Here is a 62004-nt window from a genome sequence, read left to right as displayed (position 1 = left end):
GGAAGAGCCGCTTGCCTTCTTCTTTGCTCTCACTGGAATAGGAAGTGAAGGCAGTGAACGATCGCGCAAGGAGATTCAAACCTAGCTCCGAGTGAGCAAGCCGATTACTGATATTCAAATACCTTTCCTTCTTGCTTTTAGGAATTCTTAAACATTTCTTTCATTGCCTGGTAGTTGAGTAAGGTTTCCCATTTGTTTCTTCTTGATTCTCACCTGGTCTACGACTAACCTTTCCCTTTCTTACCGGGAAGTGGAAATCGCATCTCCTTTTTTCGGGACTGAAGTATATATGCTCTTTTTCCATTTGGTCGCCATTTGTGTATGTCTTTGAAAGCCCATCTTTTTTTAATAAAGAAAGAAGTCACTCTGTAGACTCAAATAAATAGGGGAATCGGAAAAAATAAGGATATCTAAACTCTCGTTCAAAGGCTTAAGAGAGGCCTAAAAGGCTAAAAAACGAGGAAGTAGATATCTCGTAGAGGGATGTTGATTCGCTCAAGCCCATTCCTCCTGTCTTAAACGTTAGAACTCCTTGCCTCATTGGTGAAATCACCCTAAATAAAGGACAGACTCACCCTTTGAGGCACTGTTTTGGTTCTACACCTTACCTACATATTAATGTCCTTGCTGCCTTTAATAAGCCCTTCGTCGGGTTGGCAATCCAGATTAACTAACCTTTGAGATACTTTCAGTTAGATACGGAAGACAAAGGCATAGAACAAACCAAACCATCGATTTTGAGAGACCAAACACCAGACTTGTAGCTTAGCTCCACGAGAACCAAGCCACTGGGAGATCTCTACATATAGTTAGTAGGAAAGGCAGCACGCGTGGGGACAGATTCCGAGGGTATTCCTTGAGGAAGGCCCACATACCATTCCTTTGGGGAACAACCTGACTTCAACAGCTGAAGAGCAGTCCTACTTCTCCTCTTACGCTTATGCGTCAGCGTATTCAGTCTATGTTTATTCTTCTGCCTTTGACTTCTTTTGATGCTTCATAGGATGATTACTCTAACTCCGCTTTATAAAGAGGGTCAGTCAGCCCGTTGAGCTAGCTTAAAGCTCAAATAAATTCCTCCAGACGTCATTACTAAGTAAATTGGAACTTCCTTGCTAACGTTGAGTTGGGAGAAGCCCTTCTTGGTAACTTATTGAAGTAGGCAAACCAAGCTGGCTGGAAAAGACGAGCAAGGAAAGATTTCGGCTAACTCCATGGCACAACTTGCCTCGAGCTTCGACGTTCCCTAACGCTTCAACAACAGAACAGACTTTCACTGTCAGGCAACGAAAGGTATTAGTTATTGGATGTGATGATCCTTCCGCATACCGAGTTGCCATCACCTCGTAAAATGTTTATACCAAGGGCGTGGTGTCAGTGCAGAGCTTGATAAGCTAAAGCGGAACAGGAATGATGCTGGCTGATTGGAACTTGGCATTCGGATGTTCTAGCTCATTGAGAAAACATTGATGCCAAACCAAAGGGTATGGTGTCAAGAGTTCAGACCGTCGAATGAATTGTGGCCTGGTGGGAGGACTTGTGTTACGATGCAGCTGGCACCTTGAGGTCTCGTTGCAGAGTGGGCAGCAACTCTTGCGTGCACTGTACACGGTTGGCGCCTTCGGTGTGTAGACGAACAATTGGCACGGTTGTGATAACTCAATGGAACTTTGGAGTTGAGTTCCGAGGAAAGAGAGGTGTAGTGACTTTGTGGTCCCCGGTTGGTACAAGAGTAAGATGGTCCATCTTTCTTTCCAGTAAGGGCAAAGTTCGGATTGAGCTTATGGTGACAGGTGGGCGAGAGTGCTACTGTTACAAATGCAGTTGGAACTGCAATCGTCGGCCGGTTACGCTGAAGTAAGAGGTGGGTCAGGTGTGCTACCGTCACGAGTGAAACAAGAGCTCATTTTTATTTGGCTATCGGGTTGATGGCCTTACAATGTGCAAAGGATTGCTCCAAGTGTAGTTAACAGTTGCAGTGTCTTTGCAAGTGAGTAGAAATTATTCGAAAAACGAGTCGACATAGTCTTGAACGACCCATAGGCTTTGGGCTTCGATGGCTGCTTGAAGGACGCAGATTGGGAAGTTGGCTGTGGTCCGTCGTGCATTGTGCAGACGCCTGATGGCTTACGTTGCCAAGAGGGCATTGTAAGACAAAGGAAAGGGCTGAAAAGGATGGTGTTTGGCCCAGGATCTCACTATCACCTATGCATGTGCGAGAATGCGATACGGTAGAGGCCGATGTGTCATTGGGACACTTTAGCGTGGTAGACCGGGCGACGAGTGCTTAGGGCACTGGGAACAGTCCTCTATTGGGGAATAAATTCACGACTTCCCTCCTCATCTGGGATCAGGACGGAACAATCCACGAAAGGGAAAGCAAGCCTTATTCAACTAAGAGACAAGCAAGGAGACCAAGCCACTCACCTCACCGAGGGAGAAGAGCACCCTATTGAGGGGAAAAGAGCACCCGCTTCTCTTACTTCTCTTACGCTATTTGGAGGGAAGAGAGGAATTCTTGGACTAGAGAAGGGTTGGGTCTGGCCTTCTTCATCTTATCTTCTCTTCCTAGGGGGCTACACACTAAAGGGAGACCTTAGCCTTGGTTGCCTGGAACAAAGAAGCTCCCCAGGGCCTCGGAAAGAGCGATAGAAAGAACAGAGATAGCTAAAGCGTCCCTTTTTGCGAAAACAATATCTTTTTTTTATGGCGAAGAATGGGACGCTACTCTAAGAGCAGTCCTAAAAAGGAGATGCAACAATTGCCTGCCTATAGGAGATATAGCATAGAGAAAGAACGGGGACTTCGACTCCCAGTAATTAAGAAGAAAGCCCAGCAGGGGAAATCCTTCATCTTTGCAGAGGTACCCCGGAAAGAAAGATCGGCAGAAAGGGGGCCTTGTCCTGACCTTAGGAAGCAATGAAAGACTTCGTAGCTCAGTCAGAGGGGGGCGTCCTATTCTCATCTTATCTTACAATAATTTGCTTTGATTTTTATGTTAAAAAGGGGGACGCTACTCACAGAGGGAAGCAAAGTCCCTAGGAGCTAAGATGAGCTCAGGATTTCACACTCTGCGAAAGGCAAAGCGAAAGACCCCCGTATTTCACTACCAGCCGAGAAAGGAGAAGAAGCTACTCACAGAGGGGGAAGAGCTATTCTTGTACATATGCTCGATCTGGATTGGATCTACTAGAAGAGGAATGACTTGACTCTATTTATGCCTTTAGGCAGGTTAAAGAATGATTTTCGCTTATAGTGGAGCGTAGGACAGACCTTAGACCATGACTGACGGAAGGCAGTCATGGAGGGAAGGCAAAGAAAGCGGACCTTCAAGCCAAGCCAGGGTCAACAGACCGGGTCCAGCCAACAAGCTTGAGCTATGAGAGAGAACAACTACTTATATATATATGAATTATTGAGAACGAAAGCGAGCGAATGAGAATTGAAATGAAGAGAAAGGGTGCTCGTAGATCAGATTGAGCCGAGGGTATTCCTTGAGGAAGGCCCACATACCATTCCTTTGGGGAACAACCTGACTTCAACAGCTGAAGAGCAGTCCTACGCAGGAGATGGACCAATGACTGCCTCCATTAGATAGGATCGAGAAGCAGCGGAATATTCCAAAGCGGACTCTTATTTACAATTCGTATCAAGAAAAATGAGCCGCTACCACTTAGTAGATTATCTCACTCGGAAAGAGAGATATTAGTGGCAAGAGAGACGGACTTGAGGGATCGGCTTGGGGGACAACCCCGTATAGTACACAACCGATTATATTAATAAAGGAGTTGGGCGGAATTCCTAAAAGACAGGATTACGAAAGGCCAGAACCCAGCCCATTACTTTGCAATGGAGCGAAGGGTCGATGTAATTGAGCTCCTACAGGCCTTCTCCCTCTCTGAGTTCCATAGACGCCGCTACTGGGATACAGGAATCTGGTATTGGAGTCCCGCATCGATCCCTGAAACCACGTCTTTTTCGCTTAAAGACGGGGTTTCCGAAATGCTTTTCTTTTGAACGAGCTCTTATGAGTGGAAAAGCAATTGAGGCCAAAAACACGGGTTTTCTAAACTCCGATCGTTCTGATCTCCCTCTTATGAACGGAAAATCTCTTTATGCCAAAAAGACGGGGTTTCGATGTGGCAACGGGAGTTTCATGAGCAAGCTACCTGAGTGAAGTAGCTAAGGGACTAGGTCAGCTATTTCAGTTCCGAGGAAAGAGAGGTGTAGTTGGCATATTGCGTATATAGATGTATGGCTGGACCTGGCTGCCCCAAGCTTCCTACGTACCCGAGGGGATCAAGCCATAACGTAGTTCTTGCTTTCACACTTTGCCGAAATATCTTCTTTACCATTCCAAGTCGTTGTCCTTTACCCCCTTACTCAAGAGATCTCTCGCAATACGAAGAGCCTTTTGGAAGTAGTGGCTCTCGTTCTGGTTTTGGGAGATCTCTTGAGAGATCTCTAAAAAGGACTCCGCTGAATCATCGCCCAAAAGTTCTATTATCTTTCTGTATTTATTTACAGAAAGTTTTTTATTCAGTTGGGAGTCCACTTGACTTTTCAAGAGATCCCGGAGGTTTACCCGGGTTTCATAGTAGAGCGACCTGTGGCTACTTTTATCATTATTCTGGGCATGGGCTTCCCTCCACACTTCGTCCTCGTCGACTTCCTGCGGAGGGATTTCGATCTGATTCGCAACCGGAAGCCGCTGCGCGACCTCCGAGCTTGATGCGCCAGAATCCCCTGCAGGCAACATCAGATTCCCGAGAGGGGGCGTGGCCTCGCTACCGATGAAAGCCCGAATAAAAATATTCCGGACCACCGGCTTCGTGGCAACAAAAAAGAGAGAGCTTTCCCTGCCAAAAGGAACCCTACTTTTGAAAGTAGGGTTTGGAAATAGGGTTGATGGTCCCCATCCAAAATCCATAAATGAAATAACATAAAAAAGCACAATAACAGACTCAATGCAAAAAATAGTCTCAAAGTGAATTGTCTAAGTGCTCCTCCCTGTAATATAGAGCGTCGTGCCATTTCCATTACACCTTAGTAAAAATGTTATCCTCCTCTTCCTATTGATCAAAAGCGCATCCAGCGGCGCAAACCGGGGCTATGGGAGTCGAACCCAATTCTTCCACAACCACGACCCCCCACGAATCAATGACGACTGAGCAAGAGGCTACCAATCTGGAAACCACACTTGACTGAGCCCATTAGTCACTGACAGATCCGCTTTGACGTACTTGCAAGCCTAGCCTAACTTTGGCATGTGTGTGAACTCATATTACATTGACCCTTGCTTTTTCATAAAGACTGGAGAAGGTCGGTGAAGTGCTTGAATGCAGGATGACCGAACTATCACTTGCGGAAGTCGATCATCTACTTGATTCTTATTTTTATATTTGTTGACCCACCCTAATCTCAATCCGATCCTGATCTGAAAGGTGTTGTTATCGTCATATGATGACATCTTATATTTCTTATTATATAGCATGTTCTGTCTTGAGATCCAGATTTTGCTGAAAGTTGAAAACGTATTTTACATCAAATTGAGCTATATCCGATTTATTTGACCAGCTGCATGGAGCCATCCTATTTCTAAAGGACTGACGATCATCTTATTATCAAGTTCGAATTGCCGAAAACGACTTGGATTTCCAGGTATGGCTCCTTTGAATTGTTGGTTATGCCTTTCGGCTAAAAACCTTATGCACTCTTATGAATGAGCTATTTCGCCCGTACATTGACCACTTCGTAGTAAGATACTTGGATGAGATTTTGTATATAGTCAATCTCTAGAAGCGGCCATTTACAAACAGTTTTTGATGTACTTCGGCAAAACCATCTATATGTCAAAAGAGATAAATTGATTTTTGCCCAAAAGAAAAGGAAGTAGAAGTACTATTCCTCGGGCACTGGATTGGCAGAGGTCACATCCAAATGGATCAACAAAAAGTATAGGCGATAGAAGAATGGAAGACCCCTACAAAGGTTACGAAGATTAGAGCCTTCGGAGATTTCTCCCTAGCCACTCACACCGTGCTGCTGCCTTGACCGACTTATTCCGACCTTGGCATTGGTCAGAAAGTTGTCAAGCTGCCTTCATGGACTTGAAACAAGCGGTGATGAGCGAACCAGTGCTTCAGTTACAAGATTCTTCTCGCGGTACACACCGATGCCTCAGATTGAGCCGGGTACTTGTTCAAGGAGGGCATCCGGTAGCATTCGAAAGCCGAAAGCTAAGCAAAACAGAGAAGAAAGAAGTATACCGTTCAAGAGAAAGAAAGAGATGACAGCAGTAGTTCATAGCCTCCGGATATGGCTTTCACTGTGCAGGAGAAGGAGATAACTGCTGTCTTGAGAGTGTGTGACAACAAACTCTCTTAAGGGGGCTCCTGGTCCGGCCAGCTGGGTCTCACCAAGCCTTTTGGTTGGGATGTTGTTACTACGGACATTTTTTAGGCTCGTCTAGAGTCTCTGAATAAGCAAACCTTGCGTGTTGGAACACTACTCTTCTCGCACTTATACCCAAGGAGCAGGGAGCCAATGATTTCAAGAACTTTGGACCGGACTTTCTAAACGAAAGTGTAATACTTTTTATGAGGGAATAACCGAGGCTACAGCAGCGGGAATGGAGCAGGCCTTCTTGGATTTCTCCGCTACAACGCTTCTCTCTCCGTAGTAATGGTAAGCCCCACATGCTCTTTTCCCGTATCACCTATACGAATCCGAAGCCGACCCCTGCACCATGTTCATCCCGTCATCCCCCCACACTGCTCCTATCTGCTCAACCCGCAGAGGCCAGTGATGCGCCTCAACAAGGCCTATTCCCGTGTAACCATCCAGGTCATCCCGGCCCGATATGCTTCTTTCTCTCCAGCACTCGTCCCTGCCCGTAGCCGGACAAGATGCCGTAGAACCCGATATTCAGAAATCTGTCTCGACCACCGAACCCCGGAAGAGAACATTATTGAGTAGGGGCAGATCGCTTCGCTTGCGGCTAAGGAACAGAGTGGCTCTCATATTACATTGATCCTCTATCTGCTAAGCGAGATACAATGGAGAATGAAAAATGCGTGTATCAATCCAATTGGAGAAGATAGGAATGGCTCTAAAACCTTTTCTTGGTTTGGCAGAACTCAAATTGAATATTCTCAAATCCAAACTGAAGGTATGGGCGAGGAGCCATCACATCAGTGAAGTCAGAAAAAAATAAGAGTGGCAGTCGGGATGAAATCCAAAATCAAATACAAAGCTACGACACTTCTGATCAGACTATGGATAGAGAAGCGGAGTGTATCTATAAGCTACAAAGCCTCAAGAGATTAGAAGAGAGGATCAGACACAAATCAAGGATGCTATGGGGGAGACATCAGTCGTGTTGCGTAACGTACGAGTGGAGTCGTCTAGCGCAACGAACGAGGTCAGTCGTGTTGCGTAACGAGACTACTAATTCCGTTTTGACTGAATCAACACGGGGCAATTACAAAAATCCATGAGTTCAACGTGACGCCCACACGGAATAAGACTCCGCAAATTGATTGCAGGTTACATGGAAGGTTGTATATTGGAGGACAACCAATATGCAATCAGTCCCACATTTCATCATCTTGCCTACTACCTGGAAACCGGCTTGTTTCCAGAATGTATACCCGACCAGGGGAGAACACACGGTAAAAAATTTTGCTCTTAAGGACGCAGTATAGAAGAAGCGAGGCGTTGACGGAGCGTCTATAGCGGGCATAGAAGGTTTTGTCCATAGAGGTCCTGAAACAGATGCATGAAGGCGTATGTGGTGGCCACTTTTCAGCCTTTTTTAAAAGCCCAGCTTGTTGAAAGAGACTGACGCTTACGTGAGATCCTGTGAAGCGTGCCAGAGATTCAGTGGTAAGCCGCGATTCGCCACTAAGCCCCCTTCCAGTCTTAATTTCAGAACCATTTGATTGAACAATGGGGCTTAGATTGAATTGGACCCGTTAACCCATCTTATTCCGCAGGACATAGATCTATTTTTACTGTGAGTGACAGACTCTTTTTTTCCGAGAAAACAGCCCGACGAAGCCTTTATTACCAACGTTATAGCAGCGGCCTTTATTACCACCCTCCCACTAGTTAGTTACTAGCGCTTTGGCTAATTCAGGTTTCTTAAGCAGACAAAAAGCACTTGCCTTGCTCAAAGACCTTTTAAGCATTGCTAGCCGGGCGCGCACTATTTATGCTAATAAAGCCACTTACCAAGCCCCGTTATAGCGGCGTGTAACACCCTCAATCTATATAGATAGTCAGATCGATCGATACCAGCCGCGTGCTTACTTCGTCCCGGGGGCGGGGGAAGCTACCTAAATGGAGAATAATTGATGAGCAGGCGAGTGCAGCCTCGCGGAACAGAAGGAGCCCCCCGATGGCGTTACTTAAAGCGAAGAAAAAGATGAAAAATATGAACAGCGGGCGGATAGAGTATTAACCCAGCGCTCGTATGAGATGACTACTATGAATAGAATAGCACGGCTGAGTATAGAACGATCCTCAGCTTCCCGCTCTCTCGCTGATCACCAAGAGAACGGACCAAGGCAAAAGCCTACCCGCAATCCGAACGCTCTCTTTCGCTCCAATTATCGAGACCGGATTGCTAGTCTAGTGGAATGAGAGCTGAACGACGAAGCCAGGAGCGGAAGGAGGGACTTGAACCCTCAACCTCAGCCTTGGCAAGGCTATGCTCTACCATTAAGCTATTTCCGCCAGCGGGGCAACGTCAAGTAGCGAAGCACTACTGAGCAATGAACGTATCACTTGATACGGACGACTGATGTTTGATCCAAACTCTCGACCTCCGATCGAGCTACAGAAGCTACTAAGCCAAGCAACCTAACCGCTAGTTGGCTTGGAGTGCCGCTTTCTTTGAAGAAGAGCCAGTTTGATTTATATCATTTTATTTATTATATATATATAATAAATAGCGCTCTTTTGTTACGCGAGAAGGCCGGGCAGGCAGAGCGGCCCGGTACAGAAGGACCGGCTCTATTACGTACAGAAAAGAAGGTCCGAAGACCGGTCTTGACTTTATTTATAAGTAGACTGAAGAAGCGAATCCGCCCCAAGCGGCTAAAGAAGGACCGGCACTCAATAAGGTCGGTCAGGTGGTGAAGCGAAGGTCCCGAATTCAGGACCGAAGCTATACTGTAGCTAGCCGGTCTGTACTCAGCGGTCAGCGGCTTGTTTGACTGTAGCTAGCCGGTCTAGCGGCGCTTGACTTCCTCGGCTGCCGTTCCGGTCAAGCTCATGCTACTCTAGAAGGAAGGGGCTGCTACGTACAAGAAAGAAGGGAAAGCGGCGGCGAGACGTGCTGCTACTATAGAATAGAAGGGAAAGGCGTGCTGCTACTATGAAATCATCAGCGAAGGTAAGTTACTCTAAAGAGTTCGACGAGGCTAAGGAAGCGAAGCTACTGTTCTATAAAGGGAAAGCAGGCAAGTGGAGTCTACGAGCCCCCCGATGGCGTTACTTAAAGGAGTGATGTATACAGAACGAGGCCTTATGGCGAGTGTAGTATACTTCGCTCGCTGTAGTGGCTCCTTCTGTTCCGCGAAGCTCCACTCGCCTGGCCATGAAGGCGATCATGACAAGAGTAGCTCCTCCGGAGCGAGCACTACGCGGCCGAGAGACTGACCCACTAATGAGATCGGCTGGTTCCGGACGGATGACGGGACAGAAGGTGGTTCTTATGGGATAGCTGGATGGATGGAAGCGATAGCCTCAGACGCGAGCACTCTGGCCACATCCGGTTCGATTGGAGCTGGGAGAGACGCCCGGAACCTTAATTTACTTAGCAGTCGGGCCCTCAAGCCTACGGGTCCCCGCTATTCGGCAATTCCAACGACCAATCATTGGTAGGTTGTTCGATTGGCAGGCATTAGTACCTTGATCGGGAAAGGAGGAGGGTTGAACAGGTGCTCCTGCTAGCAGTAACTAGATAGAACCGGATCTCTCATCCATGGTTCTCTTCTTGTGAGCCACCCGATAGAGGCAATAACGTCACCGAGATGCGGCTCTTCCTGCCTCGAACCCCCGATTCCCATCCATTGGAGTCTCAACTATCGTTCAACTCTTCCCCACGCCTTCTCGAGGGGCTGGACGGGAGCGATAACTGTCTGGATCCGGGGCAGGGGTCAACTAACCAACATTCCTATCCGAAGGCAGAAAGTTCCCCACCCGAGATAAAAGAATGTTCGACTGCAGAAGAGAAAAAGTTGTCAAACTATATAATATAATTCTTATCACCAACCAGAAAGGGGCCCATAACCACCATCGGCTAAGGTGGCTTCGAAAAAGCACTAGTTTATTGAGTTGCAAAGTGATATGAACCCCTTTAGATGATCTATATGGATATGAATCCCTCTAGACAACCTCTTCTACGAACCCAAGAATTCATTGGCTTCGAAACATTCTAGATTGCTTAGGAACAAAGTGATATTGATCGGATTAAAACCTTAAGAAAACTAAGTCCTTAAAACCCCGATCTTGAGACGCCACAAAGGTTGTCACTCCTTTGATAAGTCAAAGATTCATGCACTCAAACAAGAACTCATGAAGAACTCAAACAAGAACACATGAAAACAAAAACAAACTTCTTAAATGAACTTCAAATGTGTAGATTATCAATTGTGTCCCAAAAATATAACATATGGACTGTTTTTATAGAAAATTTAGATGAGGATTGGGCCTAATTAGTCCTTAGAAAATAAAAGACTAAAACTAAGGACAATTAGAACATAAAAATTCCCAATTAACCCTTGCATCCAACTTGATCTCCCAAATCAATCCCTTGCATAAAAAGATAGTTGATCATCCTAGGTGAAGCTTTGATATCTTCAAATCTACTCTTAGAATCTTCTAGAGTAACTTCTTTGTGTTGTACTTCCACAATCAAGCCTTGTAAAGTCTCTTTCAACCTCTTCATCCTTGCCCTAGTCATTGGACCGTCAATTCCTTGCAATGGTTTTTGAGAAGACTTGGGAACATCAACTTGAGTTATGTGGTCAGCAACTCGATCTCCATTCTTCTCTCCTTCTTAAAAAAGATTCGTCCTCGAATCACCATTATCTTGTTAATAGCTCGACAATCCACACACATGCGCCATGTTCAATCTTTCTTTGGTACTAAGAGGATAGGAAACGAACATGGATTAAGATTCTCCCTTACAAATCCCTTTTGCAATAGCTCGTCTACTTGTCTTTATATCTCCTTCGTTTCCTCAGGATTAGCTCTATAAGCGGGTCTATTTGGTATGATGGAACCAGGTATGAAGTCTATTTGGTGTTCAATTCCTCTGAAAGGAGGTAATCCATGAGGAAGCTCTTCGGGAAATAGATCCTCAAAGTCTTGCAATAAACACACAACAACATTGGGCAAAGAAGAGTTAAGGTCATTAGTAGAAAAATAAATATCCTTATACATAAGTACTAATACTTGTTTCCTTGCCATCATTGCACTCTTAACCTCATATTTTTCAGCAAGTACACTCATTATTTTATTCTCCTCTCAATGTGGTCCATTTTTCTCTCCTTTTTGCTCACACCTTTGATTCGCTCTCATTTTGCACTCTCTTGCTATCCTAACCTGGTCCTCAGAAGCTTTCAAAGGTTTGAGAGTGGCCAATACAACTTTTCGGTAATTCATTACAAAAGAATATCATTTTTGTACCCATCATGCGACACTCTCCTATCAAACTGCCACGGTCGACCAAGCAATATATGACCAGCATGCATCGGTCCCACATCACAAAGAACCTCATCCTCATACTTGCCAATTCAAAAGGGTATGATGAAACTTTGATATCTCTGAAGTTAGCCTTAGAATCTTCTAGAACGGCCTCTTTGTATTGTACTTCCATAATCAAGCCTTGCAATGTCTCTTCCATTCTATTTGTCCTTGCCCTAGTCATCGGACCGCATATTCCTTGCAATGGTTCTTGAGAAGACTTGGAAACATCAAGTTGAGTTATTGGGTCAGCAACTCGATCTCTATTATTCTCCCCTTTTTCAAAAAGATTCGTCCTCGAATTACCTACATTAAACAAGGATAAATCAGCAATATTAAAAGTTGCACTAACATTACCATAATCACTTGACAAATCGAGTTTGTAGGCGTTATCATTGATCCGTTCCAAGACTTGAAATGGACCATCTCCTCGAGGCTACAATTTTGATTTCCTTTGGGTAGGAAACCGCTCATTACGAAAGTGCACCCAAACCCAATCTCCAGGGTGGAAAATAACTTTCAAGTGGCCCTTATTGGCTTGCTTAGCATATTGCTCATTCTTCCTGTCAGTGTTGGCTCGAACTTTGGCATGTAAATCTTTCACAAAATCTGCCTTTTTCTTACCATCAAGATTAGCATATTCATTAGTAGGCAAAGGTAAAATATCCACAGGCGTTAAAGGATTAAAACCATAAATAATCTCAAATGGAGAAAATGAAGTAGTTGAATGAATAGTCCTATTATATGCGAACTCAATATGTGGTAAACACTTCTCCCATTGTTTTAAATTTTTTTGAATGATAGCACGCAACAAGGTAGTGAGTGTCCTATTAACTACTTCAGTTTGGCCATCCGTTTGAGGATGTGCAACAGTAGAAAATAGAAGTTTAGTTCCTAATTTACTCCATAAAGTACGCCAAAAAATAACTTAGGAACTTAACATCTCTGTCACTAACAATTGACTTAGGTAGCCCATGCAATCGAACTACCTCTTTGAAGAACAAATCATCAATATGTGTTGCGTCATTGATTTTAGTACATGCAATAAAATGGGCCATCTTACTAAACCTATCAACAACAACAAATATACTATCTTTACCATTTTGAGTCCTTGGCAATCCTAAAACAAAATTCATAGAAATATCAGTCCAAGGCTGATTAGGTACAGGCAAAGGGGTATACAAGCCATGCGGTCGAATTTTAGACTTTGCTTGCCTACATGTAATGCACTTGTCACAAACAGATTGAATATCATGCTTTATATGGGGTCAATAAAAATGCTCACATAAGATATCTAAAGTTTTTAGGACACCAAAGTGACCCGTTAAACCTCCCCCATGACTTTCCCTTACAAGTAACTCACAAACAGAACAATTAGGCACGCACAATTTATCTTTCTTGAAAAGAAATCCTTCATGCCTATAAAAGTTACCAAACGTACACTCAGCACATGCATTCCATACTTGGTTGAAATCAAAATCATTGGCATACAAATCTTTAATCAATTCAAAACCAAGTAGTTTAGTTTGCAATGAAATAATTAATACGTACCTTCTTGATAATGCATCGGCCACAGCATTTTCCTTCCCACGTTTATATTTAATTATATAAGAAAATGTTTCTATAAACTCCAACTATTTAGCATGTCTTTTATTAAGCTTACCATGGGTCTTCAGGAATTTCAAGCTCTCATGATCAGAATGAATGATAAATTCCCTAGGCCATAAATAATGTTGCCATGTTCGAAGAGTTCTCACTAATGCATAAAGCTCTTTGTCATAAGTAGGATAATTCAATGCTGCCCCACTTAGCTTTTCACTAAAATAAGCTATTGGCTTAGAATCCTGCATCAAAACAGCTCATACTCCAATCCCGGATGCATCACACTCTATTTCAAAAGCTTTATCAAAGTTAGGCAAACACAACAAAGGTGCATTAATTAACTTATCTTTCAAAGTTTGGAAAGCCTGATCATGCACATTAACCCAATTAAAAAGAACGTTCTTTTTAACAAGTTCATTCAAAGGTGCAGCAATAAAACTAAAATCCTTAACAAACCTTCGATAAAAACTTGCTAAACCATGGAAACTTCTTACCTCGTTCGCATTCTTAGGTGTAGGCCAATCCTTTATTGCCCTTAACTTTTTCTCATCAATACTAATTCCCTGCGAACTAACAACAAATCCAAGAAACACAACAGATTCCATACAAAATGTGCATTTCTTAAGATTAACATATAATTGGTGTTCTCTTAACACACTTTACAGCATGCAAATGCTTCACATGGTCATCAACATTTTTACTACAGACTAAAATATCATCAAAGTAAACTACCACAAATTTTCCCAAGAAAGCACGCAAGACATGGTTGATTAATCTCATGAATGTACTAGGTGCGTTAGTTAAACCGAAGGGCATTACTAACCATTCATACAACCCATATCTAGTTTTAAATGCAATTTTCCATTCATCTCCCTCTTTCATGCAAATTTGATAATACCCATTCTTTAAATCAATTTTAGAAAACAAATGAGAGTCATACAATTCATCAAACATATCATCTAACCTAGGGATAGGATGCCTATATTTTACCGTTATCTTATTAATAGCTCGACAATCCACACACATGCGCCATGTTCCATCTTTCTTTGGTACTAAGAGAACAGGAACCGAACATGGGCTGAGACTTTCCCTTACAAATCCCTTCTGCAACAGTTCATCTACTTGTCTCTGTATCTCCTTTGTTTCCTCAGGATTAACTCTATAAGCAGGTTTATTTGGTATAGCAGAACCAGGCATGAAGTCTATTTGATGCTCAATTCCTCTTAAAGGAGGTAAACCATGTGGAATCTCTTCGAGAAAAAGATCCTCAAAATCCTGCAATAAAGATACAACAACACTAGGCAAAGATGAGTTAAGATCGTCAGTGGAAAAATAAACATCTTTGTACATAAGAACTAGAACTTGTGGCCTTGCTATCATTACACTTTTAACATCATGTTTTTCAGCAAGTACACTCAGTACTTTATTCTTCTCTCCATGTTGTTCACTTTGCTCTCCTTTTTGCTCACACCTTTGTTTCTCTCTCATTTTGTACTCACTTACTATCCTGACCTGGTCCTCATAAGCTTGCAAAGGTTTGAGAGGGGCCAATACAATTTTTCGATTGTTCATTACAAAAGAATAACGGTTTTTATACTCATCATGCGACACTCTCCTATCAAATTGCCATGGTCGACCGAGCAATATATGACCAGCATGCATCGGTGCCACATGACAAATAACCTCATCCACATACTTGTCTATTGAGAAAGGAACCCGAACTTACTTGTTTACCTTCACTTCTCCACAATCATTCAGCCATTGTAGCTTATATGGTTTAGGATGTTTCTACCATTTCAAATTCAACTTCTCTACCAACAAGGTACTAGTAACATTGGTACAACTCCCACTATCAATAATCAATGTACAGATTTTATCCTTCACGTGGCATCTTGTGTGAAAAATATGCTCATGTTGCTCCTCATCTCCTTCATCCTTAGGCTGTATACTCAAAGCTCTCCTGGTGACAAGTAAATCACCATGCATAGGCTCTTCTATTTCAACATCAGAACAATCTTTTAAGGGAGGCATCTCATTGTCACTTGAACTAGCACTTTCAATGTCACCGTTTGCCAAGACAACCATAACCCTTTTTTTTGGACATTCAGAAGCAATGTGTCCAAACCCTTGGCACCTAAAACACTTAATCTTACGTGACTTAATAAGAGGCTTTGTTTCAGGTCTATCTTTAGGAATAGAAACTGAAGGCTTCGACTTTGCGTCTTCTTTTGGTTTGAAAGGAATTTTGTTGTCCTTCCAATTTGGTCTCCACAGATTATTAGAAGATGATCCAGATCTGAACCTTTTAGACTTGATTTGCTTTTCCGCTTTAATGGATTTGTGCAGTAACTCTTCCATCTCCACATAATGGTGCAACTCAACCACATCAGTAATCTCTTTGTTAAATCCGGCAATGAATCTAGTCATGGTTGCTTCTCTATCTTCCTCTATTTTTGCTCTAATCATGGCAATCTCCATTTCTTTCTAATAATCCTCTACACTCATGGAACCTTGAACCAACCCTTGTAATTTGATAAACAAATCTCGATAATAATGGCTAGGAATAAATCTTTTACGCATCACTGACTCCATCTCATCCCATGATCGAATAGGTCTCTCACCATTTCTGCGCCTATTGATCACCAATTGATCCCACCATATACTGGCATAGTTTGTAAATTCCACGGCGACTAGCTTTATTTTTTTATCCTCGAAATAATTATGACAATCAAAAACTTGCTCAACCTTTCTTTCCCACTCCAAATATAATTCAAGATCATTCTTTCCGTGAAAGGTTGAAATCGTCACCTTTATGCTACCCAAATTGTTATCTTCTTTGAAATCAACTTTCTTATCCCGTCGATAATGTACTCTCTCCGCTTAGGAATGAACATCTTCTTCTCCGTCGAACTCATGTCTTCGATATGGTTTAGATTCATTAGAGGATTACACATTGTCCAACCTTAAATTCAATAATTTAAATTGATCATGGACGACCTTGATGAATAATATCAGGTCGGTCTCATGTGGTTCTCCTCCTTCCTTACTCATGGTTGAAATCTTGTTCAACTTGTAGATCTCGAAAAGAGCTTCGATTTGATATGCACTAATATTCGTTCCAATATTCAGATCAAAAGTTATGGCCGTTTGAAGTTAGCAGCTCCAATTTATCAATTTTCTGTAACTACAAAGAGCGAATAGCCATCCTTTTTTTTTTTTTTTCTAAAACAAGAATTTAATTGTGGTTGTTCGGATCTCAACAAAAGAAAACATACATTCAGAAAAATAAGAAAAAGAAACGAAATAATTTTGAAAACTCAGCAACAAATCATTAGTTGTCACCAACAAAGCGTTTGTAGACCAACTTGGTTTATTCTTGAGTTATTTAACACGTCTCCTTTATATATATATATATATATATATATATATATATATATATATATATATATATATATATATATATATATCATCCAACAACAGCAAGAATGTTAAAGAGGATGTATATATATATATATATATATATATATAGATATATGTATTACCAGCAATTCAATATAGTAAAATAGCCAATTATCAATATAGCAATTCAAGAAAACGTTGTTGAAATTATCAATATGGCTGTTTATATTCTCCCTCTCTTAAGTTTATTTATTTATTTTTCTATTTGAAGATAACATGAAGAACAGCAAAAGCAAACATTATATAAACGCGTTGTGGCAGAAGAATCAGCAAACATAATCGTAAAACAGAAGCAAGAATTTCAGCAAGAAAAGAAAATGTTTTTTTTTTAAGAAACAGCAGAAGACGTTTTATTCCAGCAAGGAAACCATGGAAATCCATAAAACAATTGATGCCAATTGAAAATCCAGTAAGGAAACCATGGAATGTAAATAAGACGTTCTTCTTTATAATGGCTGAATTTTGAAAACGTTGTGACGAAGAAGGATTCGTCTATTTTTAAATGAAAGATCATCAATGAAATAAACATTTTATTCTAAAATTTTCCAGCAAGAACAAACGTCTAGATGATGGAAAACACAACAACTATGTATATTTTATTGGTTGCAGCAACAACAATGATGGAAAACACAACAACGTCTAGATGAACACAACAACGTTCATGGCAAAGAATACAGCAAGATAAATCAGCAGATAATCGTTGTGATCAGCAATCAATAGTTGTTTTGTTCGATTGTGATTAGCAAGAAATCGTGGGAAAAACAACAACAAATACAGCAGATTTTTCTTTTGTTCTTACACAACAATGGTGGAATGAATTGGAATGAAACACATCAAAGAAGAAATAAATTCCAGCAATATCAATATATGTTGTTGTTGTTTTTTTTTTTTTTTTTTGAACAAAACAATAATTCAGCAACAATGAAAGTTCTTTGTGGCTGTCCAAAATTTTTTTTTTTTAACAACAATGCAACAATTTAGCAACAATGAATGTTCATTGTGGCTGTCAAAATTTTTTTATTTTTTTTATTTTATTTTCTGATTAGTATGCCAAGTTTAAAGAAATACATGTGGATCAAACAAATGGTTTATGATAGATATGACTGATTTTTCGAATTGGAATGAAATTGAAGGTAACACATCAAAGAAGATTTAAATTCAAACAAGATCAATATATATATTGCTATTTCTTTGATGTTCTTTCAATAAATGTTCATGGTTTCCAATCAAAAACACAACAAAATGGGTTTTAAGGAAGAAAAACCTGTTTTCCAGCAATCTTTTGGGTTTGATTTGATCTAAATTTTGTTGGAGAGCATGAATCAACCCGTTTGATCTCCAATTCAAATGTCACCCGAACCAAATCTTCGAAGGATTACTTCAATTTGATGTATTTTCCAGCAATCTTGGTGCTCTGATACCAAATGATATGTTTCCTCTTGGAAACTCCTCTTGATGATCTCTTCTAGGACTCTTTTAATTCGAAGGAAACACAAGTTGTGTAGAAATAAGAGATGATGTTGATTGGATTAGAATCTTAAGGAAGCTATGTCCTTAAAACCCCAACCTTGAGACGCCACAAAGGATGATCACTCTTTTGATAAGTCGAAGATTCATGCACTTCTTCAAGAACTCAAGCAATAACTCATAAAGAACACATGAAAACTTAAGAAACTTCTTGAATAAACTTCAAGGAATTGCTCATAAAAATGTAAATTGTAAATTGTGTCTAATTACAAGATGAGGTGCCCATTTATAGACAAATTAGATCAAGATTAATTCTAATTAGTCCTTGAAAAAATAAAGAAAGTCTAATTAGTCCTTAAGAAATAAAGAATTCAAAACTAAGGACAATTAGAACATAAAAATTCCCAATTAACTCTTGCATTCAAATTGATCTTCCAATTGATGTCTTGTATAAAAAGATAGTTGACCATCCATGATGAAACTTCGATATCTCCGAAGTTAGCCTTAGAATCTTCTAGAATGGCCTCTTTGTATTGTACTTCCACAATCAAGCCTTGCAATGCCTCTTCCATCTTCTTTGTCCTTGCCCTAGTCATCAGACCGCCAATTCCTTGCAATGGTTCTTGAGAAGACTTGGAAACATCAAGTTGAGTTATTGGGTCAGCAACTCGATCTCCATTAAGTAGTTCACGAGACTTCAAATTCCCACGTTCCAGCGTATATTATGCCATCTGGTCCACCACAAGTTGACATCCGATCCAACCTAGTAGTAAGCGACCCATCAAAAGCTTCAACTCTTAGTGTTTTTTACTTGAGCTCTAATCTTTTCTTCGATTTGAGCTCTCACATGTAGCTATAACACTCAAAAGAGATTTAAACCCATTGATCAAACAAGAAGAGCTAGTTATCAATCAAATATTTGGATGGATCAACCAAAATCAATAGAATAAATGTTTATTCGAAAAAGAACATGAAATCGAGTTCTTCTTCCAACTCCCCACTTTGAAATTCTTCTTGTATTTAGGGTTTCTTGAAGTTTTAATTTGACCAAAGAACTTCGAAGTGGATTCGAAAAGAGAGCACAAAATCTTAGGGTTTCTACAGAGATTACATATGAAATCTTAGGGAGATATTGAAGAGGCTTTGGGTTTCAACTGAGAGAATATGAAATCATAGGTATAACAAACCTAATTCGAAGAGAGAATAGAACTTAGGTTTTCTGTAAAAGGAACATGAAATCTTAAGGAGACAAAATCTAATTCGAAGAGAGAACACTAACTTAGCGTTTTTATAAAGAGACATTCGAAGACTTCGAAGATAGAAGATGAATAGAATGATCGAGTGGATACAATTTCGGGGGCTAAGGCTGAAGACATTTCTTCTTAAGCCTAAATGAGGGATTTGGGCCGGTGAAATATGAACGAAAGACTTGGGCCACTGATTTTAATGCTAAAAAAGTAACAAATTTAGGCTTTTTTAACGTAGTGATTTATCAAATTGAATTTGAGATTTTTCCCTTGTCGTCTTCTCCGTGCTAATAGTAATTTTGATAACAACTACCTTCTCACCAATAACCAACTTCTCATCGTTATTTTTTTTGAATTTTTCCTTTGTCATGGAACCTTTATAAAAAACCACGTCTCTATTAAGGATTTACTTCTTGTTTATCAGATCCCAAAGCTTGAATCCCTTCACTCCCTTATCAAATCCAAGGAAGATGTACTTAAATGACTTTGATTGCAACTTGTTTCCCTCATCACTAGGAATGGGAACATATGTCTTGCATTCAAACACCTTCAATATAGAGTAGTCCATTTTTTTTTCTAGCCATACCTCTTTGGCACATTAAAATTCAAATAGCTCAGATGGTGATCGATTAACCATTACAAGCATGGTTAATCAATTCCACCCAAAATGATTCGAGCAACCCCGTATGTAATCTCATGCTTATCTTCCTTTCCATGAGCATTCTATTCATCCTCTCGACTACGTCATTTTGTTAAGGATTTTTCTTCACGGTGAAATACCTTGTAATGTCTTTTTCTTTGCAAAACTTTAAGAACTTGTCATCTTTGTACTCACCCCCAATATCACTTATCAAATATTTGATTCTTACTATTTGATTTTCTACCTCGGTCGTCCATTCCACAAACTTGGCAAAGACATCAGATTTCTCTTTCTTAAAGTAGACCCAAACCTTTTTTCAAAAATCATCCATAACAGTAACAAAGTAACGAGCTCCATCTTTTGATTTAGTGGGTGCAAACCCCAAGATATTGGAATGAATGTAACCTAGCAATCCTTTACTCTTTATTTCTTTATTTGCAACCTTGAATGACACCTTACTTTACTTTTTCACCATCCAAAACTTACAAAATTCTAACTTGCTTGCCATTCAACAATTGCCACTGGTGTAACTCTTGTAATGCTATTTCACTTATATGGCCAAGTCTTAAGTGTCAAAGGTTAGTTTCATCCTTTCAAGAATTTTCCTCCATGAATATTGCAACTACACCAAGAATTGTGTTCCTCAAAAGTTTATAGAGGTTATTTGCAAGCTCCATACCACTCATAATCACTGTGCTTCCCTTAGACACCTTGAATGCTCCATCATTTGCCTAGAAAGGACATCCATTTGAGTTGAGTGTGCCTAAGGATATCAAATTCTTCTTGAGTAATGGTACATGCCTCAAACTACCCAAGCTTCTAACAACCTCACCATACATTCTTATCTTTGTGGTACCCGTTCCAATGACTTTGGATACCGTATTCTTACTCATTAAAACATCTCCACTATCATGTGGTTCATAAGAGTTAAAACAATCATGATTGGAACACATATGAAAGTTACACCAGAAATGTAAAATCTAAGAGTTAGATATGAGATTACCCAAAGATGCTGCTAAAAGCTCTCTATTGTTTTCGATGTTATGCTTACTGTGGAGCTTGACTTGATTTTCTTCCCTTCTTTTAATCTGTTTTGTACTTTTCTACAATCTCTTTTGTAATATCCTTTCTCCCCATAGTAGTAGCACTTCACTTCTTTTTTACTTCTAGATTTGGATCTAGAGTTCTTCGATTAAGATTTTTCTTTCTCCTTTGTTTGGCCTCGCTCACTTGAACTTTTTGCAATGAGTCATTTTCCTTGAGCATCCTTCTCACTTGAGTTATCCATGGTCATGTGAAAGATAAGGTCTTGAACCACCTCTTCAAACTTGAGAGTCTCCTTGACAAACATAAGTGTAGTCCGAAAGTGTTTGAAGGAATTAGGAAGTGATCTCAAGAAAAGCAATGATTTGTCTTCTTCTTCAAACTTCACTTCTACTTTCAACAAATCACTAAAATACCGATTGAACATGTTCAAGTAGTCTATGATATCTTGTCCATTCCTCTATCCTTAGACCATAGAGTTGGTCCTTAAGAAATAACAAAGTCTTTTCCATGTAAAGTTTCTCAAGTTTATCCCATGTTCCCTTTGCGGTTTTTTCTTCCATGATGTTGTACATGACTTCATCAAAAATATGCAACTCAATAGAACTAATAGCCTTCAAATCCAACTCTTCCCATGTATCATTGGACATGATCTTGATTAATATCTCAAAACATTGATTTATCCACATTTTTCCTAGGCATTTATCTCAATTTATGTCCTTATTTCATTAGATTAGGTAAATAAGTATGTTAAGCCTTAATTTATTGTATTTCATGTATATCATACTAATTAGGCTTTTTGCACAAAATAAATGTAATTATCAAAAAATTGATTGCGTGTATTCACTATACAGGTCAATGATCAACTCATCCAAATGAACAAAAAATCAATCAATCAATCAAGAGTTCATTGCAATCAGGAAGATCAATCAAGCAATCATGCAAAACTAGAGATTTGAATGCTTCCAAATCAATGTGGCTAAGTCACAAAACATGTGGCATAGTCTACCTCAGTTGAAGTGCCCTAAGTTTGCTCTAGTATGCTCCACACGTGAGATTATATGGAAGAGTGATGACGACTATTTTTTAATCCTTCCAAAGTACCTCAAGTCTATAAATAAATTATTTTCCCAATCAAGAAAGGGTCTTTTAGCCCTTATCTTGGCCCTTGTCCCTTCTCTCTTCTCCTCCAATGCCTTTGGCATTTTCTTTGTAATTTTCTATTTTATAGTAGGTTTTATTTCAGTAACCTTTGTAATTTTTCAAAGTAGGAGATAATGTATATTAGTTTCCACATGAATATGAGTGTTGTTTCTCTTATTTCTTCTTTTATCCTTACAATGACCATAGGCTAGACTCCCTCTATTAGTGAGAGGAGGAAGCCTAGGAGCAAGCTTTAATTTTGTGTTTATATTTTTATCCTTCTATGTCTTTATTTTGTTTATAGAGATTTTATCCAACTCCAATGGAGCAATGCTTTAGATGGATTTCTACACTTCATATGCTTAACTTAGATGATTTATGTTTAGATAAGATCAAGATAAAACACGTTTAATCTAAATATTTGGTGGTAGGGACTTCACACATTAGTAAGTGAAGGAGTCCTAACTGTAGCTTTATTCCAAACTTCAAGCCATATCTTTCAACCCAAGGAGCTCATACCAAGTCCTTGAGGTTGAGTGCAAGAAAGACAAATTTAAATATAGTTTTATTTGCTAATCCTAGGTCACTTTAATTACTAATGGATTTGTTTATCTTGTTTTCCTAGTTTAATTTCATTTCTATTTGCTTTAATTTCCAGCAACATCTATTCTCTATTTTATTTCACAAAAATATAAAAATAGATTTTAAATTTGTAGTTTAGATTAACTTTATTTTTGTTAACTTGGTAACACCCCCTCCCCCCTTTCTCTTAAGTTTGATCTCTTACTTGTCCACAAGCTAAGGAGAATATAAAAATATTAATTTATGATGAGATAACAACGATGACATCAGATCTCCGTCGTCATTTCAATTCCTCGAATGCAATTATGAAGTTCTTGTTGGATAAAAATATTCCTCATCTTCTTTTGCCACAATGTAAAGTTTGATTTTCCATCAAATGACTTCACCTCAAATTATCTTGTTGAAACTTCTGATCATCATTGTACCATTTTCCCCCATTTCAAACACCCTAGATAACCTAGGCTCTGGTACTACTAATTGTGTATGTGAACACCTTTGTGAAACTCATTTAGTAATTTGATCAAACACCTATTGGGTATTTCACCAAACACCTTGTATGCCACACCTTTCATGACCTTGTTTGATAATGACAATGAAGGATAAGCCAAATAATAATAGCAAATGCAAAGAAGATAAACAACCACAAATAAAAGAGTAATAACACAATACCCACAACACGAGATTTTACGTGATTTGCCCAAAGGCTATGTCTACAGAGGTACGAACGTTGGAACTCAATTTCTCTAGGAAGAAAATTGGGCAAATCGATACAAGGAGTCATCTCTATCACTTATCTGAAACCTTCTTCTAGATTTCAATCTTCTCAAACCTCTTAACCTCTCATCGCTTGAGTTTTCTCTCTTTTTCTACTCTCTTCTCTAGAAAAGACTTTAACTTGAAGTTAGACCTTTTACAAAAGAAAATAAAACCCCATCATTTTAGAAGCACCACAAAGTGGGTCACTTACATAAGTTAGGTGGAGGTCATTTTTGTGATTGACCTCGAGATTTAATTTTTAACAAGATCATTCACCAATAAATCATAGAAATCATGAAAAAATAATGAAAGAGAGAAAGAACACAAAAAGATTTTTTACGTGGTTCGGCAAACGTGCCTACGTCCACGGGCTCGGGGAGTCGTTTCACTATAGATCTCAGATTTACATAGCCTCCTTTCCCCCTTTCCATATTTTCCTCCTCCCCTTTTTACAATGGCCTCAAGGCCTTTAAATAGAGAAATCCTAATTAGAGTCTTAACCCTAATTAATTACAATTGACCACATTGCCCCTTATCCAAATTAACAATTACATAACAAGGAGAATAATCCTTTTAAACTTAGAATATTTCTTAATAAGATAGAACTCTTTTTAAATGATGCCACGTGTCCACCTCGAATGCGCATTGATGGTGCAAATGGACGATTTGGATAGGAGACGATTTTATCCCTCCACATAACCCCCTCTCGGAAGTGGAGATTGATACATCAAGATCCACCTTTGAGAAATACTTATTACTTGATTGAGCACCATTGAACTAGTATGATTTTTGATCCTCGGGACTTACTTTTTTGCAAACTTGATATTCAACTCAATTGAACTCCGATAATAAATAAATGTTCTAATAATAGACTTGACTGCGAGCTAGACTTGATTTCCTTAATAAGTCAAAATTCTGGTAAATGCTAGAAGAAAAGATCGAAATCCCAAATCGGACTTGGATCCCAGAATGATCCAAGACTTTGATAAATAATAAAAAAACCGATCAAAATCCCAGATCGGACTTTGATCCCAAAATGATCCAAGACTTTGATAAATAACTACAAAATAAACCGAAATCCCAAATCGGGCTTAGATCCCAAAACGACCCAAGACTTTGATAATAGAATAACCGACCGAAGTTCCAGATCGGACTTAAATCCCAAAATGATGCAAGACTTAGATAATAGAAGAGCCGACCGAAGTTTCAGATCAGGCTTAGACACCAAAATGATCAAAGACTTAGATAATCAATAGAATAACTAACCGTATTGGATTTCGCATCACTTACCTCATAGAGTGACGCTCGGGTCATGGAGGAACCGACCTTATTAGAGTTTCGTGCCACTCACCTCATAGAGTAACACCGTAGAGGGAACCGACCTTATTAGAGTTTGTGCCACTCACCTTATAGAGTGACACATAGGTCCGCAGAGGAAACCGATATTATTAGAGTTTCATGCTACTCACCTCATAGAGTAACACACGGGTCCACAGAGAGAACCAACTATATCAGAGTTTATGCCACTTACCTCATAGAGTGACATACGAGTCTGCAGAGGGAACTGACCTTATTAGAGTTTCGTGCCACTCACCTCATAGAGTGACTTATGGGTCCGTAGAGAAAATCGACCTTATTAGAATTTCGTGCCACTTACCTCATAGAGTGACACACGGGTCCGCAAAGGGAACCAACCTTATTAGAATTTTATGACACTTACCTCATAGAGTAACACACGGGTCCGCAGAGGGAACCGACCTTCTCGCCTTATAAAAATTTGTCAAATCGACCTGAAAAACTTGAACCAACAAAGATCACAACGTTCATAGAATATAATCATTTTAGCTTGGTGGTTAGAATTATGGGTTGAACTTTCCACCTCAATGGAGTCCTTAAACTCAATCAAATAGGGTACGAGGTTAGCCCCCATACTACTTTTAAATCGAGCCTCCTCAAGTAACAAATTTGATCACTTAGGACCTTTATTACGAGTTCAAACTAAGCCCTCAATCATACAACAATAAATTGAATTATAAATTAAACTACTTAACTCATTAGTCTATAGACTTGACCGAGTTGGACATAGAACTATCCCCCAAAATTTTCTTTTGTTGAGCCACCCAAACAAATGAGTTGAGCTCAAAATAGGCCCCCAAATATTAGCCCCCCACGTTAATTTCATGATGAGTTAACTCGCATAATAAAGAAGGTTACATAGGACCCTTAATTATGGGTATAACTTGAACCCCCGAACCATATGATTGATCAACAATTAATAAAATTAAATAACTTTAAATTTAATATAAATACCTGGTTGTACCACCGTATTTGTACTACGTCCCTTTCTTTGGAAGATCGTACTATTTGTGTATCAGTATGAACCTTTTTAATTGAAATACGTTGGAACAACTTCCTTTCCCATAGCACCTTATTGACATAGGTTTTTCATAACAGTACCCTGCAATTTTCACACTAGTTCCTTGCCCTTCCAAATTTTACACATTATTGGTTTGCTTTGTGAATGAGGGCAGCCATTAGTTTATGTTTTCTTTGAGATTGGGATCCACATTATCAAGGTTTGCAAACATCGTTAACAAGAAATACAAACAACTATAACTTTCCAAGTTATTGTCTTGGCCATTCTATCAAAGCATTTGAAATATGTATTATCTTGATTGAATGTTCCCCAGTCCTCTCCCCCATCAAAAGTTAATGCTTATGTAAAGCAACCAATTCAACACCAAGTCTTTTTCAATAATTTTTTTTTTCTACTCTTTTAAAATTGAAATATGAGTTCTATATACATCAAGTATGATGTGCATACCACACAACAAGTTGACCTCTTTTGCTTTCCATTTATATGCTTTAATTTCAACAAAGGCCTATTGGAGGGTTCACATGTACATCAAATCTAAGTTGATGTGCAAGCGATATACCAAAAACCTTTCCCTTTTAATACCTTTTACCAACAGACGCAGTGTAAAGATGTGAATTAATATTCCTAACTTCATAGCGTTTTTCTTTATTTATCCTCTCTTGTTGTAGAAGCCACAACTTCGTTTCCTCCATCAGAGATCAAGTAAGGTCTAACGTCCTAAAGAACCAAATCCCCATTCTCTGCTGCGAGATATCTCTACCATGCCGTTTACGATCTCTGCGATGGCTCACAATCGAGCTTCCTCTTCGCTGAATCTGTGAGCCTGAAACCCGCCTCAACTCGACCGAGGCATCTTCTTTGGTCCGACGAGTTCGACAGTCGCCATGGAGAGAGAGAAAGAGAGAGAGAGAGAGAGAGAGAGAAAGACGAAAACTGCATGTTTTGTAAGAGTTTATTTTTGTGTTCTCAAACGTTGGCTGCCACTGCTTCTCACACGACTCCCTGATCTGAAGATTGATCTTGATATTGGATCCAAAATCGATTAAATATATTTGAAATCAAACCAGATATGATGACAAAATATGAAATCTAATATCAATTTCTGTGAAATTTCTATATTTACTCAGCATTTCTTTCTAAATAACATCTCCAAGACTCAACAATTAAACCATAATCACTTCTATCTCGCACTACTTTTCAACAATTTCCAGCCCGGACAGAGATTCAACACCATTGAAACCCTAATTAGCTTCTGATGAATCCATGAAGGACTGAGTGGTAGAAATTTGGGGGTTTTCTGATGGAGACGAAGTAGTTGCAGAGTACCATCAAGAATTAATTAGGGTTTTTATTCTTCTTCTTCCAACGAGTAAGCTGCAATTTTTATTTTTATTTTTATTAGCCTCTTTCTCGCAAAACCCATAGCCCCTAGATTTCTATCTTTTCCATTTTTCTCGATTATATTGTGATTTGTACCTCGACAAAATGCGATCTAAAACCCTAGATCTGTAAGGGTTGATATTGACGGCAACCCTCAATTCTTGATTTGGAACCCCGACCAAACCACGTGATTTCTCGTGGATTTTTCTCTTCGTTTCCACGGACGGCGCCAATGTGGAGGTCATTTTTGTGATTGACCTCGAGATCTAATTTTTAACAAGATCATTCACCAATAAATCATAGAAATCATGAAAAAATAATGAAAGAGAGAAAGAACACAAAAATGTTTTTTACGTGGACTTGGGAAGTCGTTTCACTATAGATCTCAGATTTACATAGTCTCCTTTCCCCTCTTCATATTTTCCTCCTCCCTTTTTTACAATGGCCTCAAAATCTTTAAATAGAGAAACCCTAATTAGAGTCTTAACTCTAATTAATTACAATTGATCACATTGTCCCTTATCCAAATTAACAATTACATAATAAGGAGAATAATATTTTTAAACTTGAAATCTTCCCTAATAAGATAGAACTCTCTTTAAATGATGCCACGTGTCCACCTCGAGATACACATTGATGGTACGAATGGACGATCCGGATAGGAGATGATTTTATCCTTTCACAAGTTACAAGCCCAACCGAAATTACCTTGGACTGATCTAAAAAATACACACATTTGGATTGGGCCTAATTGATTTTGAACCATACTTCAACACATGATCAATATTTTAAAAAAAATTTACTACAACCCACGTGCATCGAACCACTGGATATTTTTGTCTACAAACAATTTTTATAACCAAATCAATCATACTTGTCTAAGGAAGACTTTTGTATCTAACCACGAACATATTCATAAATTCAGTCTCAAAGTACAATACCACACACATTTACTAAGGGCACAGTATAAGCCCATTGTTGCATCTTCAGCACAAGCATCTTTCCTACCTATTCTTCGACTCTTTGTAGCCCTCTCATTGTTGAAACGCAAATGAAATTCCCCCTCTTTCTCCTTTCATAGATGTAGGAGATTGTTAAAATTAACCTTTTGATTTGACTCTTATTTGAAGAAGATCCTTGAAATATAAAGTAGTATGTTGAGCATGCAGGCTAGCAATCGAGCCACCATTTTCCAAAGATTGATATAGAACTCCAGAATTGGATGAATAAAAGGCTCCAAGAATAGATTGTAAATCCTTAAAAAATACTCTAGGATCATTTGGGGCTTCTGTAGGAACTCTGCATGACACAACACATCAATAATATTTCAACGCGTTTTCAACATGGTGAACTGATCAGTTTTCAAATGATAGCTAGTGGAAGTTTACATACTTTCAGTTGCTCCTGGGAATTCGTCAAATAGAGAAGTAACCAATTTCAACATATTCTGAGATTCTCAATAGGGAGATGCATATCAGAAGAAACTCCGGAAAAAAAAAAAAAAAAAAAGATAATAGTTACAACAATAAAATAAATAAAAACTTATGTTGCCACACCATTTTTTATAGAATCCGACTAGTATAATAAGATCGAAGCCTTCAAAAAAACTATAGTATCTACTTCTAGAAACCAAAAGGGTGACAAATAAAACTTGTCCATGAAATTACAAATGTTAATCATACGGCCAAGAGAGGGAGAGAGACCTTGACAAGGGTAGATAGAAAAGTGTCTTGGCTGACGTGTATAACAATAAATAATGGGTGAATCTTCATTTCCTACGCTGAATAGGACCAAATTCGAAGTTTAGTACAGTATTCATTTTAATTGCCAAAACATGCATTCATCATTTTTTTTACGTACGAACTCATGAGTTCGTCACTTTGAATATCTACAAATTTGTAGATATACCAGTGAATTCATTGATTATAAAAGTGATGAATTCACTCGAAATACATGTTTCGAAAATTAAAATGAACAGTATATTGAAACTAGAATTTGGACATAAGTAATTGGTCATAGGGGTGCAACTTGGTTCAGGTTGGTTCGGTTTCGAGCAAAATTAGAATCGAACCAACCAAGGTCGGTTCCATTATATTGAAATCAGAACCGAACCGAATTAATGTAGAACCAAACTGACCTTCATTCAGTTTGGTTTGGTTCGGTTCCATGGGTTGCTAAAAACATGTCATCAATAATTAAGAAAAAAAAAAGGCATTTTAAAATAAATCTTCTACTGCCATTCTACAGGCATCTTACAATCGATGCAAAAGACGAGAGAGAGAGAGATGAACCGTCGGCTACCGGAGTTGAGGTAGCCCACAGCCACAACCGCAGCCGCACGCCCGTACAGTCGCAAACAATTGCAAGAGAGAGAGAGAGAAAGAGGGAGAGAGGGATGATCACCAACCGTTGGCCACCAAATTTGAGGCTGCAGTCGCAGGCGAGCTGTAGCACACCGCACAGTCACGCACAACTAAGAGAGAGAGAGAGAGAGAGAGAGAGAGAGAGAGAGAGAGAGAGAGAGAGAGAGAGAGAGAGAGAGAGAGAGAGAGGGAGGGAGGACCGCCGAATGCCGACTGTCAGATTTGAGCCCATAGCCGTAGGTTTGGTTGCAAGAGATGAGAGCGACAGTGAGAGTAAAGGGAAAGAACGAGTGACGTTTAGGGTTCTTAAAAAAAATCTTATATGGATTCGATTTTCGGTTTAGTTCGGTTATATATAAAGTCTAAACCGAGAACTAAACTGAATCATCGGTTCTCCATTTTTTCAACTCGAAACCGAACCATTGTCAATTTAAACCGAACCAAACCAATCCAAATCTCACGGTTTGATTTGGTTCTTGGTTTGAACCGAATTAACTTGCACCCCTAATTGATCATTTTTTGGGAAAAATCCCATAAATAATTGGTGTGTAAAAATAAAAAAGTTGAATTGACAATAAAAGTTCTCTAATTTTTGTTTGCGTTTGTTGTATTTGGTACAATGTAGAATCAATATGAACCATACGTATATCTTGTGTTGCACTTGCTTTGAGTCACTATGTGTACAAAGGCTAAATTCATCAGCAAGGTTGTCGAATTTGGATAAATTATTGAAATTTGATGGTCCTTGATGTCCAATATACCCCTTTTTTCATGAAGTGAGTGTTTCACCCCCCATCAATGCACACACCGAGGTGTGTCATAAGCCATGGTACATCATGACAGGCATTCCCCATCCGGGGAGGTGCTCAAGGGATCAAGTAGAGATGAAATCATGATCATGAGAAAGATCATTGCAATCATAGAAAGAAGGAGTGGTACAAGAAAACAATCAAATCGTGATAATTAGAGAAGACTCATAGAAATAGAGACCTAATGGTATTAAGTGTAAAGTGCTTTTGGCTATTCTGCGATTATTCATTTTCTTATCATCTAACTATGACATCGACGGCTCTCATCAATGCCCTAGGTTGGTGGCGGCAAGCCAGCAAAGATTCAAAGCAGATCTATTTGTCCAACGAGCGATTTTGAAGTGTTAATTTATGCTTTACTGATTGACAAGAGTTTCATTGGTTTTTTATTTTATTATTGCAAGTTTTATCCATATTTTTAAAAGTCGAGATCCCATATGGTGTCTCGTTTATATAGATATGAATGGTGTCAATGTGGCATAATTTGATCATTGGGTTGCATGAATGGTTTGATTACGAGCCTAAGGTATTTTAAACACCAACTAAAGCGTGCCATGTAGATACCTAACCTATTTTATAGGAACGGGACACTGTATTGGATCCTAGGCCTCTTTTTAAAGAATTCCCATCCAAAACGGTGTCCCATTCCTATAAGAAAATTAGGTGTATACGTGACATTTTTTTATTTCAAACACATTGGGATGTCGGCTTGGTTAAGGGCCCTAGGTGTTTTAAACACCAACAAATACATGTCATGTAGACACTTTACCTTTATTATAGGAAGGGGACATTGTTATGGATCCAAACTCATTTTTTAAATTTGACTTACTGAGTGGAGTCAAATTAAAAACTGCAGAGTTGATCCGAGGAGTCAACTAAAAATATTAAATTAATAAGGGTAGTTTAGACATACCATTCACATTTTGATAAATATTTGAGATGCCCTTGTGTTTTCAGATTGATGATAAACCTTTTGATCTCAATCGTCACTAAGAGATCCATAGAAAATGACCTTAAATTTGAACTCTATCATAATATCCTTAATTTTTCTTCACAAAATTAGTCATTTTCAACTACTAAAAGTATAATTTTGCACCCTCCTCTTCAACCTAAAGATCTATGTCATACGACCGCATCATATTACCTTAGGAGCAAGAAAAGATTTTTGGATGGTAGACGATGATTTCTTAGTTGACAAATCAAGAGTTCTCCTTTAGAGGTCGAATATGATAGATTATAGACAAAGTTGAATATGTTTGAAAGCTTGAAGATGATGGAATTTTAGGAGAAAAATCAAAGTTTATGTAGTCATGTAGACTTGGTGCATTTTCAAGCTTACTCTGCAATTGGATGAGATGACTTAGTGATTTTTTCAAGTTGACCCAACGAGTTGGCTCCATCAAGTTTTGAAGCCAAGTCATCTAAAAATAAAAATGAATCGATTTGGCCAATTTTTGAGTCTACTGAGCAATTTTTAAATTATGGTTCGATCACTTCTCTAGGGATTAACAAAAATAAAACGAGTTTCAAGAACAACTTGAATGGGATAAGAGAGCAGCTAAGCAAAAGATTTGATGGAATTACCAGTGCCAGTGGTCCGGGTTTGATGGGCGACTCGATTAAGACACAAGCATTCCTACATAGATTAAAAATCAATCATTTAATCTTCTATATAAGTAAATAATAATGGAAGCTGGAACGCTAAATTTAAGGTGGTAATGGAAATAGTTGCGTGTTTACGTAATAATTAGTCTGTCCCCTTTTTTTGAGAGTTGGTAAAAGCTGCAACCTTTGGTGAAAGGGATGGATTTCCCTTTCCACTCTGCATAAGAAAGTAAGAATGGTTGCTTATCCATTTGTTGGAATAATATACAAGTTCATTCAGTAAGGGGAAAAAAAATGTTATAATTACATTAGTTGTTAGAGAATAAGATGCATTGTATTAAAATATATGAGAAATATCATATCAAGTGATAGTGTATCTCATCACAAATGGAAGATTGTATGATGCAATATATTCTAAAATATTTATTGATATTTAAAATATACTAATTAGGATATTCTAGAATATTTATATTAGGTAATTTCCATATATTTTGATTGATGTAATGTTTATAAATATTTTTTTGAGATGTATGTGATATTTATCTAAGAATTATCAATAAAATCAGATTTTTAAATGCACTGAATGAAGATCAAATTACTTTGATACCATATTAGGAAATGGAACTTCATTCTTTTAATGTAGCCGTTCCTTCCTACATGGCACCCAATGCATTACTATTAGACTGGCATTTATCCATGATTTTCAAATTCATCTTAAATAAAGATGACTCCTCCAAGTTATATCTATTAATCTAAAACATTGGCGATGTTCTCCTCTGCCTCTCAATGTTTTGGGATAAATTGGACACTCCTCTCATTTTGGTGAATATTATGTTTTCAAACTTATGATCTTTCCCTTTCAAAAATTAAAAAAAATAAAAAATTTAAATACCCTCATTTTTAATATGCAATCAAAAAATCAAAATCCCCTTATTTATTTATTTGAAAAAACAAACTAGTCATCTTCAAGGTCTTGCTATTCAACCTCTATAGTAAATTAATTTAATTTATTTAATCTCATCTTCAATCCATTGCTTTTAGAGAGATTTACCTGGGAGAGCTATCTATTGCAATTTTATTACAAACTCTCTTATTTTGTCAAGGTTGTTCATGAGCAAACCTTACTTTATGGATTAGGTTAGTATGACTAAAGCAGTAAGATTTTAAATCTTACCAAGGATCATTGAACCCACATGGATTATCAAATTGGAAATCCAACACCACACTCTTCTAGATTTCATGGAAAAACTAAGATCCAAACGAACAAAAATTCAAAAATAAATATTTTTTTAGCTTGATCGAAGGTGTTGAAAATAAATGGCTATCGAACTCCCAAATTTAAAACTAAAATTTAACGGTATAAATTAACTTTTTTTATTTTTTATTTTTATTTCCAAAGTTCTTAGGATTTTGTCCTTTATAACCTTGTGGTGTCAGATCATGTTTTTGGATGCCACAATTTGATTTATTTAGGGTCCACTGAAAGGTATGTTAAGTAGCAAATTAACTCCATCCTATCTTGTTCTTTAGGTTTGAAGGTTAAAGTAGATTAATTTTAAAGTTTGAAAACTAGGAAAAAAGATTTTATTCAACATGATTGATTATGGGAAGAGAAATCCAAGGCTTTTTTTTATATTTAATTTATGGTTAAAGACAATGGTATTCAAGTCATTTTTCTTAGTATATTAGAGAAGGCCGAAGTCAAGGAGCCTTTAGGAGAGTTGGTGAATCTTTGAGATACCCTATGTGTTTAGACTCATGACATCAGTCTTCTCCCATAGACAAATACAAAATGATCTAAATGCCCTTTCCATCAATCAAAATCTGGATGTTCCTCCTCAAAGTCAGTCATCTTCACGCTCTTCAATCTTATCCACGGCTTACTAGTTAATTATATATATATATGGGTGGGGTTCCGTAGACACATAAAAACTACTCATAAAGCTACAACGTTTTTGTTTTATATGGTTATTTTGTGAGGATGATCTCTGTGGTGAGGGGATCATCCTTGCAAAAAATTATTCCATTCCAAAACTGCTAACCCCATCAAAAGTGATTTAAAAAAATTGGATGGTCTAAAATTTTTCAACTTGTAAACATGGGGTTAGAAGTTTCATAATGGGCTGGTTTTTGGCAAAGATGATCTCCTCACATAGAGATCATCCTCACAAAAAATCTGCCCATTCCAAACATTTTTACCCATATAAGACAAAACACTTTGTAGCTTTATGAGTAGCTTTATGTGTATATGGATCCTAATCCTATATATATATATATGGGTCACGTTCAATGGCAAACTTTTTAGCAAAACATTTTTCAAAAACATGAGTTAGAAGTTTTGGAATGGACTGATTTTTGGTGAGGATGATCTCTACGGTGAGGAGATCATCATCACCAAAAATCAGCCCATTCCAAAACTTCTAACCCCATCAAAAACAGTTTACAAAAAAATGGACGGTCCATGATTTTTCAACTTATAAACATGGGTTAGAAGTTTTGGAATGGGCTGAGTTTTTGGTGAGGATGATCTCCTCACCGTAGAAATCATCCTCACCAAAAATCTGCCCATTCCAAAACTTCTAACTCATGTTTTGAAAAATGTTTTGCCAAAAAGTTTGCCATTGAACGCTACCCCATATATATATATATATATATTAAAATGCCATCAGTCTTCTCTCATAGACTAATACAAAATGGTCTAATTGCAATTTTTTTTTTTAATTTCCTTTATAGGAGCCAAATGCCTGTATTTTCCATCTCAAAACCAGTCATCTTCAAGCTCTTGATGGGGTGTACTCATGAGGATGTAGAATACAAATTTTTAGGAACTCCTTAAAAAAATTAATAAGACATTTTTTTTTCTCTATTAATCAACACATTTTAAATTCGATAGTTCACTCATAGTTCATCTTTAAAACCTTTGACCAATTAGAAGAGGACTTATTTTTTAAAACAAAATATTTTTAAACCTAATCTAAATATTTCCTATGAATCTGCACAAAGTGAAATAAAAAGGGGTAAATCCGACGTCAATGTCCATCGGATTTAACTCTTTTTTTTATGTAGTGTTTAAAAGAGTCTCATCGAATTTACGTCTCTTTTTCTTTTTTTTTTCACAGAGTGCATTTGTTAGAAACCCATAACAAAACAATGGGTGAATTACCAAAAATTTACAATGAAATCATTTATTTACCAGAACATTCCTCATTCCAAAACTATTCAGAAAACCAGTAAAAAGCATTTGTGACACCTAAGTTGGTTTCTCAAATAGTTAAAAGGTTATTAGTAAATATTAATTTCGTAAAATATCAATTTTGTTACTATTTTTAAAAGTTATCACTACCACACAACAATTAAAAAAAGAAAAAAGATTTATTAAACATTTTGGAATGTGTTAGAGATCTCCCATCCATGAGATAATTGACTTCTCTCTAAGATAATTATATTAGGGTTTCTTCAAGAACAAAATTTTCCCCCTAAATGCTAAACTTGTTATCAACCTTTACGAAGAGCACTTTTTGAACTTAATACTTCTATGGACCCGTTTTTGGTCGATGAATATACAAACATATTAATAACTTGATTGGTAAGTTGTAGAAATTAGTATGATTGATTTTAGGGTGATTTCTTTACCCATCTGCTCCCTCATTTTTTATACTTAAATCTAAAACCACAGTTTTTAAAACGTGAACGTCCAAACAGGTTGAGTAAACTTGAAAGCTGAAAGGTCTATCAGGGCAAGTTAAATAAAAATGTTATAAATTTTTTATCTTATAAGAGTTAACAGTTTCTAAATTTCTATTTTTTATTTTTTATTTTTTTACTTTATTTTATTATTATTTTTTTTTTTTTGTGTGTTGAAGATGATCGTTATGATGAGAAGATCATCCTCACAAAAAAATAAGTCCATTCTAAAACTATTTACCCTAAGAAAAATGGTTACAAATTAACGTTTCACCTTTCTTCAACTAATAAATTAGGATTAAAAATTTCATAAAGGACTGATTTTTTGTGAGCATGCTTTTTTTACCACAGAAATCATCATCACAGAACATCATTCCATTCCGAAAATTTAGCTAATTTAAAACAAAACACTTTATGTAGGAATTGACAAATAAAACTGAATAACTTGGCAGAATTTCTGACCCGACTAAATGTATTTCAAGCTGCCTTGACCAAATTTATGAGTTGACTCGGTAAATTGGTCCCACAAATTTTTTTGAATTATCATAAAAATGTTTTCTTTTTCATAATAAATAACAGAATTTAATGAGAAGAAAAGAAGAAGTGATGGGACGTACCTAAGCTCCACATTATGAAACTGAGAATTCATCTCCTTCACACACTCTGTGGATGATGAACCTCACATTCTTCCCCATGCATTTTATCAGTTGTTCAAAGAAATTCAGAACTTCCTACAGTAGCTCATGATGTTCATTTACGTACCCATCAGATTATTGTAAATATATGACTAGGGATTAATCAAGTCAACTTGTTTGATTTTTAAAACTACGATTGACCAATTTTCCATCAAAATCACAGATTCAGCTAGTTTCTTAAAACACTGGATATGGGATTAAAGATCAAACCTTTTTCCCTCAAATGGTTTAAGAAGAAAAGAGTAATCTTCAAATAAACAGTCATTAGAGATGAAATCATCAAGTTCCTTCAACCTCTTTTCGTTGATGCAATCATACAACTTCACAATTGTTTCTGACAGCGAAAGTGGATCATTTGAAGCTCACCACTATTGTTTGATGACATGATCGACCATTTCCTATTGAAGACTACTGGTTTGTGTACCACCTTCCTCTTTGAACGGAACACCTCGATACATCGCTCTTGTTTTACTTGGCTCAGGCCAAACACATCAAGTTGGAGGTGAATGAGCCGAGGATGGGCAGTGAAAACTATTGTGGGGACGAAGGCGAGGTCGCTGGACCGGGCATTGGAGATGAATTGAAGCCATGATTGGTAATTAACAGAGACAAGATGGTCATGTATACATAGCAGCCAAAGCTTAGAATGAAAGAATAAAGCAAAGGATAAAGGCAAAGGTTTGGTTGCCTTCCACAAGAAACTAAGGAATCCAAGAGAGTTTTATTCAGGATGTTTTGCCCAAAATGGGTATCAACTTTGTAAAATATGGATTTGGTTGTTGAACAAAATGATAATAAAAAAATGTGGATATTACTTGTTTTAGCAAATAATTAACTTATATATATATATAAACCACTGAAACAAATATCCCAAAAAAACCCCAAAAACATGTCAAAGTTGAATTAATTAAAAGCAACAGTTCAACGAGGAAAGTTACTCACATAGAGACTTTCACTCTTTTCTGATCTAATATGGACAAATACATTTTGGCTTTGTGTCCTGTTTCATTAGACGTCTACACAGAACTCCTCCCTGGTATACTACAAGGGAATGATAATTCTCAAATATTATCTCCATTTTTTATTTTATTTTTATATTGTTTTGTGTGTGTGTGTGTGTGTTAATATGAGATACCCCTGCATTTTTAAAACTGGTGACATATCCCTTGAACTGGGTCTTTTCTTATTGACAAGTGAAAATTGACCTAAATGCCCTCATCTTCATCTCACCAAAAACACTTATATTTTCTTAGACAGATATCTTTACAATTATTTTAATTTGTTCAATCTAAATCTTCAATTCATCAATTTCAACCTTGCCTCAACCCCTTAATAAACTCCATCACCTTCAATTTCCCCAAAAGTCTTATATTGTCCTTGAGATTTGAGGGCTGAAGTAGACAGAATCTCAAGGTCAAAAACGAGGGTATGCTGGAGGTTGAATAGGATCGGTTTTGGGAATAAAATTGAAAGGACTTTTGGCTACAGGTTGAAGAAGTGACACAACAGAAATCCACTTGTTAGTAGTGGATCTGATAATAATTATAAAAAACATACATAGGATCTTGTGATGCATACCTATAAAAATTAGTAACCAGTTTAAATAGGAAGACATCCATCAAGGAACTTCGTGCAAGATTAGTAAAATCAGAAACTGGCACGTTGGGGGAGATTAAAAAACAAGTTCTAGATGACTTAAATTTCCTTCTAATAAGTAACTAAAAATCGCTACTCTTGTAAAATAGCAAATCTCCCATTAAGAAAATCAAGGACTTTTCGCTACAAGTTGAAGATCAGGGCATTCAAGTCATTTACCATTAATCTATAAGGAAGACCAAGGTCAAGAGGGCATGTCATCAGTTATGTTATTTATAGTTTATGCTTACATTTAGAAATGGCACCATTTGGAAGTATGAGGGTAACATAAAACCCAATAATGTCTATGAACACAAAACATGTGTTGATGCCCAGTTTTTATTATGTATACAGAGGATAAGGTCTTTGCACACATCACGTGTCAAGTGGTACATAGGGTAGTCACACTACCGCTTAAACCTTGCTTCATGACTATAGACACCCCAATTTGAACGGACCCTCATTCGAAAGGGCGCAAAAATAGTAATTTTCCAATGAACTTGGCCAACGGACTTCGAAGGCCCGAAACATTAAAATCTGGCATTTTAATAAAATTGAAGCCCCTAAAACCTACCAACGGGTTAGTGGACTCACCAAAAGGACTCGGCATGCTCCCATCTACCCCGCTCCACTCAAAATATCGATTTTTCGCCAAAATTGACCAACGGGCTTCAAAAGCCCAAATCACTAAAAAGTGACGTTTTGATCGAACCGAGGCCCCTAAGACCTCCCAATGGTCTAAGGGACCCACCAAAAGAGTTTGACCTATCCTACACTTGTCCAATCTTCACTGCTCCGCCTTTATATCCAACAATACCCGAATGCTCGATACAAATTTTCAAACGGGCTTTAAAAGCCCGATTTGCCAACAAGTGGCATTTTTGATCAAATCAATGATTGTAAAAATCTCAAAAAATTAAAAAAATGTGAGACCTGGGATGCCTACCCCTCCTCTATTTCCACCGCTCCGCCTCCGAACCCGCAACACCCTAAGCCTATTCAAAGCCCAAAAGCCCTCAACTTTTGCCTAAATTAATTTCTCACTTACCACCCCTAACCTAAAATCTATCCCATATCACCTAAACCCTAAAATGAACCTACCCTCAAAATTCTAACCCAAAACAAACCCCATCAAAGCCAAAATAATCTACAACCCTCCTAAAACCCAAGCCCAATACACTAAAAGCCCACAAACCATTATCAATATCCAATCCACCTATAATCCACAACCCATAACCCATCAACCACTAACCCACAGCAACCAATCACCTTCTTAATATCAAAAGATGACACATGGCATCAGCCTCTCCCACCTCCCTCAGCTAATCACCTACTCCCATCACTTTTCTCTCACAATAGATCTAACTTATCACTTCTCTCCAATCACAACCAAACCCTACCCTACCCTAACCAAAATCACAACTCCCACCAGCCACACCCTATCGCACCACTAACCTACACCATCAACCCATAACACCTATATCCTACACACCATAACCTATCACATTCTCTAACACCGTCAATCACCCACATCACAACCCATATCCTCTTACACCAACCACCATCATTTTTCCTTAAAACACTCCAACAAAATCACCTCAACCCATACCTCCCACACATCATCATCAAATTAACCCATCTCTTCTTCTAATCAACAACTACCATCACCAATCAACACACCCATCACCTCACTCTCTCATCATATTTGTTCACATTCTTCATCCCCTTAACCCGCCCAAAAATCAATCTACCAACCTCTTACATAACCCATTCTCCTAAATCTAAAACACCTCACATCTTCAACACCTATCACTCATTCTACAAATAACTCCTTTACACTCCCATATCCCTCATCACCATCACTCATCTCACCACCAAACACTCTACCCAAAGAGATTGGGTAAGATCCAAATCATTTGGGTCAAAATACAACCCATTTCCAGTCATACACAATTACCCTCCCTTTAACTCAAAATTTCATATCCTCCACCTCTCTAAAAACCATGCCATTATCCCCCTATCAACTTTTCACCCCATTATACCCCTAAAATACCCTCCAAACATCTATAAAATACCCCTTCCTCCCTTTTCAAAAGGGTTACCAATTCTCTCTTATAAAAATTCTCACAAAGTCTTACCAATTATCTTCCCCAAGTCTCACAAAAAATCATTACACTTCCCTCAACTCTCTCATCATCTCTTTTCTACTCCTTAAATCATACAAAATGTGACATTTCCATAAATTAACAAGGACTCAAGAAGAATTTAAGAAGAAGAAGAAGAAGAAGAGGAAAAGAAGATTGAAGCTTCAGGTGGGTTCAACAAACAACCCCCCCCCGCCTTCTCTCTGTCTACTCTTTCCACTTCCCCCTTTTCTTATCCCCTCCTCTCTTTTATTTTTATTTTAGCATGCCTCTAAGATGTGATGCCACCCTCCCTTATCTCCGGTAGATTGGATTTCGGTCCGATTGAAAGTATAAGGGTTGTACCCCTTTTTTTTAAAAAAAAAAAATTGATTTTAATCCTTAAATCGTTTTAAGGCAATCGGAAGTCGGATCCTTCTCTATCCATGAGAATGGACCCCTATCCCTTAGCCAACACTTTTCGAAAGTATGTCATGTGAAGGCTAAATTTCTATGTGGGTCACCTCCTTTGATGAGGTGTTCCCTATAATTTAAGCCAACATTAAATCCCTACTTAGGGTACAAGTCACCAACACGTGACATTTTATTTCTTTTGCAACTTTATTCAAAAATGACCGAGTTCTTTGAAGTTACCGCCACTTGGCGGGGAGAAAAGGGTGCCTAACACCTTCCCTTTTCTCCAATTGAACCACTTACCCCGAATCTCAAGGTTTGATTAGTTCATAATCCATCGTGAGTCACTAAAATGCCAAAATGTCACTTTTTTCGAAAAATGTACATCGGGTGACCATTCACACCCACTTACAATATGAATGGTGGTGACTCCAAACCTTAGTAGATGTAGCCATCGTAATCGCGAAACCACGTATTTGTTTGTTGTTTGTTTCTTATTTTCTATTTTCACATGTCCAAATTGTAATATTAATTTACTTTTGTTGCCTTCATTACATGTTTATAAGGGGGTCGATGAAAAAAAAAAGAAAAAAAAATGAAAAATCTTGTTGCACATGCACTTGCAAGCATAGCCCTCTTCACAAACCACCCCACCATCAATATATTTAGCCCCAATGCTTAGTAGTTCTACAGCTTGAGATCGTTATTTCAAGTGTTGGGGATGAACACATCAAATCCGATAACCAACCAACGACGTGTGTACTTCGGTATGCATTAAGATTTGAAGATCGGGTAGCCGTGAAACCACCTATTAAACTCATGCATGTGCCCGATTAGATGAGCTAGGACACGTGTTATCAAGTTCACATCGACCCCCGGACAAAAGTTGTATTTGTTTAGATGTTGTTGAAAGCGCCCTCGATCTGCAGGGTGTGCGGATCCGCTTTTGACCCTTGAGGTTTGGGAGTCGCCACCTAGTTATTACGGTCTAGGAACCAAATTGACCCTACAATGGATAAAAAAGAACTAATCTACTATAGAAATCTGAATCCGGGGATCATGTTACGGGGTTGGAAGGTGTTAGGCACCAACCCCGCCCGGCCAATGCCGGTCTCTACTTATCCCAAATAGATCTACATTGCTAATGATAAACCTAGATTAAAAAAAATAAAAATAAAAAAATTTACCTTTGATCTGCAAAAGTGTTATTCCCTCAGATCTGGTTAGAATGGCTCCTTGTACCGTATTCCTTACTTCGTTCTATCTCCGGATCTGATTCTTAATCTCCGAGGTAAGGTATCTCCTTCTTGGATCTGAGTGCTTCAAATTTGTTGTGGATTCTTTCTGGGATGTTTTTGAGAGGTTTTTGGGTATTTTTTAGGCTAAAATCGGAGTAGGGGTGTTAGGGAAGGAGTTGGGACTCCAAAATTAGGGTTTTGGGGAGGCTATGAAGGCTTCTTTACCTACTTTTCCTAGGGTTTTTTCTTTGATACCAAAATAGGGTGTGGAGGCTCCTATTTATAAAGTTTTTAGAAGCATTTAGGGTTTGATTAGGGTTTCTTTTAGGGTTTCAATTAGGGTTTTGTCTTAGTCTTTAGGGTTTTAGGGTTTTGACTTTAGTCTTATGAGATTGACTTGATTAGTTTAGATTAGGGTTTTGATTAGGGTTTTGACCTTAGTCTTATGAGATTGACTTGATTAGTTTAGATTAGGGTTTTGATTTAGGGTTTTGACCTTAGTCTTATGAGATTGACTCGATTCTACCTTGACTTCAGTCTTGCTTGATTGACTTTAATTTTGACTTCAGTTTCACTTGATTGACTTTAATACCTTGACTTCAGTCTTGCTTGATTTACTTTTAATTTTTGGAGACCCCCTTCTATTATATCTTTAATTCTTTGGACCCCCAAATGGAGGGGTCCTTAAAGAAATATCCCACGAACCCTCAACAATTACCCGAAAGTCCGATTGATCAATTTTTTAGGTTCAAAATTTTAATTAATTTCATTAATGTTTTACTTTAATTATTTAATGTTTTATTTATTAATTTCGAAATTTTTAATTATAAAATTGTGAAATTACCATTTTGCCCTCGGAGAGGATTTTTTACGTTTTAAGTCGTTTTTCAATGTTTCAGGATGTTTTGGAATCAGTTTTTCGTAAGGAATTTAATGGGAATGTTGGTTTTTGTCATTTATGAAGTTTTTTGTATGAAATGATTGTGAACTTTATGATGGGTATTTTCGTAATTTTGTCAAATTTTGTGAAAATTGGCGAAGTGATTTACTTGGTTTCGATTTGTTGTTTAATGTGTTTGAGTGGGTTTTCCTAAGCATAATGCAGGCTCTAGGGTTGTTTTGATGTTAGGAGTAATTTGGTAATTTTAGTGATTTTTATCGTGAAGCTTCTTTTTGGTTTGCAAGATGATGATTTCTATGTTTCTGGGGTCGTATTTTCCTAGCGTAGCGTGTTTTCTCTAAGTTTTGTCAGTTCGAGATACCTCATCCGGATTTCTGAAACATATCTGGTAACAAAATAAAGCATTGGAATAGACATCCATCATTGGGAACCTTTGCGATCGGGTCAACGAGTTGATTAATCAGGCGAATGCAAAAATAGGGTGTCTACAGATGCCCCTCTTTGGCAGAGGGTTGAAGCAACTAGATAGCAAATCTATTTTGGTAGATAGTGCGATATCTGAATGCCAAAGCTAGTGACAGTTCATTTTGCAGCCTGATTTAGCAATTCGTCGGGGTGTTCGGATCCTTGAGGGTAAACTCTCCCCGAACTAAAAGAAAATGTCAGGTCCTTGAGCGCGAGCTCTCACTGGCAGTGTCAAATCCTTGAATTTAAAAAATTCTTATTGACTGATATAACAACTGTGCAAGTGTGTGATTTAAAATCTGAGATAAATTTGAGTAAAATATGAGTATAATTTGAGCATAATCTGAGCATAAACTGAGCATAATTCGAGAAAACTTTCGACGAAAACTGAGCAAAATCCAAGATAACCCTTGGCGGCATCTGAGCAAAATCCAAGATACCCTTGGCAGAAACTGAGCAAAATCCAAGATAACCCTTGGCGGCAACTGAGCAAAATCCAAGATAACCCTTGGCAGAAACTGAGTAAAATCCAAGATAACCCTTGGCGGCAACTGAGCAAAATCCAAGATAACCCTTGGCGGAAACTGAGCAAAATCCAAGGTAACCCTTGGCGGCAACTGAGCAAAATCCAAGATAACTCTTGGCGGTAACTGAGCAAAATCCAAGATAACCCTTGGCGGAAACTGAGCAAAATCCAAGTTAACCCTTGGCGGCAACTGGCGGAGCATAATCCGAGCAAACCCTCGGTGGCATCTCTGGCTGAGCAAAATCCGAGATAACCCTCGGCGGCAACTGGCTGAGCATAATCCGAGCAAACCCTCGGTGGCATCTGGCTGAGCATAATCCGAGCAAACCCTCGGCGGCAACTGGCTGAGCAAAATCCAAGATAACCCTTGGCGGCAACTGAGCAAAATCCGAGATAACCCTCGGCGGCAACTGGCTGAGCATAATCCGAGCAAACCCTCGGCGGCAACTGGGTGAGCAAAATCCAAGATAACCCTTGGCGGTAACTGGCTGAGCATAATCAGAGCAAACCCTCGGCGGCAACTGACTGAGAAAAATCCAAGATAACCCTTGGCGGTAACTGAGCAAAATCCGAGATAACCCTCGGAGGCAACTGGCTGAGCATAATCCGAGCAAATCCTCGGCGGCAACTGGCTGAGCATAATCCGAGCAAACCCTCGGTGACAACTGGCTGAGCAAAATCCAAGATAACCCTTGGCGGCAACTGAGCAAAATCCGAGATAACCCTCGGCGACAACTGGCGGAGCACAATCCGAGCAAACCCTCGGTGGCATCTGGCTGAGCAAAATCCGAGCAAACCCTCGGCGGCAACTGGCTGAGCAAAATCCAAGATAACCCTTGGCAGCAACTGAGCAAAATCCGAGATAACCATCGGCGGCAACTGGCTGAGCATAATCCGAGCAAACCCTCGGCGGCAACTGGTTGAGCAAAATCCAAGATAACCCTTGGCGGTAACTGGCTGACCATAATCCGAGCAAACCCTCGACGGCAACTGGCTGAGCAAAATCCAAGATAACCCTTGGCGGCAACTGAGCAAAATCCAAGATAACCCTTGGCGGCATCTGAGCAAAATCCAAGATAACCCTTGGCGGCAACTGAGCAAAATCCAAGATAACCCTTGGCGGCAACTGAGCAAAATCCAAGATAACCCTTGGCGGAAACTGACTGAGTAAAACTGAGAACAAAGAAATAAATCTGGGAGAGAAACGATTGAAAATGAGTCTGGAGAAGAGTGGTTGAATCTGGGAATGAATAAATTTGGGACATAATGGATGTCCTATCTCCTATGTGAGATTCAGAATGCATTTGTTTGAACCTCAAGGTTTTAAAAAAGTTTTGTAAATTTAAAATCTGAGTTTGAACCTCAAGAGTTTTTTGAAAAACTGCTATCAAGAGGGTAACCTTAAGTTTGGAATTCTCATTTTAGGATTAACATTGCTCAAAATAAAATGTCCTTAGTTTGACAACAAACATGGCATTGAAAATAATTGAACACATCATAAAGAAGATGCCCCTGGTATAAGGAGGAAATTACATATCTAGATGAAAAAGAAAAATGCCCCTGGTATGAAGATTTGAAATATTTGATTACCACAAGCACAATAAAGATTCAACTTTTAATTTTGATTAATTTTATTAAAGATTTTGAGTCAGGCTCAAGAGAACAAAATATTTCCTTTTGAGACTCATCATAGAATTCCACCATTCTCTCCATTGGTTTACTTGGGGAAGTAAGAATTTTCAGATCGATCGTAGACAAGATACTTGTGGCTTCTGAATCTATGCCTGGTTTAAGCTGAGTATTGAACTTGATTATTCGGATTTCTGACGTTTCGGCTCGAACTGCTCTCAGCTTGGGATTTTCTTCTGTTTTTTTTATTACTCTAATTTTTGCTTAGATCGCCTTTCCAGGTTTTCAATCTATCGAGCTTGCTCTAACTTTTACCTAGATCGCCTTTTCAGGTTTTCAATCTAGCGAGCTTTTTCTTTTTTTTCTTGGCTCTGATTGTTGCCAAAGTTGTCCTTTCAGATTTTCAACTTTGCGAGCTTGCCTTAATTTTTGTCTAAGTCGCCCTTTTCGGGTTTTCAACTTAGTAGGCTTCATCATTTTTTTTTATCTTTTTTTCTTTTCCTCTGACCTTCTAGAATCACTGTCTGATCATGTTCTACTACCCTCCTTAACTTTTTCACACGGTACTTAGGAGGACTTTTATAGGTAGGCTTGGGACTAGGCATAAAATGAAAGGGATTTTGAGGCTCAAAAACCCAAATGCCCCTTGTGTGGCATTTCATTTAAACTTTTTCTTGAATTTTCTTCCCCATTTTGGATGATATTTTTTTGCATTTTTTTTTTATAAATTTTTTTTCTTCATCAGGGAATCTATTTTTTATTTTGATGTGGTCGGGCTTGAAGTAACTTCTCAGGTTGCCTACGTACCCCACAAAATTTTTGGGATCAGACCAAAACGTAGTTCAGATTTTTCCCTCCCCTAGGTTAGGTGAACGGGCTGAGAAAGAAAAAGGCATAATTTTTTTTTTGTTGAAAATACTGCAAAAGGGTTGAGAAAGGATATATTGAACTAGGTAATAGGAGAATTGATTCGGCCAAAGATGGCCTCCTTAAATATAGTACCGCTTGATCTGGTCAAGGTTGGTTGGTTCTGGTAGTTTACTTCCATCATGATCTTGAAGTCTGACGACTTTTCCAGACAATATTTTCTTAATGAATGAATTTCTCCAATTGGGTTCAGACTTTCTCTTATAGTCGAGGAGGAGTGTTCAATTTTCTTTGAAGTCTGATAGTTAAATCCTTGACTTGTAAATGATGAGCTTTGACCTTTTTGTCAAATGCACGGGTGACTCTTCTTAGATAAGCTTGCATATGGTACAGGGCTTTAACTCGTTTTCTTCGATCAAGTTTAATTCTTCATGCTGCTGACGAACCCAATCTGTTTCTAACAAATGATTTTCCAACAAGACCCTGAGAGACGAAATTTCCATTTCAACTGGCAAGACTGCTTCCATGCCATACACTAAAGAGTAGGGAGTAGCTCCAGTAGAGGATCGAATTGAAGCTCGATATGTCCATAGCGTGAATGATAATTTTTCTGACCAATCTCGATGTGATTGACACAATTTTCCTGATGATAGTCTTGAGACTCTTACTAACTGCTTCAATCGTTCCATTGATCTGAGGACGGTAGGGGGATGATTTGTGCTTCCGGATCTTCAACTTTAAACATAGAGTAATGATTTATGCTTTGAAGTACGACCCATTATCAGAGATCAGTTCAAAAGGTACCCCCATATCGACTGATAATATGTGATTTGAAACTCAAGATGTAGTAAGGATAGTGTTGATACATTTTATAACATCTTCTTTAATTCCATCGATATAGACGAGTATCTATTTCGTGTTGAACAACACCCAAGCTTGTACCTAGCATACCCTCATATGATCACACGAACAAGTCTTTTGAAATTTCTGAGTAAATTCATTATCCCCTCGTGTTCCTTTAGGGATAAGATGGTTTCTATTTGAATCTCTTTAGGAATTATTTTTTGTTTCGAGGTCAAAGACCTTTCCTTTCTCGATTAAAGGTTGAGCCCGACTTTTATCTTCTTGTTCAGAAACGAAATCTATCAAATTATTAGTTAATTCGTTAATGCGCTCGAGGTATTCAAAAATTCCTTTATCCGATCAATTTCAGATGAGACAACAGACACCTCTATAGACTCAATGAACTAACTTGACTCAATAGGAAAGAGTAGACTCAATCTAAGGAAGACATGACCTTGCTGGAAAAAGGGACTCGAGCTAACCCAAATGACTCTTGAAAACTCAAGATAAGTACTCATACGAGTTTGATTAGGACTGAGGACTGAGATATTGCTTATAACCGGTAGGATTGAAGCACTATGATCTTTAAAGAACAACTGGACGATGTTGATAAATTTTGAGGTCATTTCTGACTGTTTGACTTGATATTGACGTTTACTCTAACTGACCGGATTTACAGCCCTAGCTAGACGATAGACGATTGAGCTTAGATACAATGATAACCCTTAAACCTCTTTGAAGGTGAATTTAACCAATTTCAGTGTCACCCCCTTGATAACATTTTAAATGAACCCTGAGATTTTATTGAATTTTGTGCACCAATCCATTAAAAAATTCATCCATTCAATGATTATTCAGAAGAAAAATAATTATGTTGCACTCTTGAAAAATATTGGAAAAAATGTTTTTATTTCACAAATCTGATTATTTTTTTGCAACATTTTTTGGTAGTTTTCCAAGGTCCATAAAAACTTTTCATGCAAAAATAGATCTTTTGCAAATTATTTTTCCTTCTTTTTCTTTTCTTTTGGAAAACATTTTCTTCTGAAAAATATTTTTTCTCTGGAAAATAGTTTTTAATTTGGAAAGTATCTTCTCTTGGAAAATATTTTTTGGAAAACGTTTTTTCTTAGAAAACATTTTTTTTTTGAGAATAATACTTTTTTTGGAAAACACTTCTTTTGGAAAATATTTTTTCTGGAAAATACTTTCCCTTGTAAACTATTTTTCTTCTTTGAAAATTTGATTTCTATTTCGATTTAAATGGCCCGGTCCATCAGGATTGTTGGATCGAGTTGGGCTGGGTCATTTGCAAGAGATGGATTTTTTATTGGGTCGGTGCACCCCATTTGATTTTCAAAAATAACATTTTTTATCCTTAAGGACAATCATACACTCTGATCTCATCATTCACATACATCCATCTCATCATTCACATGCATTCTGATCTCATCATTCACATACATTCATATCAATCACAAAGTCTCATAAAATTCCATTCAATGAACAACCCGGGAACATCCAAGATAAGTTTGAGTCGTGACCTACTGGGAAGGTTTCTAGACTCTAAGCTTACTACGTGCAATGCATTTTTATCTAGCCACCCTTGTCCAAGCACACCTATATACCTTTCGATACGTGGTGACTTGGTTTGATATACCGTGTAGGTGATAATCTAAAACCTCAATTCACTTCTCTGAAGTCAAAAACAGCCAGTTTGATCTCCAATTGAGAGGTGGCGCACAATGCTGAGCAAGGGCCCACTTAAATACCTCTCTTCTAGAATAGACGTAGTCTATCCCCCTCGTACAGTAGGGTACAGTGGGGCAAGATCTTGCTTAGGCACCGGTTTTGACCAAGAAGTGCAATTGATATACTTAGACTATCTTTTATACCTACGGGTACGAGTCAAGAGTTGTAGCTTTCATAAATGGTTTGGCATCCCACGAGGGGACCGACCACGTACTAGTACTACGTTGGCAATCGGGACATGTGACTGTGTGGCTTACAATAGGTCAAAGGCTCAGGTCGCTCCAGCCTGGGTGCATCAACATACTTCTCAGAATCACCTGATCAGATGGTATTGATGCCCCCAGTTTGATATACCCTAAGGTACATGACTGGAGTTGTGGGTTTCATGAATGACGTCGCATCTCCGAAGAGACCGGGCCACGCACTAGTGCCACGTTGGCTAAATGGGACGTGTAAGTGAGTAAAACAGAAACGTGCATGTGGTGTGCGCAAAACAGGGTGGGGTGTGCCCGAGACCTTTTTCAAACAAATGGGCCCATGGATCCAATCAAACCAATCATATATTTAATCAAAACCAAAATCATTCAAATCATATGAATATTCAATTAAGATCACATTATTCCCAGCACATAAGCACATTAACATTACGATCAACATCAATCATGTATTTCAAGCAAGATCATGGTAAATTAATCAATAAATATGGCATATGATAATGATCAAACAAACATTGCAATAAGCATAATTTTTATAATTTTTAAGGTCCAATCAATGATCACTTTTGGGTGATCCAAAATAAATCGAGATTCCAATAGGTGTTACATTGATGATAGAATGACAATGGTTGAGATGAGCTCACTCTCAAGAACATTAATTGTGCCAACATTAGATAAATTCAGATTTTCTGTGAATTAGGAAAATACAATCTGAACTTGCATCGATGATATCTAAGGCTCCCGATAACGAAATCGAGTGAACTCAAGTTCTAAATTAATCTACTCGATGAGATCTACATTTTATTAATAGGTGTCCAGACTTAGTTCTCACCAGAATGTTCTGTAAAAACGTTTTAACGTTGCTGTCCCAACTTTCATTCAGAAATAATTCCAGATTTACAGATTGAATTTGCATCGATGATATCTAAGGCTTCCGATAATGAAATTGAGTGAACTCAAGTTCTAAATTAATCTACTCGATAAGATCTACGTTTTATTAAGAGGTTCCCAGACTTAATTCTCACTAGAATATTCTGTAAAAAAGTTTTAACGTTGCTATCCCAACTTTCATTCAGAAATAATTCCAGATTTACAGATTGAACTTGCATCGATGATATCTAAGGCTTCCGATAACGAAATTGAGTGAACTCAAATTCTAAATTAATCTACTCGACGAGATCTATGTTTTATTAAGAGGTTTCCAGACTTAATTCTCACTAAAATGTTCTGTTAAAAAGTTTTAACGTTACTGTCCCAACTTTCATTCAGAAATAATTCCAGATTTACAGATTGAACTTGCATCGATGATATCTAAGGCTTCCGATAACAAAATTGAGTGAACTCAGATTCTAAGTTAATCTACTCGACGAGATCTATGTTTTATTAAGAGGCTCCCAGACTTAATTCTCACTAGAATATTCTCTAAAAGTGTTTTACTATTTCTGTCCAACCTTCATCATTCCATCATTTTCATAGGTCAATTTGAATATTTCATTATTTAGGGGTCATCAAAAAGTGATCCTTAATTGGAGAAAAAAAAATGCAATACCCAAAATCATCTACAATCAAGATAAAAAATAAATAAATAGAAAAAATAAATAAAATAAATCCAACTAAATAATCAAAAAAACTAGGTCATCTTGGCAATGCTCCCATACTTGGGGTTTTTCAAGTTTGATCCTCAATAGTCCTCAGTGGAGTCGCCACTGAAAGCGCCCTCGATCTGCGGGGTGTGCGGATCCGCTTTTGACCCTTGAGGTTTGGGAGTGGCCACCTAGTTATTACGGTCTAGGAACCAAATTGACCCTACAATGGATAAAAAAGAACTAATCTACTATAGAAATCTGAATCCGGGGATCATGTTACGGGGTTGGAAGGTGTTAGGCACCAACCCCGCCCGGCCAATGCCGGTTTCTACTTATCCCAAATAGATCTACATTGCTAATGATAAACCTAGATTAAAAAAAATAAAAATAAAAGATTTACCTTTGATCTGCAAAAGTGTTATTCCCTCAGATCTGGTTAGAATGGCTCCTTGTACCGTATTCCTTACTTCGTTCTATCTCCGGATCTGATTCCTAATCTCTGAGGTAAGGTATCTTCTTCTTGGATCTGAGTGCTTCAAATTTGTTGTGGATTTCTAGGATATTTTTGAGAGGTTTTTAGGTGTTTTTTAGGCTAAAATCGGAGTAGGGGGTGTTAGGGAAGGAGTTGGGACTCCAAAATTAGGGTTTTGGGGAGGCTATGAAGGCTTCTTTACCTACTTTTCCTAGGGTTTTTTCTTTGATACCAAAATAGGGTGTGGAGGCTCCTATTTATAAAGTTTTTAGAAGCATTTAGGGTTTGATTAGGGTTTCTTTTAGGGTTTCAATTAGGGTTTTGACTTAGTCTTTAGGGTTTTAGGGTTTTGACTTTAGTCTTATGAGATTGACTTGATTAGTTTTAGATTAGGGTTTGGATTTAGGGTTTTGACCTTAGTCTTATGAGATTGACTTGATTAGTTTAGATTAGGGTTTTGATTTAGGGTTTTGACCTTAGTCTTATGAGATTGACTCGATTCTACCTTGACTTCAGTCTTGCTTGATTGACTTTAATTTTGACTTCAGTTTCACTTGATTGACTTTAATACCTTGACTTCAGTCTTGCTTGATTTACTTTTAATTTTTGGAGAACCCCCTTCTATTATATCTTTAATTCTTTGGACCCCCAAATGGAGGGGTCCTTAAAGAAATATCCCACGAACCCTCAACAATTTTACCCGAAAGTCCGATTGATCAATTTTTTAGGTTCAAAATTTTAAATTAATTTCATTAATGTTTTACTTTAATTATTTAATGTTTTACTTTAATTATTTAATTTTTTATTTATTAATTTCGAAATTTTTAATTATGAAAATTGTGAAATTACCATTTTGCCCTCGGAGAGGATTTTTTACGTTTTAAGTCGTTTTTCAATGTTTCAGGATGTTTTGGAATCAGTTTTTCATAAGGAATTTAATGGGAATGTTGGTTTTTGTCATTTATGAAGTTTTTTGTATGAAATGATTGTGAACTTTATGAGGGGTATTTTCGTAATTTTATCAAATTTTGTGAAAATTGGCGAAGTGGTTTACTTGGTTTCGATTTGTTGTTTAATGTGTTTGAGTGGGTTTTCCTAAGCATAATGCAGGCTCTAGGGTTGTTTTGATGTTAGGGGTAATTTGGTAATTTTAGTGATTTTTATCGTGAAGCTTCTTTTTGGTTTGCAAGATGATGATTTCTATGTTTCTGGGGTCGTATTTTCCTAGCGTAGCGTGGTTTCTAAGTTTTGTCAGTTCGAGATACCTCATCCGGATTTCTGAAACATATCTGGTAACAAAATAAAGCATTGGAATAGACATCCATCATTGGGAACCTTTGCGATCGGGTCGACGAGTTGATTAATCAGGCGAATGCAAAAATGGGGTGTCTACAGACGGGCCTCGAAGCCCACATTGTAAGCCCAAGAAGGCATGTTTGTATAGATCATAGGGTGTTTTTATTTTTTTCTTATTTTCCCTCCCTTAGGTAAGAGAAGGGAAATATGTTGCATCACATATGAAAAAAAAAATAGTGAGTAAGGGGCTAAAAATAGTAAGGGACATTCAATGCAGTGGCCAAGAGACTAGTTTCTTTGATTTACAGAAACTGGATTTCTTTCTGGTCCGTATTCATAACACGGTTGAAACAGCAAATGCTTCATCCGTGTTGGGAGCACGGTTGAAACAGAATGTACCTCATCCGTGTTGGGAGCACGGTTGAAGCAGAATGTACCTCATCCGTGTTGAGAGCACGGTTGAAACAGAGAATGTCTCATCCATGCCTAAAACACGGATAACACAAATAATAGTTTCATCCGTGTCCTGAACACGGACCAGTATCAATTTTAACAACATACCAAATCCCACTTGCTGTTTACACATCAATGCCACATGTCAAAAAAATAAAAATAAAAAATAAAAAATAAAAACAAAAATGAGTGTCCCCAACTTTAGGAAAATTGGATAAAATGGGTTTCTAAATAAAGATCTCTTAAAAAAAATGTGTGCGAAATTTCTCGAAATCAAACTAGCCTTGTAGCCCCATACATCTCTGTTTCGATCCGGGTCCCTAACCTGCACCATTCAACTGGATCCACGACCCAGATCCATTTTCAACCGGGTCCATGACCCAGATCCACTACAATTGGGTCCATGACCCAGATCCATTTTCAATTGGGTTTACGACCCAGATCCACTACAATTGGGTCCATGACCCAGATCCATTTTCAATTGGGTTTACGACCCAGATCCAGTTCAACTGGGTTCACGACCCATATCCAAATCCATTTCAACTGTGTTTACGACCCAGATCCAGTTCAATTGGGTTAACAACCCAAATCCATATCCATATCAACCGGGTCCACGACCCAGATCCACTACAACTGGATTTACGACTCAGATCCATCTCAACTGGGTCCACGACCCAGATCCATCTCAACTAGGTACCCGACCCAGATCCACTACAACTGGGCCCACGACCAAGATCCATCTCAACTGGGTCCCCAACCCAGCTCCACTACAACTAGGTCCACAACCCAGATCTATTTTCAACTGGGTTTACGATCCAGATCCACTACAACTGGATTTATGACCCAGATCCACCACAATTGTGTCCACGACCCAGATCCGTTTCAATTGGGTCTAAGACCCAAATCTACTACAAACCGGATCCATATCCAATTTCGAACCAAGTCCATGATCTAATAAAGATAACAATCGATCAATCAACTCAAGTGAATTCAATCTTTAAAAAAAAAAAAATATATATATATATATATATATATATATATATATATATTTTTTTTTTTTTTAAAAGTGCCAATTGCAGTCCTTAATCAAAGTCGGTGCCTAGAAAGATTTTGCCTTGTTGATATGAGGGGGATGGACTACATCTATTCAAGGAAATGAAGTGATTTAAGAGTGCCATTGTGCGCCGCCTCTTCCCTCGAGATCTGTCCGGCTGGAGTTGATTTCAGATAACTGAATTGGAGACTACAAAAAACATGGGTTATTCCAACTCGATTTATCTTAGAAATTACTTTTTCAAAATGCTTACCCGATTTCGTGTTGATGCCATCTCCATGCTGATGAAATTATTTTGTCAAAATATTTTCCCGACTCTGTGTCGATGCCAGCTCCGTGCTGATGAAATTATTTTTTCAAAATGTTTTTTCGATTCCGTGTCGATGCCAGCTCTGTGCTGATGAGATTACTTCTTCAAAATATTTTCCCGACTACGTGTTGATGCCAGCTCCGTGCTGATGAAATTACTTTTTCAAAACGTTTTCCTGACTCCTTGTCGATGCCAGCTCCGTGCTGATGAAATGACTTTTTCAAAAATATTTTACCGGCTCCGTGTCGATGCCAGCTCCGTGCTGATGCCAGCTCCGTGCTGATGCCGACTCCGTGTCGATGTCAGCTCCACGTTGAGATAATTCTATTTTCAAAACATTTTATCGACTCCGTGTCGATTGTAGACACCCCAATTTGCACGAACTCATAGGAAAATCCAAATTTTCTCGAATTAATTTCGATTTAGAACTCAAGTTCTTCGACGGACCCACATTGCTATTTTGCATCATTTTCATGCATACATGCATCATCTCATATCATTGCATGCCCATGCCTTGTCCCTAATCCACTTAAACCAATGCCCATCACCCAAACCCAAATCCAAATCCATATCCCAAATCCAAATCCAAGTCCATGTCCTAACCCAAAATCAAGTCCATCCTAAGCCCAAACCCAAGTCCACATCCCTAACCCAAAACCAAGTCCATCCTAAGCCCAAATCCAAGTCCATATCCCAAACCCAAACCCAAGTCCATTCTCTCACCCCTTATATGATGACACATGTTGATACCTCATAAGCCCCCAATACCCAATGCATCATCTAATTGGAGGGTCAACTTTCCCTTTGTGAAAACTCAAGAATGCCCTTCTCAAAAGGTTTAGTCAAACCAAAAAGGTTGTTTGGTCTTTGGTAATAATCCATAAAGGTGAGGGAACTTCTCATTATACCCTCAAAAGGTGGGAATCTTCAAGTACATACATGGAGTTCTCCCATTGGTCCATTTCAAAATTATACTTCCACCCTTGCTTTATTTGTTATTTACAAATGAACCAAAGTCTACTTTTCACCTACCACTTCACCTTTACACATGTCATCCTCTTATTCACCCTCCCAAATGTGCTTTTGTTTTCCCATTGGTCCATTTCAAAACTACACTTCCACCCTTGCTTTATGAGTTATTTACAAATAAACCAAGATCTACTTTTTACCTACCACTCCACCTTTACACATGTCACTCCCCCATTCACCCTCCCAAAAGTACTTTTGTTCTCTCACCTCTATTTACCAAAAAACCAAGGATCAAAGCATGCTTTTAGGGTTTCTTCACAAATGTCATCTTTACCCCCATACAAATGAAAAATTCAAAAAGAAATAACTTAAATCTCATGTCCATTTTCTTCATTTTTAGGGTTGGACCACTTTATCCCCAAAAGTCTTCCAAAAACTCTATAAATACCTTCAATTTTCATGAACAACTCATGCTCTCAAGCCCCCATCTCTCAACCTAAAACTCTACAAAAATTCCTACTCATTCTCTCATCTTCTAAACTTCAACTCAACCCTTAACCATCTCATTCATCTCTCAAGCCTACTCTTCAAGGTCCAAGTTCACCATCAAGGGACAAGGTAGGATTTAAGATGTAGTTTACTTATTTCAAAGTTTACATTCTCTTCTTCTAATCCTCTCTTTATTTTATTTTTAGAAAGCCTTAGGATGTAATGTATACCCTCTCCCATCCCCGGTAGATTGGACTAAGGTTCGATCGAAAGGATGGGGGTTGAAGCCCTTTTCACCTCAATCTCATGCATCATATTGTACACAATGCACACACTCACCTATGCATGGCAATGATGAAGAAATGTGTCACCCTCTTGATGGGGTGAAACACTAAGTTTCTAGCCATGCATACATGCATCATGGTTGTGGCCTTAAGGGAACTCCATCATGGAGTCTCTCTAAAAGTTCAAACCTACATTCATATTCATAAATTTAATGTGGCTACATGGGTCATTCTTTTCCATAGAATGCCCCTAATGTCATATTAAAAATCAAAAGCCCTTTGTTAAGGGAATATTCCACTTAATGCACACACCACTCTTACCATACATTCTCATGCATTTTAATATTTGTTTTCTTGAATTTTTTTACAAAATAAAATGGCCAAGAAAGGTAACCACCTTTGGTGGAGAGGATGGGGTGCCTAACACCTTCCCCATCCTCTAACCGGACCTCCTTACCTAGATCTTAGGTAGACCTTGCCCTTTCCAACAAATGAGAGTCACTTCAATGCCATGGAAAAAATGGTTTTCAAAAAAATCGATTCGGGTGCCCATTCACACCCATTTCCAAAAAAGAATGGCGACGACTCCAAACAATGTAGAATTGAGGTTCATGGCGAATATTTCATGACTACAACTCTACGACTCCACTGGGGAAAGTGGGTCCAAACCAATTTGACTTGGCCATTTTCTTTTCTTTCATATTTTCTTTCGAAAAAAAAAAAATATTCAACTTTATTTTTTAGTTTCATTTTTGTTACTAACATATTTGTTGGTTGATTTACTTTGTTGTGCTTATGATGTTCTCTTCTTTGTGGGAATGCATGTGATATTTATTTTGTTTGTACTTGTTCAAGGTTGTAAGGGTTGATACACATTTGTAATGCACTTGTGCACATTCGATTCATATCTCATTGCACAAACCACCTTCTCCTATTTTAAAAATCTAACCCCAGATGCCGGTACTCTCAAGCCCCCTAGATCGCTCATTTGGGGAGGCGGGGAGGAGAACATCCACCTCAATCACCAACCTAAGAAGTGTACATTTCAATGTGCATGGAGGTTTGAAGATTGAGTAACCTCAAACCACCTATAGCCGCATGCATCAAAATACGATTAGAGGCATAGGACACAAATGTCAAAATGTATCAACCCTTGGGTATCTTGTAATGTTCTTTTTTTAGCCCTTGAAGGCAAAGTTGTAATGTCCAAGGGGGCAAAGTTGTATAGATTTTAAGTTTTTTTTTTTATTTTCTTACATGTCCCCCTAGGTAAAGGGGGAAATCTCTATATATTTTTATGCTTTGCATAAAAATAAAAAAAAAAATTTGTACCCCAAGCCAAAAAACAGAGGCTATGTGCCTAAAAAAAAATCTCAAAATTTTTTTTTTTTTTTTTTTGTTGTTGCAAAAATTAAGGTTCTGGTCCGTTTTTAAAGAACGGACCAGTACAAAAGCTCTTCAGTCCGTTCATAAAAACGGACCCTAAAAAAAAAAAAAAATTTTTTTTTTGCTCATTTTGTTTCTTACATCAGTCTTGACAACTTTTCTCTTGGACTTTATTTTTCTTTTAAGTTTTAGGGCTTGAAAATGATTAAATAAACCATTTCTTCGTTAAACTTAGGGTCTACCCCTCGCCACTTTGTGTTTGACCCAAATGGAGCTCGCCTCCACTCTACCTATCAAAGTTGATCCGGACCCAATGTGACACACTATCAACCTTACCCATAACCATATCCAAATGGGTCCATGACCCATATCCACTTCCAATTGGGTCCACGACCCATATCCACTTCTAGATGGGTCCACGACCCATATCCATTTCTAGATGGGTCCACGACCCATACCATATCCAAATGGGTCCATGACCCATATCCACTTCCTACTAGGTCCACGACCCATATCCATATCCAAATGGGTCCACGACCCATATCCATATCCAAATGGGTCCACGACCCATATCCACTTCCAATTAGGTCCACGACCCATATCCACTTCTAGATGGGTCCACGACCCGTATCCACTTTCAAATGGGTCCACAACCCATATCCACTTCTAGATGGGTCCACGACCCATACCATATCCAAATGGGTCCATGACCCATATCCACTTCCAATTAGGTCCACGACCCATACCATATCCAAATGGGCCCATAACCCATATCCACTTCCAATTGGGTCCACGACCCATATCCACTTCTAGATGGGTCCACGACCCATACCATATCCAAATGGGTCCATGACCCCTATCCACTTTCAATTGGGTCCACGACCCGTATCCACTTCCAAATGGGTCCACGACCCGTATCCACTTCCAATTGGGTCCACAACCCACATCCACTTCCAATTGGGTCCACGACCCATATCCACTTCTAGATGGGTCCACGACCCATACCAAATTCAAATGGGTCCACAACCCATATCCACTTCCAATTGGGTCCACGACCCATATCCACTTCTAGATGGGTCCACGACCCATACCATATCCAAATGGGTCCATGACCCATATCTACTTCCAATTGGGTCCACGATCCATACCATATCCAAATGGGCCCATAACCCATATCCACGACCCATATCCACTTCTAGATGGGTCCACGACCCATACCATATCCAAATGGGTCCATGACCCCTATCCACTTTCAATTGGGTCCACGACCCGTATCCACTTCCAAATGGGTCCACGACCCGTATCCACTTCCAATTGGGTCCATGACCCATATCCACTTCTAGATGGGTCCACGACCCATACCAAATCTAAATGGGTCCATGACCCATATCCACTTCCAATTGGGTCAACGACCCATATCCATACCCAAAGGGGGTCCACAACCTATATCTGTTCCAAATGGGTTCACGACAAAAGAGTATGCCCAGAGGTAACGAGAGTCTACTTCACAAGTAAGGCCTGCAATGACTGAATAAGAAATGAACACCACGTTCATTTCAACACTAGGGCATGCTTTTTATACTCATCTGGTGGGACACACTACGGGCACCTTTTCAAACCTAGTACAAGTAGCAGATCGGGTCGAGGACGAAATTCGAACCGGTTTGATATTTGATTTCACAAACCTAGGGACAGCATCAGGAATTCCTCTATAGAGAAAGCCAGTGCCTACGGGAAAGAAGAGGGAAGAACCATAAGTCAACAACGTACAGCCAAACCGACCCCTCTTCATCCCTTCACCAGCACCAAGACCACAAGCGCCGTCAACTTCATGGGCACCAGCACTACCAACATGGAACCCTACAACTCAAAACCAATTCAGGGCAAACCCTCCATCGGTCGTACAGCAAGCACCACTATATGGATAGAACCAGTAGGCTCGACCCAACAGAGTAAATAGAGTATTTACCAGGTTACCTATGATACTATCGAAATTACTGTCAATCTAGCTCAGGGGCGAATATCTTGCGAAACGTCCACCAAACCCTGAGGTTGCCAAAGGGCCAGGGTACAACCCTAATTTGTTCTGCGAATTTCACATGGGTGCACCAGGGCACTCTACAGATCAATGCTGGCAGTTCAAACATCAAGTATAGAATTTGATCAATAAGAAGGCCCTCATCCTAGACTGACTTGCCAACCCGTCCCAACAACAGAACATCAATCAAAACCTCCTACCAACTCATAATGGAGAGGGGAGTGGGCACAGGGTAAATGTCGTTTGCGGAGAACTCAACTTCAATCCATCAGATTTGATAACGCCTATCGGGGCAAAAATCAAGGTCCACTTAACGAAGGAATCAAAGACGTCAACGGTTAACACAACAACCACTACACAACAAATCCATCTCAAAATTCATAATTACCTCTCAGATTGGTCGACCTCACCATCCATCCCACTCATCAAAATACTACTACCCGACCACCTTTGGTTATACCTTACGGATTGCCAAACCATCAAAGTTTGACCCAACCTCCTCTCGTTATACCCTACATACTACCAAATTCTCAAGGATCAACCCGACCCCCCTTCATATACCATACACTTTATGTTCACGTCTATCGCTCGTCATTCCATACACTTCATCAACTTCTCACGTAACTCCTCCCACCATCACTACATCCAAATCATCACCACCACCCATCATTCTCAATGTAAAACCCGATCCACCTCCCATGACCATACGCTCACTTAAACCATTCTCCTATAATTCCAACTAGGCAGTTCCCTGGAGTTACGAGATCACTATCACCACAACCACGGGGGTTGAGACCATAAAGAAAGTAATGGTGGCTGATATCGGTTATATGACAAGGACAGGGAGATGATAGAAATTACCAGAAAATGGGGTAAACATTAGGGAAGAAAGAAAAGAGACCGCAAAAGAGGTGATCGATGAAGAAAAAAAGGGAGGCAAAGGGAAAGGGTAAGTTGCACAAAGATGACAAGACAGAAGAGAAGACTAAAGTAATAGAAAAATAGGCTGCATACTTCATCAAGCTCATTCGAAAGAGTGAACATAATATAGTGGACCAATTGAACAAACAACTAGCTCAAATCAGTATTCTGGGTTTGATGCAAAAGTCAGAAGAACATCAAGAGGCATTACTGAGAGTTTTGGGGAAATTGCATGTAGTTGCAACTACCTCACCAACATAATTAGAGCAAATGGTTGGTCAGATCATGGCTCCCATCCCATTATCTTCACAGAGAGTGAATTTATGCCTGAAGGACGGGGGCACGTGGAACCGTTAAACATCATGGTCATGTGCAAGGGCATGATGGTGGCCAGGGTACTGATTGATAATGGCTCAGCGCTTAATGTTTGTTTGCCTGAAAGCTTCTGAAAACTCAATGCTAATTGGTCACATGTCAAGCCCAACAACAAGGTTGTCCGATGCTTTGACAGTTCAAGAAAGGACTTTTGGGGATAGGTCGATTTATTGATCACAATAGGCCCATGTACGTTTGAGGTAATGTTTGAAGTCATAGAAATACCAACGACTTTCAACTTACTGCTGGGTAGGCCGTGGATCCATATTGCAGGGGCTGTACCTTCCTCGTTGCATTAAATAGTCAAATTTATCATGGGGCAAAGGATGATATCAGTATTAGCAGAGAATCTTATCCCAGCTGGGAGAGCTCCGGATGTGCCATTCATCAATATTGAAATGACAAAGGATAAAGCGCTATATTATTCCTATCAATTCGCCGCTGTCAATCATGTTGAGAAGGGAAAAGAGAAGGTAAAGGCGGAACTGTCAATAGCGAATCTGATGATCGGGCGAGTTTTGAAGAAAGTAGGTTACCGGCCCAGGCAAGGGTTGGGACCTAAAGGGAAAGGGAAAGCTACACCGGTTGAAGCAAAGAAGCACAATCCTTATTTCGGATTGGGATTTAGGCCCATGAAAAAAAACATAGTAGAAATGAATGACAAGAAAAGAGAACTCCGATTAGTCAGAAAATAAAATCGTGAACCAAATATCTGGAATCTGGGCAAAGTTTCTCACATCAGTATTAGTTTTTCGAAGTCTCAAACTAGACCTGACAGCTTATCAGAACCATCGACGATAAAATTAGTAAGAAAATTGAGAATAGTAAGTTTCAAACTTCTGCACATTCAAGAAGACTCGGTTGTTGAGTCTTAGTCATCCTTCGTAAAAGGCATTGATGTTTTAATCAATGGGGATTCCAATGAAAGTCTATCAAAGACTACTCCAGAATCCACAAAGGTGGAAATCATCAAAAACAAGGGGAAAGAAACACCCTTCCCCACTGGCATCAACTGGGCATCAATTATCATCCCACCAAGCTTGGGAGGGACTATACCTCACTCTGACAACGATCAATCGGAGATCATGGTCATCTCCGAACCACCGACCAAACCATCAAACAAATCACTTTTTCATCTCATCCACCCCCTCAG

The 62004-nt window shown here is 38.6% G+C and overlaps 1 protein-coding gene and 1 non-coding gene across 2 annotated transcripts; both read right to left on the bottom strand.

Annotated features, from left to right (window-relative positions):
• Positions 1 to 8667: 8667 nt before the first annotated feature.
• Positions 8668 to 8739, bottom strand: TRNAG-GCC (transfer RNA glycine (anticodon GCC)). Its single transcript has one exon. It is a non-coding gene; the product is annotated as a tRNA-Gly (tRNA).
• Positions 8740 to 26475: 17736 nt separating this feature from the next.
• On the bottom strand, positions 26476 to 36642 carry LOC147391121 (uncharacterized). Its single transcript, XM_086457746.1, has 5 exons — positions 36533 to 36642; positions 32367 to 32448; positions 32211 to 32262; positions 28847 to 28901; positions 26476 to 28753 (listed from the first exon to the last, which is right to left on the bottom strand). The coding sequence occupies exons 1-5, from the start codon at positions 36543 to 36545 to the stop codon at positions 28575 to 28577; spliced, it is 381 nt and encodes a 126-aa protein (XP_086313872.1). The 5' UTR covers positions 36546 to 36642; the 3' UTR covers positions 26476 to 28574.
• Between the last annotated feature and the right edge of the window lie 25362 nt (positions 36643 to 62004).

Source organism: Akebia trifoliata, chromosome 11 (assembly GCF_017979445.1).
Source record: "Akebia trifoliata isolate Shusen 1 chromosome 11, ASM1797944v1, whole genome shotgun sequence".
Classification (NCBI taxonomy): Eukaryota; Viridiplantae; Streptophyta; class Magnoliopsida; order Ranunculales; family Lardizabalaceae; genus Akebia; species Akebia trifoliata.
The sequence above is the reverse complement of the archived record's forward strand: the minus strand, read 5'-3'. Positions and strand labels throughout refer to the sequence as shown.

Excerpts from the sequence above, each read along its gene's own strand:
- LOC147391121 (XM_086457746.1), bottom strand. Across the intron at positions 32,263-32,366 it reads GGGGACAGACTAATTATTAC|GAATGCTTGTGTCTTAATCG; the intron begins GTAAACACGCAA and ends TAATCTATGTAG. Across the intron at positions 28,902-32,210 it reads AACCCGGACCACTGGCACTG|AATATGTTGAAATTGGTTAC; the intron begins GTAATTCCATCA and ends TGAGAATCTCAG.